This window comes from Phodopus roborovskii, unplaced genomic scaffold, assembly GCF_943737965.1.
Source record: "Phodopus roborovskii unplaced genomic scaffold, PHOROB, whole genome shotgun sequence".
NCBI lineage: Eukaryota > Metazoa > Chordata > Mammalia > Rodentia > Cricetidae > Phodopus > Phodopus roborovskii.
Window position 1 is genome coordinate 56,588,110 of NW_026126407.1, and position 72,089 is coordinate 56,660,198.

Genomic DNA, 72,089 nt, shown 5'->3' on the forward strand with positions numbered 1-72,089 from the left:
GCAGCACCTGGTTCCCTCCTGTACTTTTCCCATAACTTGACCTTGACAAATTAGCAAGAGCAATTTAAACAGGCAATATGCATAGTGGGGATCTTTCACGTTGACCATCTTTGCAGTGGAGGCATCTATGAGATGAAAATGAGAGACTCTGAGATCGCGGCCTCCACCACACAGGCTGAACAGGAAGGGGCCTGGCCGAGCAGAAGTCAGAACTCTGTATATTGTTTTTATTATGTTTAGGTATGTTCCTGTTATCCCTGATCACTTCAAGACCTTTATCATGAAAGGGTGTTGGATTTTGTCAAAGGCTTTATCAGCAGTCAGTGAGCTGATCATGTATTTTTTTTTTTTTTCAGTTCATTTATCTAGTGGATTACATTGATGGACTTTCATACGTTGAACTATCCCTGTGTTGGATCCCCACACTGGGGAGACCCCCCACTCGAATCCCATATGGAAATCAGTATGATGCAAAACAGCAAGAGGCTTTTATTCGGATTCCAGCCAGCTCAACTCGTACCACAAAAGGAGGAGGAGAGAGCAAGCCCCGAAACCAATTTTACATGAACTTATAAAGACAAAAACTGCAAGCAGGGGGGGGGGTCTGGGGTTAGGGGTTAGCAAGCTCCTGATTGGTTGGGCCCAAGTGGCCAGTTGTTGGCTGGGCTCATGCTCCTTATCTGGTACCTGCATCTGTGTTTCTAGGAAATGTTTTGCAAGCCCATCTCTGGGGGTCCTTCCTGGTCAGGAGTGCATGTTCTCAGGCTATTCTGGGACCTAGGGCAACTGAAAATTTTCCATCTTAACACCTGTCCTGCATCCCGGGGTTGAAGCCTGCTTGGTCATGGTGGATGATTTCTCTGATGTGTTCTTGGATTCAGTTTGCCAGGATTTTATTGAGAAATTTTGCATCAATGTTCATGAGGGATATTATTCTGTAGTTTTCTTTCTTAGATGTGTCTTTGTGTGGCTTGGGTACCAAGGTTATTGTAGCCTTGTAAAAAGAGTTTGGCAATGACCCTTCTGCTTCTATTGTGTGGAACAATTTGAGGAGGATTGGTATTAGCTCTTCTTTGATTTTCTGGTAGAATTCTGCACAGAAACCATCTGTCCCTGGGCTTTTTTTGGTTGGGAGACTTTTGATGACTGCTTCTATTTCATTAGGGGTTATAGGTCTAATTAAATTGCTTATCTGTTCTTGATTTAATTTTGGTAGTGACATCTATCTAGAAAATTGTCCATTTTGTGGACTACAGGTTTTCAAAGTTTGACCTGAAGATTCTCTGGATTTCCTCATTGTCTCTTGTTTCTGATCTTGTTAATTTACATGTTCTCTCTCTGCCTTTTGGTTAGTTTAGATAAAGGTTTATCTATCTTGTTGATTTTCTCAAAGAACCAACTCTGTGATACATTGATTCTATGTATTGTTTTCTTTGTTTCTACTTTATTGATTTCAGCCCTCAATTTGGTTATTTCCCGGCCTTTGCTTCTCCCCTGTGAGTTTGCTTCCTTTTGTTCTAGAGCTTTCCGTTGTGCTGTTAATTCTCTAATGTGACTATTCTCCAGTTTCTTCATGCAGGCACTTAGTTAGAGCACTTTTTTAATTTAAATTTTTATAGGTATATATTTTTTTCTTTTTCTAGTCACATATTTCATATATTTTATTTTAGTCCACCCCCTTTTTTAAATTTAAATTTGAAACAAGCTTTTTTTTTACATGTCAATCCCAATTCCCTCTCCTCCTCGCTTGTTCACCCAACTCCCTATCCCACCCCCTTTCTGCTTCCCAGGGAGGGTGAGGCCTTCTATGGGGGGGATTTTTTTTTGGACTGTTTATATGGCTGAGCACCAATTGAGTACCTGTTGTTCATTGAGACTAGAAGAGGATGTTGCATCCTCTGGAATTGGAGCCACAGACAGTTTTGAGCTACCACCTGGGAACTATACTCAGGTTCTCTGCAAGTATGCATTCTTAATCGACTTTAAATAAATTAATTTAAAAATAAAGGAGTGGAAAGCAATTGAGGAAAGACACATTGCCATCCACCTATGAACACACACACACACACACACACACACACACCACAGCCCACAAACTTACACTCCAAAATATATTTAATTGAAGAGTGACTGAATCTAGGACACATGGATGTAGAACCTACAGATAAATAGGGCCACTATTTGGTAAATTTTGAGTTGGTATCTAATCACAAATTGTAAATGTATCTCAATGCAGGACTATGCTACAAGGGGAAAAAATGGAACAAAACCCCATGGCTAACAATGAATACACTGAGATTAAGAGAAATCAGTGAAGGTTGTATCTGTTGGCATCAGACTTACACTGAGGCTCTTTCTGGGGGGGGGGTTAATTACTTGATTTGTTGAGGAGAATTTCAAGAGATATGTTCCCAAATAGCCCAGAGAAATTCACAGGCAGGACAACCCCAGAGAAATCTTGACATGATCACAGGGAGCGACCAATATGCCACCATCCAGCAACAGATGCAATATGATATTGCTTTTTATGCCCAGGTAGCCACGGTGGCGCTTAATGCCTGGAAGGCACTGCCCTCTAAAGAGAGGGACCAATTGTCCAAAATTATTCAAGGGGCTTCTGAACCCTTCCATGAGTTTGTAGATCATCTTACCCAGGTAGCAGAGAGGATTTTTGGAGGCTTCGGTCCTGCAATGCCTGTGATCAAACAGATAGCCTTTGAAAATGCTAACAAATATTGTAAGGAGGCCCTTTGCTCTCACCATAATAAAAGTCTAAATGATTACATTCGCATTTGTAGGGGCATTGATGGCAACTTCATTCAGGGGCAAATACTGGCCACTGCTATTAGACCCCCAGAAGGAAAGGGAAAATCCAGCCAGGGGGCGGGAACAAGGACATGTTTTAGCTGTGGGAAGGAGGGACATTTCTGTAGGGAATGCCCTCAAAATAATATCACCAGTCCTAAGAGACCCGGACTATGTCCCCGCTGTTGGCGGGGGCACCATTGGGCCAATGATTGTCATTCCAAAACTGATTTGGAGGGCAATCCTCTTCCTCCCAATGCCAAACAGGGAAACTGGAGAAAGACCCCGCCCCAGGGCCCCAGAGCCAATGTTTATGGGGCAATGACCCCTGCCCCAGGGAAGTGGCAGGATTCACTTTCTTCCTCAAAGCAACCCCTTCACCTCTCAGACCTCCTCAAAGCCACTCCAGGGAGTGAAGGACAGGACCTCAGTCCCTCCACCCAAGCGATTCTAACACCCGAGATGGGGGTTCAGGCCCTCCCTACAGGGATATATGGGCCTTCGCCTCAAGGCACGTCGGATTAATCTTGGGGCACTCTAGTACCATCCTCCGAGGCATTCAGATACATCCTGGAGTTGTAGATCAAGATAGTGAAGGAGAAATTAAAATAATTAAAATAATGACATCAATGGCCCATGGAGTTGTTGCCATACCAGCCAGGGGACGGTTTGCTCAACTGCTCCTCCTCCCTATGGCTCCACATGAGACTCAAAACATTAGAGAAAAAAGGGGGAACCAGGGTTTGGAAGCTCCGGTCATGCTTGTTTTGAGTTGCCTCTATGTCAGACCGCCCCCAGCTTACACCAAGAATAGAGGACAAAACCTTTAAAGGTATATTGGACACTGGGGCAGTTGTTTCTGTCCTGTCAGAGAACTTAGGCCCTCGACCTGGCCTAAGCAGAGCGGAACTGCCACCCGTCAGGGGATTAGGCAAGCAATCCCTCAAAAGAGCCTAAGAATTTTAAAATGGAGAGACACTAAGGGCCATTCAGGTCACTTCCAGTACTATATCCTGGCTGGCCTTCCCACTAATTTATGGGGATGGGATCTCTTACAAGAGATGGGAGTTATTCTTACTACTCAAACCCTCAGCCAAAAAACAAAGCTCTCCAGATGATGTATAAAATGGGTTGAGACAAGGGACAAGGACTAGGTAAGCTGGAGCAAGGAGAAGTTCGCCCTGTGGCCACTCTCCCATTAGACACCCAGGCTCCAGGGGATAGAAAAGGATTTGGGCATTTTTAATGAGGTTCACTGTTGTGCCGCCAGCCCCCATCTCCATTACATGGTCCTCCGACGATCCAGTGTGGGTGGAACAGTGGCCCTTACCAGCAGAGAAGTTTCAGGTGGCTCACCAACTAGTACAAGAGCAATTGGAGGCCGAACATGTGATCCTCTTCACCTCCCCCTGGAACACCCCTATATTTGTGATTAAAAAGGCTTCAGGGAAATGGAGCTTGCTCCAGAATTTGAAGGCCATTAATGCAACAATGCAGCCTATGGGAGCCCTTCAGCCCAGCTTGCCCTCACCTGTGGCTATCCCTAAAGACTGGCATTTAATTGTTATTGATTGCTTCTTCTGCATTCCGCTGCATTCCTGAGATAGCCCCAGGTTTGCATTTAGCCTTCCTTCGATTAATTTTCCAGAACCTGCCCTTCGCTATCAATGAGTGGTGCTCCCCCAAGGAATGGAGGATAGTCTGACAATATGCCAAGCTTATGTGGCTGCCTGCCTGGATCCTATCAGGTGCAAATTTTCTGATCTCTACATTATCCATTATATAGACGATATTCTGCTGGCAGCACTCACTGAGGAGAGATGTCTTAAGGTGTTTACTAAATTGCAGGAGCTTCTGGAGGCCCGTGGATTTATTTTGGCTCCAGAGAAGGTTAAAAAAAAAAAACCTCCTTACACCTATCTAGGCCACCAGATCCAACAGAAAGGCCTCCAGCCTCAAAGGCTCCAAACTGATTGTTCACATTTAAACCTCTTCATGACTGGCAAAAGTTTTTAGATGTTCAATGGATCCGCCCCTCACTTTCCATTAAAACAGGATAGCTTAGACCCCCTTAAGATATTCTTCCAGGGGATCCAGCTCCAACCTTTCCCAGACAGACTACCCGGAGGCCAGGGAGGCCATCCAATTGTTGTTGAGGAGCATTGAAAAAGCCCATCTTCAGCGTCTAGATTATGGACAACCAGTTTTTCACCCACTGCTGTTTTTGGCAACAAGGCCCTATATATTGGATTCATTTGTCAGCCTCCCCTAAGAAAGTTGTGTTCCCCTATTATGATTTGATATTACAATTGTTATGGAAAGCACATAAAGTTAGCACCCAAACCTTTGGAAAGCCCCCTGATAATATCATTCTCCTCTATGATAAGGAAGAGGTTGAGCATTTACAAGCCTCTCATGATGGATGGATGTTCTTTATCACATCTACGGGAGCCAGATTTGATAACCACTACCCAAATAGTCCCTTGCTGTCCTTTTTAGGTAGCACCCTGCAATTTTCCCCAAGATTATAAAGGAGGCTTCCCTTCAAAGGGTTCACTCAGTGTTTACAGATGGGTCCTCTAAAGGTTTTGCTGAATTGGTTGCTTGCATAATGGCTTTTCAGTTGTTTGATAAAGAATCTTTTAATCTATATACTGATAGCATTTATGTTGCTAATATTATAAAGTCATTAGAGGCTTTTCCATATGTTCTTCCTACCTGTCAAGTTCATTCTCTTCTAGTTAAGCTTCAACATCTTATCTGGCAGTGGATACACCCTGCATTTGTGGGATATATACGTGCCCATACAGGCCTCCCAGGACCCCTTGCCCAGAGCAACTTTCTGATTCCTTAACTCGACCCCCAATAGTCATGTTCACAGAGGAACAACATGCTCACCAAGCTTCATGAGCGGTATCACCTAAATGCACACTCACTTAAGTTTCATACAAACTACTCCTTACCTGTTGCCACTCAATTACTTCTCAATGCCCTGATTGCGCCCCTTATCATAATTCCCCCAATTAGGGGGTGAATCCCCAGGGTCTAAGGGCTAACAATCTTTGGCAAATGGATGTCACCCACCTGCCTCAAGCAGTAAATTTAAAATATATGCATGTTTCTGTAGATACATATTCTAAGGTGGTTTTTGCATCCCTACACTCTGGAGAAAAGATTAAAGATGTCATCTCTCATTGTTTACAGGCCTTTGCCTATATGGGTGTTCCTGATATCTTAAAAACAGATAATGGCCCTGCATATGCTAATCAACACTTTGAAGCCTTCTGCATCATATTAATCACTCCTTTGGCATCCCACACAACCCTATGGGAAAGCCATAGTTAAATGCACTCATGCCACCCTTAAACAATATTTTAATAAAATAAAAAAGGGGGAATATAGGACCTCCCCCAATTCTCAATTATCCACTATACTTCATATTTTAATTTTTTTTTTACTATAGATAAAAATAACTTGTCTGCCATGGAGAGACATTGGAACAAACCCTCTCAAACATTGGGATGGGTCAGATGGAAGAACATAATTACAGGACAATGGCAACCATCCACCCCCCTATTAGCTAGGGTCCGAAGGGCTGTTTGTGTTTTTCCCCCAGGAACAGAGAAACCTATTTGGATACCAGAACAACATGTTCACCCTGTGGTTCCTGATTGGGAATCTAGTCCTGCTTTACTGGAATCCCTGGCCCACGGAGGAATGGACGGTTTGGGCCTTGGTGAGAACTCCCCTCCCCCCCATCCTGATGCCAGTTAGTCAGGAGAGCTCCCTGTTTCCCACTTTCTTTTCCACCAATCATTCCCTGGGACTACCGGCTGCTGATGTACCGCTGGAGACTTCATTACTTAGTAATTTGACCTTCCTGACATAGGGGATCCTTTGCTTCCAAAGGGTGCTTAATGTTTCCCAATTGCCCAATGGGTCATTCTCAGAGCCATGCATAGCTTTGGGTAATGCTTCCATTGCTGATTTTCACCCCAATGTCAGTATGAGCAATTGCTTGGGTCTTAGAGATGTCCTATACTCTATAAACTTCCAGCAGGAATAGGAAAATGCTATTACATGGCCCCCTAGACCCGGGCCCCTCTGCTGGAAGCTCCCCAGAAACTATGACTTGCATAGGCCCTTGCCTTGGGGACACTGTGCACCACAAGAGCCATGGCGATTGAAGGGAAAAGGGTCTTTGTGGTAGTCTGGACATCGCCCTCCCCATAAGAATTCCACAGACAACGGGTTCGAGTTCCATTTTAGAAACCTGAACCAAGCAGGAGTGACCCCAACATTCTCAGGGATGTTTCTTTGTGGGCCGCAGGCCTGTACGGATGCCCAGCCCCTTGTTCTACAACAAGGAACCTCGTTTAACACCACGGCAGTTTGGAACCAGTCACAGGCTTTTGAGGACTCCTTGAGGGTTCACACATCCATTGGGGAGAAATTTCTCGGTGGTCAGCCTGGTTTGTGTCTTGCCACCCTTTATGTGGGTGACCTTTAATGGGTCCTTGGGGGAGGGAGAATCTCTCAATTGTTCTTCCAGAACCTGCTCCCTGAGCAACTGCTGGTCCCCAATGGACTCTGGTGCCCTGTTAGTCCGAGTTCCCGTCCTTGCCCCCATGGTGGTGGAAGACCGACATGGGGGAGAAGAGATTATCCTCTACCACCCAAGAAGGGACTTTGGTATTACTGCTGCCATCATACTGCTATTGCCATGTCGGCGACTGCTGTTGCCATTGCAGGGATTGCTATCGCTTAGTCTGCCGTCAATGCAGAGACTGTTAATCAGCTGGCAGGCAGAGTCAGCGAAGCTCTGGCTATGCCGACTGCCCTGAATGCTCATATTCAGTTCGGACTCCTTAATCTAAATCAGCAAACTGCCTTACTTCAGGAACAAGTTGGTGTATTGTGGTTGGTGCAGCAGGCCTCCTGCTCACACTTTGTCATTCCTCTTGTGTCTCCTTGTTTGAAATGCTAATGTCTCTGTAGAGGTCAACCGCCTCAATGCATACTTGGCGGGGCATTGGAATTCTTTTGTAAACTTTACCAATGTTTTTGGCTCACCAGATAGTAGAGGTCAATAAGACTCCAGTTGCTCCTATTTCAGCGGAGGGCGGGTGGAATGCCATGGCCCAGATTGGAGGTTCGATACAGTGCTGGGGTGGTGCATTGTCTCTAAGGGTCTTGAGTCTGGTAACGGCTGGGGCAGGGATTCTTGTGCTATGCAAGATCTGACAGACCTTTTCACAAAAGGAACAGTTACATAGACAAGTGTTGCTCAGCCTGGCCCATGGCGCTCCCTCCCAGCAGTCATGAGGTCTGGTTACAGTTGCTGCAGAAATGAGGATAACCTATGATGGGCAACTTGTAGGGAAACCTCCTGCCTAAGATAGGGGTTGCCAGGTCCCCTGAGGACGGGTAAGGGATGGCACACTCTACACAACCTAAGACAAGGGTCCCTCATGGAAAATAAAAAAAGGGGGAATTGTGGGAATTAAGACCTTGGCTAAGAATTCACTTCCCCCTGCTGCCCCCAGGGCAGGCAGCTGTAACCGCAGAGAAAAACATATTTACTAAGGCAAAATGTTCCTTTGGTTTCCAGAACCCTGGGATGGGCCCCTGAGAATACCCAAACCGTTCCTTAAAACCTGAGATGACTAACTGCCCTCCTCCGTTTCCTCCTCTTCCATCTGGTGCCAGGGTATAAAAGCCAGCCCTCGTCAAGCAAGAGTCCTGTGTTGTTAATCCCGACACCCTCCAAAGATTCTCAGTTCCAGGCTGTGCAGGCGGGGCAATGAACTGTCAGCCAGCCACGGTTGCTTGCCATAAAATCTACACACAGACTCCCAGTACTGAGGCCTGAACCAGCACCCTGTATGCTAGGTGAGTCCTTGTTTCTGAGCTACATCTCCAGCCCTCTTCTGACTTTTTATCTTTACCAGGGGGACCTTGAACTTGACATATCTGGGATAGTAGGCCTGTACAGCTAGGTAGTGCTCATGTCACCTTGTTGATGGGATCTCCCATGGCTCTCCCCCACTCCAGAATCTGACTCGAGGTGCTGCCTTCATGGTGAAGGTGGCTTTGGGGAATTTGGTTGTACAGTTCTGGGTTATAGAGAACAGAAGCGAGAGTGTCCTGAAGGAATATTAGATAGCATCTTACTGCCTGAAATCATACCTGTCCCCAAACAAGAGTCAACACTAAGCCCTCAGCTTCCACAGAACTTCCCTGTCACCTCTGCTTTGCTCTGTGGTGACAACCCCCACTTGGGTGGTTTATCTGATAGAGATCCTGGGGGAGTGAGGGTTGCTGTATGTAGTGGGCCTACATTTGGGCATAGTGGGTACACTCAGGCAGTCTACATCTAGCTTCGGTTCACAGGGAACACTCTAGAATATCAGCCTGTTTGCTTGGGTATACATGGGCCCACAGCCCTTGGCAGACGGCAGAAGGGAGTGGCAGGCATCCTGTTTCTTCTGCATCCAGGGCCATGAACACACAGCACACAAACATTATCTGAATTCTTTAAACAGACCCAAAATAATTTTAATGCAAATGACAAACATGGGTTAGTCTGTCTCTGTCACATGCCCCACCCCATGAATTACAGTACTTTATAAAAATGTTGTAAGATGCGCAAACTAAGTTCCTTTAAGTACAGTGATGGGTTTGGTCCTAATACATGCTTCTTGGATATCCCAGCTGACTGTCATTGATCTTTGGTTAACTAGTGATAAGCACCAACTGAGAGCTGATCCTACATAGAAGGGTGGATCTGTTCTCCCTCACACCCTCATCTCTTTCTAGCATCCCAAATACAGGGCACAGAGCAGAGGAGAGGCACCTCTCATGTCACAGCTAAATGTGGGCACTGGATGTTGGCCACAGTGGCAATCAGCCAAGACAACCCACAGGACCATCCCCATCACATTGGATGATTCCTTCTGCAGCTCTGGGTATCTGAGGTGGAAACTGATGCTGGCTCAGGCTAAACTTTCGTTTGTCTGTTTCCATCATGACTACAGGATGTTATGATAGAAAAGTCCCTGCAGGGAAGGTGTAGAGGACACTTTAGACACCCCTCCCTCCTTGAGTCTCACAAGACATTGTGCCAACCCTACAATCTAGCTAACAGTGAGCGGTGGGAAGTTCTCCTTGGAAGTTCGTCAAGGCATGAGGTGTCCACGGTGGCCCTAAAGCCACAGAGACCCAATCCCCCCAGCCTCACTGGGACTGAGCTAGTGGTAAACAACCCTTCACAGAAGCTCACATGTGGAGATGTTTAAACAACACAAATCTACACACCCTGTCCCAGAATCATCTCTCCAACTTGATGCTCAATGGATGGGAAAGGGTACCAAAGGGAGAAGGTGGACATCCTAGAGTTCTTGGGCCTTGGGTATGGCACATCACTCTTCCAGTGCTATGAACAACCTTCCCATGGCCACATTTATCAGGGTATCCTTGGAATTCACTGGAGTGAAGCTGGATTCTCCTTCGATGTGATGCTCATCTTGAGAGCCATGTTCTGGGAATCCTTTCCTGCTGTGGGAAATGTGGGATCCTCTACAGAAGTACAGATACCCCAAGGCACTTAGAGTCAAGTATGCAGAAAGTGGGCTTCCTATCATCTTGGGAGGTTTTGACTCTGGTGGGGTCCCTGCTGCTCCATCACAGTTGCTAGTTTTTCTAATTGGTTTCTGGTGTGTGATCTTCACCAGACTGAGTCTCATGAGGAATTGTTTTGAAAGGTATCCCTTGACCTGACACGTGGCAAAGTGCATTCATGTTGAATGATGGGTAGATGAATGAATGGAAGCTGGCTCTTCTGAGGCTCCAGAAATAGGGGTCTAGAGGAAGCACCCACCTTAGATGGAGGGGCAAGGAGAAAAAGAGAGCCTTTCTAGGACAGGGCAGGGAAGAAGCTGCCCATCCCACCTGCCAGGTGGAGGCACGAGTGGCCCAGATAGAAGCAGCTGTGGGAGAAGCAGCAAGCACTGGTGCAGGCGAAGATGTGCTGGGAGTGGGAGTGGGGCCATTTCAGTGTGGTGAGACTGCTGACATTCACAGGTGCCTCTGCTCCCTGGCTCTAGCACTCTGACCCCCAATTGTTGTGCAACTAAGCATACTGCAGGCCCACCCCTTTGATGAAGGATCATGAGGGTCTTTGAAGTGTAACAGATGACCTAAGGAATTACCTATAGAGACTCAGCTCAGTTAAGGGACACTAAGCTTACGGCAAACAGGAGCCTGTCAGAGAGTTTGCATGATGGCCTAACTTACTGAGGGGGGACTGGGGCTCTGGGTCCCCTACAGACCGAAACCAGGGTCAGTGTGGCTGTCAGAGTAGAGCAGGCAGGGGGAGAAGGGCAGGGCAGAAACCTACAGGGAGCCTGTCCCTGAAGATAGGCTTTTCCCACTTTGGCCACACCCACCCCAGCTCCTGGGGTGAAAGGCATTCTGCAGATGTCCACATTGCTAGATTTTGCTGGGCCTCTTGGAGACTTTTGGTGGGCTTGCATTCTGAATGCCAGCCTTTGTGGTCTGGGCTGTGATCCCAAGAATGCACTCTTCTCTCTCTTTTCTTCTTCTTCTTCTTCTTTTTTTTTTTTTTATAAAAGCTTTTTAAAGGAAACAATAGGTTTGCTAGAAAAAAACCACAAAAACTGATTATATACAAATGGTTACGTGAATGTGGATGCCATACTGTGGGGGAGTGGCTGGGCTCCTGAAACCTATTTGCGCTTCCTCAGGATCATGTACATGAGGCCACTGATGAATGTGAAGGAGAAGGACACCCAGGCTAGGATGAAAGAGTGGCCATAGCTGCCTTCTTGCATCAGGTAATAGATTTTGTAGTTCTGCTGGTGAAGGTCTTGGCGCCGGTCCGTATAAATGGAAGCCCCGATCATGACACACAGACCTGTCAGGAATCAAGCCAGGGGTCAGATATATTGCAGACCATGGTGTAACCTGGTACTAGCCTAACATTTGCTAATAGAGTCCTACCAGCTTAGGACACGGACCTCCAGTCCCTCCCACAGCTTATGAGAGCCCATTTGTTCTGGCCCCTCCACATTCCAGCTATCACAGCTCTGGGCTCTTCATCCTGGCACACTGTTCTGTCCACTGTGTACCCAGCCAATCCACTGTGGACTGCAACTGTTATTCTCATAAAACCCAAGCTTGGGCTTCATGCTTTGGGAACACCTTCCCTTCTCCCACAACTAAAACTTTCTGGGTGCTCCCGACTTCCCGCCTCCATAAGAAGAGCGTGATTGAGCACCTTTCTGTATGAAGGAATCTGTGTGTACATGCTGCTAATGGTCTGTTTGTTCCAAGTTAACCTTAAATCTAGATGTCATCCAAATTGGTGACTGAGAAGGAATGCAAGACTTTGTGGCCTTGGTGTCTGCAAGAGAGATGAGGATGAGGGAAAGGGGAATCTCAGAAACCAGCGACCCTGAACCTGGAATCGATTTTTCATTTGCTCTGGCTCTGCATAAGGAGGAGCCCAGGAAAAGGATCGGAAGGCAGGCTTTGCTCTGGCCCCTGAGACTGCCAGCTTTCTGAACAACGCACAATTTAAAGATTCAGTTCTTGACGTTCTTGTTTCCGTGGCAGGCAGTAGAGGCTGCTTCAGTCTCACTTACATGACATGAGCTGGATGATGGCGGTCAGGGTGAACCTCTCTCCCTGCTTGAGGCGGAAGAGCTGAAGCAGAAAGACGAGGAAGGAGAGGCAGCAGAGGATGGTAGAGAGGATCATGGTGGCCTGCACGGCCTGCATGATGGAGTAATCTGTGGGTAGAAGGCGAAGTCATGTCTGAGGACCGAGGCATTACAGATGGGTCATGATACTGCCTACAGTCAAGCATGTCGGTCTAACCTTTGGACATGGAAACATAACATTGTCATGTACAGACGTCACGCTGAGACCTGTACAGTCAAGGGAAAGCTCTTGTCTGAAGCAGATTTGCAGCCTTGGTTGGGCCCTCTGAACACTAGTTGTGGTGGGCCACAGGCCACAGACTAGATACACCCATCCAGCTGAACACTAGTGAGTGCTGCTATGGAATCTTCCAGCCCACCTCCCTCTAGTGTCCAGCCAGGCACTTGCCCAAAACACCGCTGTGGCCAGAAGATGGAGCCAGAACCCATTACTCTGACTTCTTCCTGCTCTGGGTCATGGCTCAGATCTGTTTGGCTCAGGCGTGAGGACTTAAAAGTGTACTTGGAGCTCAACCTGCAGCGTCATAGTTTGCCTGAAACTGGCTGCAGGGAGCACAGCTTGTTAAGGCCAATGAGAAATTTACAGCAAGGATCCCAGCTGCACAGCTGTGGCCCATAGAGAACACCTGGCCCTGCTTCCTTATTCTTTATGGTGAACAAATATGTTCTCCAACACAAACACACTGCCTGACTCCACTTCTCTGAAGCCACCAGGGAGAAGTGAGAAATCATCCCACAGGCAGGCAGGGCTCTCTGGGTAGGGATTGGGGGGAATGGGCCAAAGGACCTTGTAGGGTGTTAAGAATGTGCTCTGCTTTGTTTTCAATGTGGTTTGCTAGGAGTATGTTCAATTCTCAAAGCTTCTTTTTTTCTTTGTTTTGGGGATTTTGTTTGTTTTACAACTTTTAAAATGTCAAAACCATTCTTAGCTCATGGGTCATACCAAACAGGCTGAGTTTAGCTGGTAGGAAATAGATCCCTGATTTTAGAGCAATAACATGGAAATAATCCCACACAGAGAACACGGAACACAAACAGCAGAGGCCCCAAACCACCGCCTCTGGGCACAATGAGCTGTCCTGGTTGACCCTGCTTCCCAGCACAGCTGACTGTTCCCAGGGCTCATGCCCTGACATACAGGGACAGAGAGCAAGTGGAGTGACCTGGGCATGCTGAGGTGGCCCTGCTTGGGCCTGTTCTCAGGGGAGATGGGGGCACCAAAGCTCAGCTCACACACACTCACCTGTAAACATGTCACTACTGCTCAGGTCGTTGATTTCTGTGCAGTTGGTGCTGTTTGAGCACACTCTCCAAATGTCTGCCGAGAAGGTTTCTCCTACCCACCAGGCCTGCAAAGGGAATGAAAGATGCTCATTAAGGACACAGTTCCCGAGTCCTGCTGAGTCCAGGAGTAAATGTGGCCCCTACTCAGCACTCACAGTTTCTTAGAGGGCAGACCACAGGCAAGTCTCTCTGAATCAAAAGACCTCAGGTCAGTTTGGGGTCTTTATTGAGTCCCATGAGATGCCAGGCTGCAAGCCTTCAGAAAGATCTGAGGTGTTCCATGCTCTTATGACCCATGGGGGAAAACATACTGAGTTAGCAGCCATCAGAGTAAACAGAGGCAGGTTCTATCAGAACATCGGGGACAATGTGTAGAAGAAAGGATGACATCAAGGAGACAGTCTGCCCAGTAGCTGGGGAATGGAACCAGCCTAGATGTCTGCATACTAAAAATGTGGCACATGTACACAATGGAACTAAAATAAAATCATAACATTTGCAGGAAAATGGGTGAATGCATCAGGCTCAGGAAGACACTCATGGTTTGTCTCATATGAAGAACTAGCTTCACAGTTATGTGTATGTGTGTGTATGTGTACGTGTGTATGTGTGTGTATATGTGTGTATGTGTATATGCGTGTGTATGTGTACATGTGTGTATGTGTGTGTGTGTTGTGTGTGTGTTGTGTGTGTATGTGTATGTGTACGTGTGTATATGTGTGTTATATGTGTGTATATGTATGTGTGTGTATTTGTATGTGTATGTGTGTGTGTGTGTGTGTGCTCATAGGCCATGGGACAAAGACCAGGAGCAGAGCCCAGAAGAGGACTTAAGAGAGGTGGGAAATAGAAGGTAATGGAATTCACATAGTAAGACAGCAGAAGGGAAACTAACTGGGGAAGGAAGGAGGAGGAGCCAGCTGGATGGGAGGGGCAAGAAAGGGCAGTGAGAGAGGGGGCCAATGAGAACAAAGTATAACGTCACACACATATGAGGATGCCACCATGAAACTGTCTGTTAACCTAAAAATTAATTTCAAAAAGGTCCCATGGTTGGTGAGACAGCTCAGGAATGAAGACTAGCACTTCCCAGCCTTGTGACCTAAAATAGGTCCCAGGGTCTACTCGGTGGAAGGAGAGAGACCTCTCTGGGGTCCTAAAGGACTAGATGCACACACACACACACACACACACACACACACACACACACACACACACACACGCACACACGCACGCACGCACGCACACACGCACGCACACACCTTGACCTTCTGAGCAGTTTTCTTCCCCTAACGGTCTCTGTAGTTTAAAATGACCAGATGAAGCCAGCCTTGGGCACAAGACCAGGTCTCTGTAAGAAGCATCACCTCCTGCCTGCGACAAGGGATTATCAAATACTCTCTTGCTAGCTTGTTAGCTGGACCCTGAAGGAACAGTCTTATGTCAGGGGCCTGGGGAGAATTTACAGAGCCCCACCCCCCTCACCCCCCGGCGCCATGAGATCTGCCAGGGAGTCTGCAAGTCACCTAGTAACATGAGTGCCTGGCTAGTAAAAAGATGCAGGGGACAGAGAGAGGGTGGCCTGTATGGGTTTTCCAGACTCACTTTGCTCCCTGTAGACAGCTGCCAGTGAAAACACCCCTTCAGCTGTGAACAAGACTGACATCTAATGACAAAGGCCAGGGATGTTACTAAGCCTTTGACATGAATTATCATGTCACTGGCTACTGTGAATGGAGCAGTAATAATCATGGGTATGCAAACAGCTCTGTGGTAGGGCCTTTGGGAATATACCCTCTAGGTGTGTAATATAGTTAGGCAGTTCTGTTCTTAGTTAACTTCTACCTTATTTTAAAAATTAATCAGGACACACAGGTTTCACTATGCCACTGTTGAAGTGAGTTTGTTCTCCATGCTTCTCCTCTCTGCTTTCCCTCCATCCTCCTGACCTGCCCTTTAGCATCTCCACACCCATGGCCTCCTTTCTTCTCCACCTCACACATACCCTGTCATGCTACCTCATTACCTCCTCAGAACCTTGGCAGGGGGTTGTTTAGCTTTGTTTTGTTTTAAACAATTATTTGACTATTTCATACATGTGTGCCACATATTTGGGGTACTTTTGCCCCCATACCATCTCGCGCCCCTCCACTTTCATGGAACCCCTTTTCTTGCCAACAAGTCCCTTCATGCCTCATTTCTTCCCCACTGAGTTTAATTGGTGGTGTCTGTGTGAGCATGGGTCATGGTTATTTACATAGGCAACTTGCCAGTGACTACACCACTGAAGGGAATGTTGTCATTTGTTTTCTTGACGGTAGTCATTCTGACAGGGCTGAGGCAGAATCTAATAGCAGTTTTAATTTACATTACCCTGATGGCTAAGGATGTTGAACACTTTAAAAAAATATTTACTGGCTCGCTACACATATTTCTTTATTTGAGGACTCTCTGTTCAGTTTGTTGGTTCATTTATTAACTATCAACTATCTGTGAGTGTGTGTGTGTGTGTGTGTGTGTGTGCTCATGTGCAGCCTGTGCGTGCATACATGGCTATGTGTGTGTATATTTAAGCTTTGAAGTCCTTTTGTTGTTTGCTTGCTTTTGTTTTCAGAGAGAGGGTTTTTCTGTGCAGCGCAGGCTGTCCTGAAACTTAATCTATAGACCAGGCTGGCCTCGAACTCACAGAGATTCCCCCTGCTCTTCTTCCCATATACTGGGATTAAAGGCATGCACCACCACCGCCCAGCAGGTTTTGCAGTTCTTTAAGTATTTAAGACATTAATTCCTTGTCTAAAGTATAGCAGGCAAAACTTTAGAAAACATAATTTGTGTCCTAACTTTAAAAGTAAAATAGGAGGTGGAGAGATGGGTCAGTGGTTAAGAGCATTTGTTGCTCTTGCAGAGGACCCAGGTTTGATTCCCAGCACCCACATTGGGGATCACAACCATCTGTAACTCCAGTCCCAGAGGTCCAAGGTCCTTTTCTGACCTGTTTAGGCACCAGGAACTCACAGGTGGTCATAGACAAGCATATAGGTAGAATATGCATACACACAAAACAATATAAGTAAATTTAAAGAAATAGAAAATTCAATAGGATAAAAAGAATTACTAGCTCTGAATGCCAATGGTACTGAGGCTGAGAACTGCAGAGAACTGGACCTTTCTCCGGGGCTTCTGGCAGGCAAGCATCATATCAACTAACCTTGTTTTATCTCATCCAAACCTGCTCCAAAGCACCCAGGTCTGGGCTGTGGAAGACACCCCAGATCGCAATCACATCCTCCCCGTTCTCCACCCTACTCCATGGTCTCTACTGCCCATGACTCCTAGGTGGTTGATGAGAACAGAAACTTACATTGTTAATGGTGGAAATGAACAACAGCGCCAAAGCTACGATGTGGAAGATGATGATGAAGGCAAGAATCACCAACATGTTCACAGGGCTGTGGGAGCAGCTGGAAAGTCCAGAGAGGGATGAGAACCCAAAGAAGATGAGAGAGAGAAATCCAAACCTGTCAACGACAAGGCAAAATTCAAATCAACAGCTTTTAACAGGATCTCAGAAAATTTAGGACAGCTATTTTCCTGCCTCGAAGTCCAGAGGTTCTGCACTTCTGGATCTAGGTGGGGCAGGAGGGTGAAGACCAATTAAAATCTCTAATTCGGAGCTGGGACAGTAGCTCAACTTGTGGCGTGCTTGCTTAGCATGTATGAGGCCCTGGGTTGTAGACCCTATCACTGCATAAATGTGGGGCACATGCCTGTTATCCCTGCACTTGGGAAGTGGAAGAAGGAGGACAATTCTGTGTAATTAGCAACATAGTGAGTCAGAGGCCAACAGGCCAGCCTGAGTTACACAAGAACCTGTCACAAAAGCAATGGGGGCCAGACACATGGCCCCAGTTGTCACATCAGCAATGTAAGCCTGATAACCTGAGTTCAATCCCTGGAACCCAGAAAGAACAACTCCACAAAGTTGTCCCCTGACCACACATGTGTGCTGTGCCATGCATGCCCACACATATCACATATCATACATGTACACATGGACTTTTTTTGGGGGGGTGGTTTTTTGAGACAGGGTCTCACCATGCAGACCAAGCTAGCCTGGAACTCACAGAGATCCACCTGCCTCTGCATCCCAAGTGCTGAGATTAATGATATGTGCCACTGAGTTCAATTTACATACATATTTAAACAATGCTGGCTCCTGAATTATACATACAATGTATGGCAGTGATTTCATTTTCCTTTCTGATCTCACATGAAGACTACACTTCCCAGAATCACTTGCACTTAGGGTGGGCCAGTGCAGCTAAGTTAACATTGAAGCCTCATTCCTTGGACTAGGAGTATGATTGACAAGATTCTGGATGTTCAGCTCTGGAGATTTCTGGATAATTTTAAAAAATTCTAGTGGACAATCTGAATAATATAGAACAGGAAGCAACTGTAGAGTGAAATCAAAGCCCTATGCCACACTCAGGAAAAGACAGGCCTGCCTGCTCCAGGGGAAGGGAGACACTCAGGGTGTGAGAACATATCCAAGCCAGGCTGCTTCATAGCAAAAGAGGGAGACAGCAAACATGGGAGATGTGTGGTGTGTAAAGGAAAAAACACATTCAAAGGGGTGCTTTGAGAATTTCAGGGTTAAGGTCACATGACAAAATCTTTGGAGAGTTTTACAAACATGACCATTGTGTTGGTCAACAAAACTCAAGTGTCACTTGAACATGTCACTTTCATAGGGCTGGAAAAGTTCACCCCCAAGTCATATATGGTTCCTTGTTTCATGTCAATAATTTGCAACCTGATTCTATTACTGAAATCTGTAGGAAATAAAATTAACTTTTAATCCCACTATCTAAACACAGTGCTTCAAACTAGGCCTTGCTTATGCTGTAATGAAATTTTAGTTTTTAGTGGACTAATAGCCACACAAGTTTGTATACATGTAAGTGTGTATGCATACATACATACACTTTTTCTGAAATACTTGAGAGTAAATTGTTTAAGCCCAACCTTCTTTTTTATCTAAATACCATGTCTTTCTGGAAAATGAAGATGCTTCCTTACATAGCCAGTGTGATAATAATAATTAAGAATTTAATTAAGAATTGAAGAGCTACTTCTGTGTAAATGTGTTTGCCAGTCAAGTGTGAGGACCTGAATTCAAATCTCCAGATCCTACTTAGAAGCTGAATGAAGTAATGCAAGCATCTGTGCTCTTCCTAGGAGACGTGAGGCAGAGACAAGAGAATTTCTGTAAGCTCAGGGACCAGCTAACCTGGCCTACACAGCAGACCCCAACCTCAGACAAGGTGGAAAGCAAGGACTGACAGCTGAGGTTGTCTTCTGACCTCAACATGCATATTGTGGCAGGCATGAACTCACTTCCACATACACAAATGTATGCACACACATGCCCTCACCACCAAATCTACCATGACACAATGCCACCATCTCACGTATCATCCATATCACATATCTCCAGACCGCCCAGTCATATCTCTGCAATTTTTTCCTACTCCAAGATGATAGTCTCCTTTTTGGCCCTAAATCTCTTCAATCTAGAATTGCTCCTTGCTCTTTTTCACAACAGTGACAGGGTTTAAGAGAATTGGCCATCTTTGTAGGATGTCTGGCATGCTGTTGCTACCTTTCAATATGAAGTATGTGGCAGGCATTTGGGGAGTGACTGGGTTTATGGGGCTCTGACCAAAGGAATGGATTCATCCCCCAAGCATTGGGATGTGGAAACTTTAGGAGGTGGGGCCTCGCTGGAGGAAACAGATCTCTGTGGGTGTGTGTGACTTTGGAAGATTTACCTGGTCCCTAGTCCTCTCTCCTCCATTTCCTGTTTCTTGGAGATCCTCTTCCTCCATACTTCTCTATCTACTGCCACAATGTTCTGTCTCTCCATGGGCCAGAATCAATGGAGTCAGTGGACCAAATGCTCTGAAACCAAGAGCCCAAATGAAGCCTTCCTCCTTCAAGTTGTTGTTTTAGGCATTTGGTCACAGAAACAAAAAGCCTGACTAACATTCTTGATGCTTCTCCATTTCTTTTTTTTCCCCCATAGGTAAATGCATTTTAATAGCTATATTGTATAATTACACATTGATTGAAGTCCATACATTCATTAAATATCTCATTTCAAATACAATTTAGCTGGCTTCTCCATTTCTCAGTTCCTTTTCCCGTTGCTGTGATAAAATAAAAGCAGTTGATGACAGCTCACAGTTCAAGGTTGTAACTGTCACACAGGGAAATCCACAATGGCAGCAGCATCCAAACTGAAGAAGCAGAAAGGGATGGAAGCTGTCCTCAGCTCACTATCTTCTTTTTGTGCAGTGGAGGATACATTCCCAGGGATGGTGCCACCCATAGTGGATGCCCCTTTCCACTTCAATTAACCTAGTCAAGGCAGTCCCCAAAGACATTGCATTGTGTCTGTGTGTGTGTGTGTGTGTGTGTGTGTGTGTGTGTGTGTGTGTGTGTGGTGGTGGTGGTGGTGGGGAGCCGTCCCCTGGGATTCCAGATTCCACATCTCACTGAGTTATCACACCCAAGATTCAACACAGGCTGTTTTCTCAGCAGGAATGTGGCTTTAGTATACCTCACCAGCAGAGCCAGAGTGTCAGTCTGTCCCAGGGTTGATGGGGACAGCTGGTGAGCCGGTTATGGCCGGCCCATCCACTCACTTTCCCTTTGTAATCACAAAGCCATCTGGGGCTGGAGTCTAGCTCAGTGACAGTGCTTACCTAGATGTGCCAGGTATTGAAGTTTGAGCCCTAGCACCGTGTGTGTGTGTGTGTGTGTGTGTGTGTGTGTGTGTGTCTGAGAGAGAGAGAGCAGAGACAGAGAGAGACAGAGACAGAGAGAGACAGAGAGAAATAGACAGGTATAAAAAGACACAGAGAAAACAAGAACAAGAGAGGGAAAGGAGAGAAGAAAAATGCAACACTCCAAGAGTCATCTGTAGGCCAGGGAGCTACACCAACATGAGGACTTGAGTTCAGAACCACACAAAAAGTTGGGTGTGGTGAAGTGTGCCTGCTAACTCCCCACCCCCACCATGTCAAGGAGATGGCCAGATCCTGAGGGTTTCCTGGCCAGCCAGACGAGCCAAAATGGTGAACTCCAAGTTTGTGAGAAATCCCGTCTTAGAAAACAAGGTGGAAAAAGACAAATGACATTGTGTACACACACAGGTAAATGGGCTCACACGTACAAATGTATAACACACAATTAACATGTATAACACACTATTAACATGCATAACACACATACACATGCATAATACAATAATTAACATGTATAACACAATGCATAACACATAACATGCATAACACAATTAACATACATAACACACATACACATGGTACAACACACACAATTAACACACATAACACTCAGTTAACATGCATAACAGACATACATACACATAACACAGATATAACACAATTAACATGCATAACACACATACAACATGCATAACACACAATTATTTTCAAGAAAAGATGCTTTATTATGGTAAATAAGAATAAAATATGACTTGCCCCGGTGACACTATTTCTAAACACCATGTCTCTATTACCACTACCCAGTTCTAGCACAGCCCATCTCTCTAACATGAAACTGTTTCCCATTATACAGTCTTCCCTCCTCACTCAACCCCAACTCTCTGGACTGGTCTCCTATGGACACCAGATAATGGAATGGAAACGTGTGTGAGCTTCTGCTCCTGGCTTCTCCACACAGCTTCCTATCTTCCATGTTATAACATGGGCACGGAGGAATTCTGAGATAAAGTAAGGACCCAGCTTTCACCTTAGTTTGAGAGCCACAGGCATTTATGAAATGCAATTGTTCAGGATTGCACTTTTCTGGCACCAACTGTCCTGCTGCCTCCTCCAGTGAACACGCCTTAGACAAACCCTTTCCCCGTCTCTGCCAGCTCTGTTAGCTCTCCTCTCTGACTTGCTCTCTGCTCCTCCATTAGTCCCTCGGAGACTGACCAAGGCTCATGGGCTCACACAGGGCTTGTCTCTGACACCAGAGTTCAACACATGAGCCAGATACTGTGTAGCCACTGAACACATTCAGGGAGCTTCAGGCAGCCATTCTTGAAGCCATCACCTCACCAACTCAGGGATTCCTCTAATTCTTTACTAAGGGACAAATTCCCCTTTGTTGAGACCAGCATCATGCCCAGGGCCACCACATACCGCCTCCAAATAACTGCACTTCTGACCTTCCAGTCAAAGCTCACTAGCCAGGGTGAATGCCACAGCGCTGTCACATGCCCAAAGGCCCATTCACCAAGACAAAATTTGGGACTGCAATGGTGTTCTGCAGCACTCTGCTCACATGACACACACACACACACACACACACACACACACACACACACACACAAAGCTGAGACCTCCTAAAAAAGAACAAACACTTGGACCTGCATCCATTCAAACAAACCCGGTCAGGTTTTAAAACGATTAATTGAAGAAAATGGTGATGTTCAGCCTTCATTTGGATGGAGGTGGATCAGGAGTTCAAAAGCAGCTTTGGCTGTGTAGATAATGAGTTCAAGGTCAGCTTGGACTATCGGAAAGCCTGTCTCAAAAAACAGAGAAGAGGAGGGGTAGTGGGGAAAAAGAGAGAGAGAAGAAAGGAGGGAAGGGGGAGGAGAAGGGAAGGGAAACAGCTCTGGTTTTCATGTGGATTCTGGGGCTCAGGTCCTCATGCTTGCAAGGCAAGCCCCCTTATTAACTTCCTTTTTAAAATGCTAGTTACATTTATTTGTTTCTTTTATGTGTGACTGTGGGTGTGTCTGTGCACAGCATGCTTATGGAGATCAGAGGGTAACTGTAGTAGTTGGTTCTCTTTCCACCATGTGGTTCTGGGGCTCGAACTCAGGTAGTCAGGACTGGAGGCAATCACCTTTACCACGGAGCCATCTTGATAGCCTGTTAACTTCTCTGTGTTGATGTCACTTGTTTGTTTCGTCTGTTGATGCACACATGCTGGGCAGGGACAACCCCAATCTCTGTGTCTCTTCTATTTCTCTGCCTCTGTTCCCCACCTCTGTGTGTGTGTCTGTTCTCCATCTCTCTGTCTCTTAACCACCCCCCCCCGTTCCTTCTATATTCCATTTTCTTCCTATGTTCCTCCTACTTTTTTTTTTTTAATCACCCCAGGGTGTTGGTTGTAGAGTCCCAGATACAAGCCCACCCTGGCAGTGGAATCCTATTCTCCCATCCCTCTCCTGGCTCCATCCTCCTGGGGCTCCCTGCCATGTGCAGCCTCAGCAGCTGCTGCTGCCCCAGGCTGAGCCATCCACACATGGCATTCTTCAGGGAAGACCAGCAAATCCCACTGTAGGCGGCTAGAACTTTTAAGGTCTGTAGGGGCTGGCTCAGATTCCGGGAGACGGACGGATGCCCAGAGGGGCACCCACATGAAAAACAGCCGCAGTGTGAGGAAGGGAGGAGCTGTGTTTACATAGCGTGTCTTGGTGTCGTGAGGCTTGCTGAGTAAGGGCTATTATCCCCATTTCACAGATGACAAACTGAGGCTTCTGAAGGCTTCAGAGCAGGGCACAACCCTTGGTTTTCCAATTCTGAATCCAGGGCATTTTTCTGTCCTTCTCTCTCCTGTTCTTCCTTGTATTCAGGGACTAAAGGAAGGATAGAAAGGCTACTGATGCAGTGGTCCTCCCATACCCAGACACCACACTCATCTTGCCAAGAATTGTGGGATAATGCTGACAGGGTTCTGATGATGGGGAGGGTTCATGACTGGCCTACAGGTAGCCTGGGTCCCCTCCTGTCCTTCCTTCACATAATTCACAGGGCAGAAGCCCAGGACCTTGGCTTTTGCCAAGAGGAAGTGGCTTTGGCACAGGCCACATCTGTGTAGAGGAACCAAACGTCTAGGGAGGTTCTGCTGTTTGGATGGCTATTCTGTCTACCCAGCTCCACCCCATCATATCTTTCATAACTGACCCTGAGGCCTGGACTAGGACTATTCCCAGAAGGGCAGACACAAGGGCAAGCCTGAGGTGTGGGGCCTTCCACGGTTTACCTGAGCTACTTGATGAGGTTTGACCCGTCCTCCAGTCTTAACCCCTCCACCCACAGGCCTGCTCCCTCAGTATCCGGCCCAAAGAAGCTTTGGCCTCTGTTTTCAGGAAGACAGAGATCATCTCAGACTCCTGTCTTAGAGTTTGGACACCCTCCAGAAATGAAGAGTGAGGCTTCCGGGATGCATTGGGAGTCCACTGACCCTGGGTGGCCCAGCTTCATGCTCAAGCTTCATTCTGGGGCTCTGGGCTAAAGGCACTTGGCCCTGTCAGGAAATGGCCACAGGCAGGACACTGGAATTTGGCAGAGCCTCAGTGCAGAAGCCATTAGAATGAATGACTTGTCTGCACCCCTGTAGGTCTTCCAACTCAGTGGCATAATAACCATGACATCAATGATAAAGGCAGCCAATGTGTGTTGCCTAGAGTGTACCAGACTTCCCCAAAGGAGCCATTATTCACACAATGAGCACTGATTGAGTACCTGTTGTGTGCCAGGCCACTGTGACACATGGATACCTCAGTACTGTGGGCTCTGTGCATCCTACAAGTGTTTGGGCCCAGGAAGTTCAAGGGTGTATAAATACTCAGAAGTGGCTTGACAGTATATGTAGTGGCATAGCAGGCCTGGGTGAAATAACATTCCAGTGTGGTCTTCCAGGTGAGCAGCAGTCAGGCAGAACCAGAGAATGCCCACTAGGCTAAGGTGTACCCATGCAAGGGCAGCATGCACCCAAAAGGAGCTGAACACTCCTTTGTCAGAAGCTTAATAGGCCTGAAGAGCTGTGGGCAGCCACAGGGAGAAAACTCACAGCCCAGACAGCCTCACTGCTGAATTTAGCCAAACATTTGAAGAGGGAATAACTCCAATTCCAGGAAGTTGAAGAGGGGTCAACAACCCTCCCTACCCACTAGTCAGTCTGATCGCCAACAAGACAAAAACATTACAAAAATGAGCAGCCCTTAAAACATACATGCAAGTAAAATTATACGGGCCAAACAGGTTATATTTAGGAATAGATATATATGTATGTATGTATGTATGTATGTATGTATGTATGTATGTATGTATAAATAAAATAACTGAAAAAAAGAAGCTATGAATTTGAAGGAGGGCCCCAAACTCCACAGGTGCCTGGGCTCCAAATGCCACTGGAGTTAGCTGCCCTTTGCCGGCCGGCTCTGACTTCAGGCAGCCCCGTGCCCTCACTTGCCACCACACATGCTTCTTGGGCACATTCCCACATCCACTTTTCAGGCAGCTGACTCCCTCTCCCATGGGTTGCAGGCTTCCCCTGGACCTTCTCCTTGGGCTCCTGCCATACCAGGCCATCCACCTCAATACTCACTCTGGCTTCTATTGTTGCTGCCACTGACACATACACTCCCCCTGCTGCTAACTGCGAGCTGCTGAACCTGACCTCAGCCAGGCTCTGCACTGCCTGCATTTCTGCCTACTCAACAAAAGCCAGACTCACACTTCACTCTCATCACCAGCAGATCTTGTGAGACACCTGGGAGTTCTCAAAGGTGGGGATTAGTTAAAAAAGAAAAAAGTCTTCCCCCCCAAGCTAAATGGGGAATAATAAATATTATGATGCAGGGAACTAAGTCTGTGTATGGTTCCACAATGGATGGTTTGAAAATGGAAAAATTAAATGAAGGGATAAATAACTTATCTGGGATTGACATAATGTCAATTATAATCATTATCAGTTTGGAAATTCATGCTTTATTCCTAAAAATCTGTTTGATATTGGTGCCAAATTACAAAAAAAAAAAAAAAAAAAAAAATGACTGATAACAATCCTTAGAAAGACATACTAATGAAACTAAGAAAAATATTCACACACAGACAGAAAAGTTTAGGGAAGAAGCTACAGCACCATTACATGAAAAAGTTGAAGAGGAGAGGTCCAAAGTTATTAGAAAAGCAATCCTCATTTATACAGTTGCCTTTCAAGAATAACCACCAGATGAAAAATATCACCAAGGTTACTCAGAAGTTAATTAGGATCCTATACAAATCTTAGATTTGAAGATATTTAAGGAAGCAATGGTTTCATATGGTACACATTCACCTTTTGTGAAGCAGATGTTAAATTAACAGGCCCCTCAGAACAGAATTGTTCCATAAGACTGGAAAGATTTAGTGATAGCAGCATTGGAAGCTGGTCCTCAGTTACAAGGGAAAATGTGGTACAGAGATGAAGCAAGGGTTATAGAACAACAAAGTAGGGCTAGAGATACAGAAATTTCTTAAGAACAACTTCTTGGTGAGGCCCAGTTTGCTGATTTGCAAAGACAGATTACATTTGATGATCACACTTTGGCTCTATGCCATACAGCAGCTTTAAATGCTTGGGACACGGTTGAAGAATCAGGACTAAATCATTTACTAAAATTATAAAAGGTCCCAAAGAAGCCTTCACTTAATTTTATTTATTTATTTATTTATTTTTTACAAAGATTGACTTCAGATGTAAGTAGAATAGTATCAGATCCCAAAGTTAGACAAATACTAATTGAATCCTTGGCTTTTGAAAATCCTAATTCAAAAGGTAAAAGGGTGATTAGGCCTTTAAAGGCAAGATCAGCACCAATATATAAATGTATTAGAAATACAGTTGATATTGGATCTCATACTTATGATGATACTTAGATAGGAGAAATGATTTCTAAAAATATTAAGAAAAATCAAAAGGTTAGATGTTTTAATTGTGATAAGCCAAATCATATGGAAAGGGACTGTAGGCAAGGTGTTCCTAAGGAACAATATTTCTTCTAGAGATAATCCAAACAGAAGGCCCCAGCATTCTGGAGTGTGCAGTAGGTGTGGCAAAGGTTGGCATTGGACTAATGAATGCAGATCAGCAAGGGACAGGCAAGGTGATGCTTTGCCACTGGAAAATGCCTTAGGAAGCCTCACACAGGTGCCTCTGTCAAATTTAATTCAATCATTCCCTGTTAGTGTCAGGGAAACTCCTCCCCAGAACAATTAAAAGAGTTAATGCCGGTTATGTGTTATGAAAAACCATAATGCTCTGGATGACAGAAAATCTTCATTTGAGAAAACAAAAATTTCAGGAGAGACCATAAAACAAGTATTTTGGCAAACTTCTATAAATGATCAGAAATCAAAGTTAAAAATACAAATAAATGGCATTGAAATTGAGGGTTTGGTAGACACATGGGCAGATATGGCAATAATTGCACTAAAATCTTGGCATTCAAATTGGCAAGATGGGTCAAGTGTATAGGGTCAGAAGGATAGAGAGGAAAATTAAAACCATGTGTGACTAACACAGCAATGAATTTATGGGGCTATGATTTGTTACAGCAATAGAAAACCCAGACTAACATTCCTCCAATCTCAGAAACAAACCATAAACTAATGTATGTTTCTGAGAGAAGATGTTAAAATGTATTATCAAGAACAGTCATTAACCATTCAGGTTGTACATAAACAGGGCACAACAGCTGCTGATTTTTCAAAGGTATGAACAGCCCTACCTTTAAAATGGTTAATTGTCAAACCTGTCAGGGTGTACAATGGCCTTTGACAACAGAAAAATTAAAGGCATTAGAACAGGTGGTACAGGAGCAGCTAAATGCTCAATGATTTGAAGAATTGACCAGTCTTTGGAATTCCCCTATATTTGTCATTAAAAAGAAACATGGAAAATGGAGAATGTTAATAGATCTAAGAGTTATTAATAAGGTGATTCAGCCAATGGGCTCTTTACAGCCTAGAATTCCCTTGCCTTCTCTATTACCTAAAGGATGGTCTATTATAGTGATTGGTTTAAAAGACTGCTTTTTACTATACCTTTACAAGAACAATATAGAGAAAAAATTGCCTTCATAGTCCTACTTATAATTCCCAGCCTGTTAAAAGTTATCAGTGGGAAATTCTTCCACAAAGGATGTTAAATTTAAATAGCCCTACCTTATGTCAATATTTTGTACAACAGCCACTGGAAATGATTCGTGTACAGTTTCCTCAATCTCTAATTTTCCATTATACAGATATCTTACAAGCTGATTCAGATGCAGATACCTTAGAGAAAATGTTTGAAGAAGTTAAAAAGAATTGCCTTGTTGGGGATTACAAATTGCTCCTGAAAAAAAAAATACAAAGAGGAGATTCTTTAATTACCCAGGATATAAGATAGGTTTACAAAAATTTAATCACATAAAGGACAAATCCAGAGAGAGCAATTATGAACTCTTAATGCCTTTCAAAACTCTTGGGAGAATTTAACTGGCTACAGCCCACAATTGGATTGACAACTCAAGTAATTTATTTCAAAACTTACAAGGTGATAAGGACTTAAATAGTCCAAGAAAATGATCAGATTCGGATGAGAGAGAATTGGCTTTGGTAGAAAAGAGATTAAATTTTTATTCTCTGGATGTACATAGTAAATATTGATCTTCTAACCTCTCTGAGATCTGCTCCATTTGACATTTAAAATGTTTTAAGTTTTCTGCAGTGAACCGTGACCATTCATCCCTGACAGTAATCTTTGAAGTCTCCAAAAGGATGATGGAGCCTCACAATGACAATTCTATCTGGATTATGGTAATGCCACTAAGATGACAAACACCACCCAAAAATCAGCTTTGAACTACAAACTGCTCAGTTGAGATGGTCCAACCTCATGTCAGGACATCAGATAAGCCCTACACTTTTCCATTACACAGAGACTGGCAACAAGTGATAAAGCTAGCTCTCCCAGGACTTGACTATTATCCTAATTTTCTCAAGATCCCCTAGAGATGTCATTGCCTCCCCAGACAACAGGAAGCAATCTAGAAAACACAACATCCACATTCCCAAAAGGTGGGGTGGGTGGTGTTGGTCATCCAATGTGTTTTGGATGTTTGTCACTGTTTAGGAGGGGTTAGTTACAAGTTGTTATTGGTAATGATCAGGGAAAAAACTGAACAAAGGAGATTATATGCAGGGATATCATTCTGAAAAGAAAAGGGAATAGAAATGAGAATAAAAGGGTAGATTATTGAATCAACCTTTAAACTAAAAAAGCAACTACTAATCTTAAATATTTTACATTGGTATGTATTAAGGTTATTTTTGTTAGAATATACTGTGAATAAGTTTCTACTCTTGTTTAAGGTATTTTAACTATTCAGCTCATTTAACAATGTAATGTAAATTTCTAATCCTTGAAAGTTATTATTACAAACTATTTAGAATAATAAAAAAATGCAGGTTAGTTGTTAGTCTCCCATTACAATCAAACTTGTAGTCAGGTTTGGTTTGTTTTGAGCATCAAACAGAGATATATTTTAGATAGACAGGTGTTCTTCAAACCCTTCAGAGATCTATAGAATATGGCATTTAAGATGTTTTAATAACATAAGGCTTTTCATGATAATGAGACACATCTGCTCCTGGCAGCACCAATCTACTTCAGAGAAGATGATGGGCACTGAAAAAGCTCCAAATTGAATTTGCTTTTTGTGTGGCAAAAATTAGCCAGTGAGCAAGAAACTTTCTCTACCTCAACTGCTGACAGTATGCTGTCCAAACTGGACAAACAGGGCACAAAAGAAAGAGACTGCTGAACTTTGCCAAGACAAGGTAGGACAGTCCTTCAAAATTCCTGCTTCACAGAAAAGTGTCACATATTCAGGCCTGTAGGATGAAGATAGATGCCCCAACATTACAGAGGAACCCTGGGTGACTGTCCAGGCAGCCAGCTGCTTTTGTCATTTCTATAGTTTTGGAAGTTGCTTGCTCTGCATTTCCCCTTTACCCAGGTAATATTATATCCTTCTTGGGTCTCTGATGGAGATTGAAGACTAGGTAGTTATAGTTACAGTTTTCCTTGTTACAAAATTTAGAAAAGAAAAGAAATTCACAAAAGAGGTGTGATGTGTATAAGGTTCAGAGACATAAAATTATTTATCTAAGAAAATGTTTGAGGTCTACAAAAGTAATTTTGGATTAGTAGTGAATTAGGAATAAAACTCATACTCACAAAGAAAGGATAGAGAATGGAGTGTTTTCTCTGAATTTGCCAAATGCAAATGGACTGGATATTGTAAATGTAATTCTTACCTGATAATTTTTCTTTTTGTATATAGTTTTTCTATGTCAGAGTTAAAAACTTTCCCTTCTTATTTAGACAAAAAGAAGGGGGGGGTATTTTGTGATATTTTTATCTCACTCTGACACTCCCAAGACTGATAATAAAGTTTGTTTTGAATCAGATGGCAGAGTTAGCTACTATCTGACCAAAATTAACCATAGAAGCTTTGGAGTTGTAGGGAGGGCTTAGAAAGGGTCTCGGCCTTTTTGGACAGAAGAATGACAGAGAGAGGGAGAGACACAGACAGAAAGGGTCAAGGGTCACTGACATCTGACTCCTAAGTTTTTATTGATAAAGAATAATTAGATTTCAGAAAGCTGGAAGTGTGCTGAGGCTGCAGCCTGGCTGTTGAAATGCTTCTTAGCATGCACAGAGCCCTGGGTTTAACCCCAGCACTGCATAACTGGACTGGGTGACACCCTGGAGCCCAGCACTCAGAAGATGGAAGCAGGATGATCAAGAGAACCTGCCCCCATGAAAAAGTAGTGCTACTGATTTAATTAAAATGGCTGTCGTACAGGGTGGTGGTGGCACATGCCTTTAGTCCCAGCACTTGGGAGGCAGAGGCAGGAGGATCTCTATGAGTTCCATACTGGCCTGGTCTACAGAGCTAGTTCCAGGACAGGCTCCAAAGCCACAGAGAAACCCTGTGTCAAAACAAACAAACAAACAAACAAACAAGGCCCTCACAAGCCCATGTAGTGAATGTTTGGTCCTGAGCTAGGGAAGCTAGCGACAATGTTTGGTTGAGCTTTGGTGTGTGTGCCTGCGTGCATGTGTGCGTGCGTGCGGTGTTTGCAGTGTTTGCATGCACCACAGTACATGTGTGAAGGTGGGAGAACAACTTTTGGGAATTCGTTCTCTCTTTCCACTGTATGGGGCCCGGATCAAACCCAGGCTACCCACTATGTCACCTCATTGTCTCAAGCTGTAGGATGTTTAGAAAGAGGGCCTGGCTAGAAGTAGGTAGCAAAGAGTGGGCCTTTGAAGGTGAGAGCCTGGCCCCTGGTTCCTTCACTCTGACTACTTCCGATCCATTAAGACTGAGGAGCCAGGAGGGTAGTGGTAGCACAGGACTTTAACCCCAGCACTCGGGAGGCAGAGACAAGTGGATCTTTGCGAGTTCAAGGCCAGTCTGGTCTACAGAATGAGTTCTAGAACAGCCAGAACTACATGGAGAAACCCTGTCAGGAAAAACTGAAAAAAAGAGTCTGAGGAGCTCTGCCACACACTCCTACTGTCATGCCCCCACACTGCCACAGCTTGACATCGCTCTGACATCTGGGCCATACCTTTCTCCCCTTAGATTGTTTATGTCAGGAACACAGAAGTTGCTGAGCCAGGTGGGATCTTTCCCACCACTGAACACTGATGACTTTGTTGTGACTTGTTTTGACAACAAAAGGTGACAGAAAAGAAGCTGCTCCAATTCCGATTTGACAGGTGTGTAAGTCCCTACTCCTTGCCCTCTGTCCAGAGACCACATGAACAAGACCAGACTGGCCAGTTCACAGACTATTCCAGAAAATACTACCCAGTCTCTATCTAAACACAAAGAATCAGAACCTGCCCCTAGCTTTTCCACTCCCCATGGCCCAACTGATCATGGCCCAGAGTGCCCACTCAGAGAATCATAAACCACACCATGATATGTTGAAGCTGCCACATTCCAGGAAGACTTGTATATAGCAGGAGCTGACTGATACACTAGAGAATACTGCTTCATCATAGTCTGAGTTCCCCATGGACAGAGACCACTTCTCACCTCACCTAGGGTCAAGGTTGTTCAGCAAATACTTGTTGAGCTTATGTGAATGTCCTAGTAGGGAGCACATTCTAGCATGTTCTAGCACATTCTAACAGGTTCTAGCAAAAGGAGCTACTGTAAACCCTTCAGTGAAGGTCAACCTTCCTCCATCAAGGAAGAATGTCCTTTTCTAATACATGTGAAACTTGGAGGAGTGGCATGGAACATGAGGGAGGAAGAGGACCCCAGCAATCCAGGATGATCTCACAAGAAATACTTGCTGAATGTTTGTGAGTCTGTGCACAACAGCTAATTATTGTTATTCTATCAGTAACTGCTTCCTGCCCCAGACAATGACAGAGCTCACACCAGCTGTGATCACCCCAGGGGCTTCCTGTAATTAACACTACTCAGTAAACCCACCAGGCAGCCCAGAGAAGCATGGGGGTGTTGACTAAGAATGGGGTACTAGGGGGTGAGGAAGGCATCAGATTCAGTGTGCTCCTAGTCCATGCACCCATTAGCAATAATCTTTTCTTTCTAGAGAATTTTGTATTAGTTCCCAGATGAACTCCATTCAATGGCCACATCCTCTTTCATAAGGGACAAGAGCTGTCACTCTGTAGATGGATTTTTCAGGCGACTCATCCAGAAAGCCAGGAATCCGTCCAATTAATTAATAAGTTACTAGAGGTAGAATGCCTGTCTAGCATGCACAAAGGTCTGGGTTTGACCCTCACTACCACATGCAACTGGGCAGAGTGACACATGCCACTCAATACTTGGAAAGGGAAGGTGGGGAGGCAGGTCATCCTCGGCTGTACAGCAAGTTTGGTGCCAGCCTGGACTACTAGAGACCTGTCTTTAAAAAAAAAAAAAAAAAAAAAAAAAAGAGCTAAAGGGGATAATTAAATCAAAATATTCTGACCAGAGCCTAGCATAGTGCAGATACTATGGGCCTGTGATCGTCACCAGTCAAGTAGACCTTTATGAGCAGAGGTACCCAGAACAAGACCACACCTATGGGAAAGATCCCACAAGGCTGACTGATAAGAGTGTAGAGACAGAATGTGGCAGGTCCAGAGACAAATTACCTTGCTCTATCTTTAGGCCCCTTAGCCAGTCATTGCCACCCTCTGTATTGGACCTAACATCCTGTGACCATCAGAGAAATCCTTTTGGAACATACACGCTTATTACCAGAACCCTAGTCAGTCCCTAGCCACATAAGCGAAGACTGTCCCCAGACAGCATCTGAAACCTCTACCAGAGATGTGCAGCCTTCACAGGTGTATCTGGAAAATGCCTTGATGTGACCTTCTGTGACTACAAAAAGCTCATGTAACTACTTCCATGGGGAACATGTCACCCAGAGCAACCTAAGTCTGTGTTTCCTGGCCCACAGCTCCCATTTCCTTTGACCTAGACTCCTCAGAATCCCCCTTCCATACCAACACCTCGCCATCTCCCTCTTCTCCACTGCCAGTGTTCTCCCCACCCATCCACCATCACTCTTGCAGGGCAGTCACCAGTCAACACAAACCCTTCGGGCTGCCTCTAGGAGGAAGAGAAAACAGGCAGCTGCTGGATAATAAGGGATGTTTAGGAATTACCCCAGCTGACATCCCTGCTGTTTGAATACTGCCAAATGAGCAGTCATTTGCTCACTTTTTAAACCTTCAGCCTTGAAAGCAGTGTCAGATCACTGAGAATCAGCTTTGGCCACCATCAATGGCGTGTGCTAGGAGAGTCACATGGAAGCAAACCACCATGTGGGAATCTGGCCCAAACCCCTCACTGCTGAAAGCTCCGGGTGCAAGGCCACCTAGTTCTCTGCATTAGCACAAAGCCAAGATTTCCTCTTGAAGGGTTGGAAGAAGAAGTGACAGGATTGTGCTCTATTTAATGCCATGCTTATGGTCCCATTGAAGTTTAAGGGGTGGGGGCGGCTGCTGAAATAGCTCAGTGTGTAAAAACACTTGCCCCATGCCCGACCATTTTAGTTCAATCCTCAGAACTCACACAAAGGAAGGAGACTCTTACAAATTGTTCTTGTGCCGTGGTAAACATTCACCTATCCACATCTGCATACATATAAATAAATAAATGTAATCAAAACAAATAAGTAGTCAGTGGGAATTTAGTTTCTGGTGTGATTTTGTGGTTTGGGGGACTGAATTAACCTTATGTACTCTAGGCAAGCACTCTACCACTGAACTACATCCTCAACCTCCTTTTTTCTCTCCTGCGCTTGCATACCCTTAAAAAATTCTGAGATGGGGTCTTTATTAAGCTGGTCTTGAACCAAACCAGGGCTTCCCCTGCTTCGGCCTCCTGAGTAGCAGAATTTCAGGCCTGAGCTGCTAGGTCCAGTGAGATCCTGTCACAGGCAGTACGGCTGGGTGTCACTGGCATGGTACTTGGGATCAGACCCATCACATTGGAATCCATGGGCTTTGGAGCAAACAGATGACCTTTCCTACTGTGCATGGGCCTTGTCCAATTAGCTGAAGACCTGAGTGGCCCAAAAAGCTGACCTCCTCCAAGAAAGCGGGAAATCGGCCAGCAAATGCACAGTCTCCTCCCTGGCACCCCTGCCGGCTGCCTCACCCTGCAGACTTACATGCAGGTCCTAACCATTGTGAGCCAGACCCTTAAAGTAAAATCTCTCTCTCTCTTTCTGTATATACATACCCTAGACCCTCCTCTACCCATAATTCCACTCCTACTTGCAACTACCCCATCAACCAACCACAGTCTGAAAATATTAAGTGGGAAATTTGAGATATAATTCATGTTTTTAAACTTAGCTTCCCTGAGAGCTTGTTCCATCAAGCCCTGTGTCCAAGGTGATTCTTCAAATCACCAGTCATGTCTAGCATTTGGAAAGTTACTACAGGAGAACTTCTGTGAGTTCAAGGCTAGCCTAGGCTACAGAGTAAGACCTTGTCTCTATAACCTGACCCTGACATCACTAAGTGGTTGCTATTTTCTGTGTCACCTTGATTAGCTTCTCCCAGTCCTGCGTCTCTGGTCCCAGAGCTCCCTAAGGTGGTACTCATTCACATCTGTCTGGTCACTGATGATTGCCCAGGGCTTCACGCACAGCACACATCATCAGGTGCACTCTTCTTCCCACTCAAGCCTCCCGTGAGGTGCTCCATGAGATGCTCCCATGAAGCAGCCTCATGGTAAAGGAAAGTACTGCTCTAAGAAGCCACTGCCTGCTGCTGAGACATGGCGGGGGGGGGGGGGTGTCCCAGGGCACACCAAGGCCAGTCCATCAGTAAGCCTCGAGGAAAGAGCACTAATGCCAGCCTCTGGCAAGATGGGACCCTGGGGGTCTGGGTTCCCTCTGGAGGACCACAGGCTAGACCCATTCACACAGAAAGCAAGAATCTTTGTTCATAATCATCATTATTTTATTTTAAGCAGAATATTTAATTTATTTTCTTAAACTCACAATCCTGCCTTAGCCTCCCAAGTGAATAGATTATGGGCTCTCACTACCACAGTTAGCTCAAAGGTCTTATCTTCCTTCTTCCCTCCCTCCCTCCCTCCCTCCCTTCCTTCTCTTCCCTTTCCTTCTTCCCTCCATCCTTTTTTCTTCCTTCTTTCCTTTCTTTCTCCCCCCCCTCCCCGCCTTCCTTTCATTTTTTTCCTCGAGGCAGAGTCTTATTACATAGTCTAAGCAGGTTTCAACGCGTCGAATTTGTGGTAATCCTTCTGCTTCAGCCTCCCAAGGTTAGGGTTACAGGTCTAAGACATTGTTCCTAACATTCAAGGATTTTTTTAAAAAAACTTCCCATCCTGACCTCTGCATGTGGGCTTCTCCTGTGTCTGGCATGAAAACCTAGAAAAACCAAAAGGCAAATGAAGAATGGAAGCCCTAAAGATACTGTTGAAATTGGAATCTCCTGGGAGTCATTAGCACATGTAGTGCATAGGTAAGAAAATGGAGGGATGTTGACGATGGAAGCCCAAGGCCAGGCAAGCATGAGTGGGAGAGCTGGAATTACGCAGTTACACTCTGAACCCCCACCTTCCTACAGTTGCCAAAGGACACAGAGAAAGACTCAGAAAACAGCAAAGCTGGGCCCAACCAACATGTGATCAAATAAGAGTTATAGAAAAGCCAGGCTGGAGCCAGAGAGATGGCACAGCAGGCAGCGGCCCAGCCACCAAGCCTGAAGAGCCAAGTTAGATTCCTAGAAGCTGCATGCTGAAGGAGAAAGCTGACTCCCACAGGTTGTCCTCAACCATACTTAATATTTTTATTACATTAATTATTGTGTGTGTATGTGTGTGTGTGTATGTGTGCGTGTATATGTGTGTCTGTGTGAATGTGTGTGAGTGTGTCTGTGTGTAACTGTGTGTGTGTGTGTGTGTGTGACTGTGTGTGTGCCACAGCACACATTCGGAGGTCAGAGTCAACGTTGTGGAACCAGTTTTCTCCTTCCACTTTTATGTGGGATCCAGAGATTGGACTCACGTTACTAGGCTTGCTCAGTAAGCGTCTTCACCCACTGGACAATCTCACCGGTCCTTATGTAGTAATATTTTAAGGACTATTTGCCTCACATTGTGAACTGAGGCTGAGTTTAGAATGTGCACACAAGAATAAACAGAATACATCTTCATATATTAAATGTAAAAAGAAACCTGTCTTTCTAGGCACAGTCTTCTCTGGAGACTTGAGGAAGGAAAAGCTGCCTTCTGGGAGAGGAAATGGGTTTCTTTGTGCAATGCAGAGTGTAGAATTTAGGGCCTTCCCTTGCTGAACTGTACCCACAGTTCTCAGTTTTACTACATCTCCCAAACTGGTTAGGAATTTTCTCTACAGCCCAAACTGGCCTTGAAATTGGCAATCTTCCTTGCCTCAACCTCCTAAACAGCTGAAATTATGAGTCAGAACTACCAGGCTCGGCTTGGTTTGTTTCTAATACTAATACCCATGGTGCACACCATACCATTAACACTGTCAGGAAGGCTCTTTATCTGGGTTCCTTCACCTCCTTTTCCCTTCAACAAACTCTGTCTCTGAGCAACCTGTGCAGATTGCATCTGCTAAGCTAATTGGGTCCTGGACTGCTCAGCAGAATGAGGGGCTGGAGGCAAGCAGCATGTTCACACAGCAGTCCCTGAGTGACAGCAGAGACTGAGTGCCATGGGCAGCCGGTGAGAGTTTTCTGGTGGTGTTTGGCTTTTTGGTAAAAATTGAGAGAGTAGGGTAGGCTTCCTGAAGACCCACCTTTGCCAGCCCTGCAGGGGGGCACAGAAATGAGAAGCACCACAGGTTTGTCCTGCCCTGAGACCCAGGGCCTGGGCCTCAAAGGACCGTACAATTTCCCAGAGGGTAGATGGCAGGGAAGCTGTGAGGCACAAGCAATCCATGCTTCCAGCAGCCCTGGCACTGGCTGTTCTCTTGGGTCTTCCAAGCTATCCCCTTCTCCTGCATCCTGGCTGCCTACAGCTTGAAGCTTCCAACTCATTGTTCTCCCAGCTCAGAGAACCTATCTTCTGAGACTACTCCCAGGGGCCTGAAACTCCTCATAGCTATTGGGATGCAACAGTGAATTCAGCAGACAGACACAAGGTCCCTGGGCCTGTTGTCCCTAGCCACTCTTAAAACAATGTCCCTGAAAGTGACCTCGAAATGGTCTGAATTGACCTGGGGAAGAAGGGTACCATGAGGAATAAATGCGTGTCTCTGAAAGAAGGAAGGAGCAAGGTGTTTTTATTTGTTTCATTTTTAATTTGGGGGGTTACTTTGGGAGGGGTAATGCAGGGGTGAGGAGTGAATATGGAGAGACGGGGAGGTGAGCTGAATTAGGGTCCATGATGTGAAATTCCCAAATAATCAACAAAGAATTACATTATTTTAAAAAAGCAAAACAAGAAAAGAGTTGAACCCTGGTAGTGACACATATCTTTATTCCCAGCACTCAGGAGGCAGACACAGGTGGATCTCTGAGTTAGAGGCTAGCCTGGTCTACAGAGCAATTCCCAGACTAGCCAGGGCTACATAAAGAAACCCTTTCTCAAAAAAACAAAGAAACAAACAAACAAAAAGAGTTGGTGAGCCTATAGGGACCCACCTGTAGGGTCTGCGGACATAGTTCAGGGGTAGAGCGCTTGCCTCATTAACATATCCCAGCTCGAGTTGTACATGCCTGTAATCCTAGCACTCCAGAGGTGGAGACAGGAAGATGACACGTTCAGGGCCATCTTCAGATACAATGGAGTTTGAGGTCAGCCTGATCTGCAGTTGATTTGGACATCATAGACTACAGGACATTTTTAAGAGTCTATAATCTCAGCTCTGGAGGCTGAGGCAGGGAACTGACAGTTCAAACCAGCCTGGGAAGCCTAGATCCAGTGTCAAATTTTTAAGTAGAAAGAAGGCTCGGGATGTAGCTCAGTGATTATTGCTTGTCTAGCATTAAGGAGTGCTAAATTCAATCCCTGCATCACCAAGAAGAATCAGAGGAACCAGGCGAGGCCAGGTGGCCAGAGCAAGAAGGACAAGGGCAGAATGACAACAAAGTTGATGATTTCGGGATGGGAAGCAGTCCTGTGCCCAGCTACACTTGGGGGACCTGAAAAACTGCCTGTGAATGGCCCCACCCTCCTAAAAGGCTGATGTCATTCTCTCCAGGTGGGGACTGGGAATTGCATTTTATCACGACTCCTTGGGCGGTTCTGATGGGCAGCCAGCCAAGGACCTTGGCGCCAGATCATGCAAAGCCTGAGATGATTTTTTTATTATTATTATTTTAGGAGCAATTGAAACCACTGAAGAGTTTTTTTAAGTAGGGTAGGTGAGAGCCACCTAGCTAGCTTGGCCTCTGATCCTTCTGCATGAATATGGAAAGTGGATTTCAGGGCTAGAGTGAGTGGCTGTAGGGACAATGATCAAAGAGTTTGGATGGTTATCAATGAGAAGACCTTGGTGGCCTGGGCCAAGATGATGCCCATGGTGAAGAAAGAAGGGATGATTTCAGAAATTGGGACTGCAGGAAACAGTGGAGAGTGGGTCCTGGCAGCCATGGCAAGCTGAAGGCTAGGAGCCTTGTTCTCAGCTGCCTCCCCAAGGCACTTGGGTTCACGCCTATCTGGCTGGACTTTGGGACACATTCTACAGTAATAAGAATTTTTCCTACCACATCTTGACTTACAAAAGGGCATATCATCTAGTGACATTAAATGTATTCGTAGACACATATGAAGGAGGGACTGGGAGATGGCTCAGTTGGTAAAGTGGTTGCCTTGCATAGGAGGACCTGAGTTCAATCTCAGAATTTATGAGTTTTTTGTTTTGTTTTGTTTTGCCTTGCTTTGCTTTACTTGTTTGTTTAAAAAAGCCTTGAATAGTGGGATATGCTTATAATCCTAGTGCTGGGTCCCTGGGGCTCACTGGCCATGCAGCCCAGCCTACTTGGAAGGTTCCAATCCAGTTAGAGACCCTGCCTCAAAACCAAGGTGGAAACCAGTGGAGAAGCAATTGCAGCAGTGTCTCTTGTCCTCATGTACACATACCAGCATGAGCTCACACACTTACAGAGTACACTAAGGAGCAGGGGAAGAGACAACTCATGTCATCTTATCACAGAGGACCTTGGAGGATGGAGGCCACCTATTTTGGAGGAAGCATATTTAATACCCAGAATGCCCATCAGGACTTCTAAACCAAATGAATATTCTGGGCCCAAAAGACCAGGGTTATTTCAAGAAAAGAAAGCATATGTTGAGTTTTGACAAGAAGGGGGGTCGGTGTTTCTAATGGCACCCAAAGCTCCAGAAGCAGATCCTAACTTGCAAGCTGTGAGATTGGAGCACGTTCCTTAATAGGCTCATTTATCTCTGAGAACAGAGATAATAACAGTTTCTGCCTTTAAATGAGTGCAGGGAGGTACTGCACGTGGCCAGCAAACTGCTCCAAAGGCAGCCAAGGTAAATTACTGTCATTACTCCTGATAACACTGCTAAGTAGGGGCCATTTTCTCCTGCCCTAAGTAATGTCAAGCTAATGCACAGTGAGCCTCAGGTTTTCACCCACCTGCCTGAGTTCTCTGCCAAGCCCTGGATATCCAGTCCTGATGCTATCCCCTGCTTGGATGACTGACCATGACAATACTAGTTGGTCTTCTCCAAACCACTGCTAACATTCACCCCCAGCACCCAGAACAGAACTTATTTTACTCATTGGGCATCCACTATGTGCCATTCCACAGAGATGCCCAGAGGGTTGGATGACACCTCAGCTCACCTGGATGACTGTGACTGCCTGCGGTCCAGCTGATTCCCCAAAGCCAAGAAGCTCCCACCCTCATACCTGTAAAACCCCATTGCTTCCCCAGTGCAGGAAAGACCAACTCATTGTTACTGCAGTTCAGACACAGAAGTAACTCATTCATTCACTCCCTGATATAGACAAGACGGGAAGTCCTTTACTCACTCAGACTACACCTTGTCCTCCCTTTCATCAGCGGTAATCATGTTACTCTATCTGATACACTCTCCTGGCCATTTTCTTTAAACAAGCACAATTCATATGGGGACACAGCATGTAATGAAATTCCTTGTTTGTTTTTTTATATAAATAGTACATGTTTTGATACATAGCTTTTTTGTTATTGTCCGTGTGTGCGTGTGTGTGTGTGTGTGTGTGTGTGTGTGTGTGTGTGTGTGTGTGGTGAAGTGAGCAAATGCATGCCACAGCATACATGTGGGGAGGTCAGAAGTCAACATTCAGGGTTGGTTCTCTCCTTCCACCGTCAATTCCGAGGACCCAATCCAGGGTGTCAGGGTTTCACAGCAGGTGTTTTTACCCGATCAGCCCTTTTACTGTCCCTCAATATAGTTGTTGATAATCTGCTTGTGTGTACAAGTGCAAGTGGCTCGTGTACACGTGAAACTCAGAGGACCTCAAGTGTATTTCACTTCTCTCCCTCCTTTCTTGCCTTCTGAGACACAGCCTTTCACTGGTCTGGATTCATCAGTAGTCTAGGCTGGCCCACCAGGAAACCCCAGGAGTCCACTATCTTTATCTGTCCAGTACTAGGGTTGTTTTTAAACTTGAGTCTTGGGGATGGAACTCAAGTCTGGTTTTTGTTCATTTGGTTGTTTTTTGTTGTTGTTTTATTTTTGTTTGTTTGTTTTTTTCTGATGGAGCTATTTCTACATCCCAATAATTAAAAAAGAAAAAAGATTAAAAAATACAGGCAAGTGGTGGTAGTGCACCTTTTCCCATGGACCATCTTGACAGCCTGAACCTTGTTCTTAATGCAGAACGGCTGAAGCGTGACTACTGAGTGAACACTAAGGGGTCTCCCAAGCCCATGTCCAGCCTATAGGCTTAAGGGAACCCCTGCCCACCACTTCTCGGAAGTAGAATCCAGCAGCCCTGGAGCAGGTACACTTGGACTCAGCACCTCTAACTAGATGATAATCACCCGGGAAGATGGGGAATTCCTCTCCAAGTTGCTCATACCAGACAGCTGCTTAATAACATTCGCTAAGACTAAAGTGGAAAAGCCTGTCTCCCTCAGCCTCACACCTCATCAAGCAAACCACACACATCTCAAGCTACTTTTCAGACATCTGCAGATCACCTCCTCTGACCCTCAGAACAACCAGTAAGGTCATGGGGCCCTCAGTGAAGATGAGGCAATTGCTGGGCACTAAGTCAGCCATCCCTGACTGAAGCAGAATATGGGGCTTTGCTGAAGAGAAGTGTGTGGTAGCTCATGGCTGTGCGTGGATTAGTTCTCCCATCAAAGGTGTCTTTAAAAATATAAAAAAAGCAACATGAGAACTTGAAGTGTGAAATGGGGCTGGTGAGATGGCTCCTTACGGGCTAAAAGTGCTTGTGGCACAAATATGACTTTCCTGAGTGTGAGCCCCAGAACCTGTCCATGGCAGAAAGAACCAACTCCCAAAAGTTTTCCTGTGTCACATGCACATGGTGACATGCATGTGCCTTCATACACACAGCAATTGTTATTATTACTATATGCATGTATCAAATTCTCAGAAAATTAATGCAAATATTATATTAAATATGTGTGAAATGTATCCATTCCAGGCCCCCCCTTAGAAAAACACCTTCCTAAAAGGCAGTTACTCTGGCACTAAGATTTTCACCCAACTTAGATCACCTGTGCTTATTGATTAATTAAGAAAAGATGTAGAGTTTTCAAAATGTTAACTTTTATTTGACCCCACATAGCAGTATCTGTGAAACTATAGGTTCATGTACTATTTGCAATTCTTTTCAAATGCCAGCCAAGGAAAATATATAATTAATCTTTCTTCTTTTTATGTCAGGCCATAGATGATATATTTTAGAATCAGCCTGGGTGCAAACAGAAATGCATAACATTTGGAGAGTTCATTAATTCAAATTAATGAGATTATGTCATGCCATATTCACTCAGTGAAATGTTTAAAAATACTTTCAAGAAAGACAAGGTCACAAGGTGGGCACATCAGAAGGGAAAATTGAGGGCCAGCAAGATAGCTCAATGGGTAAAGGCACTTGCAAGCAAGCCAAGCCCGATGACCTGAGTTCAATCTCCAGGAGTCACAGGTGGAAGGACACACACACACACACACACACACACACACACACACACACACACTCTTACATGAGGGACTCCTACTGTGAGGAAAACTATCTTAGTCTAGGAGCAATTTGTAGTGAGGAGCCAAGTTGTACACCTGCATCCTATCTCATAACAGCTGCTTTGCGCCCCAGATTTCTGAGGGCACTGGTGACTCCTCACTCAGCTCTGAACCCTAAGTTCTAAGAAGCTTCTAAACACTGGTGCAGTCAAGTCTGGCAAGAATAGAACAGCCAACCTGGGCCGTGGTGGCCCATGCCTTTAATCCCAGCACTTGGGAAGCAGAGGCAGGGGGATCTCCCAGCTTGAGGACAGCCTGGCCTACAGATGGGAGGTCCAAGATAGCCAGGGCTCCAGAGAAACCCAGTCTCAAAAGAACAAACAAACAAAAAAGAATGGTGCAGTACTCTCTTCCCTTTAGAGCCCTAAGCCCCCATGGGACAGAAGCCTGGCCGCTCAAGGAAGGTGAGGGCCAGAGACAGAGCTCAGTTCGCCATCTGACAGGTACTTAAGCAATGGAGCCGACAGTACCTCAGATGGGAAGAGGAAAGACTATCTACTTGGTTTCTTTCCAGCCTCCCTCCTCCCTCCATCCTGCCCCAAGATGAGGCAGCTTCTCTAGAGCCCAGCAGCTGTGTCTGAAAGTCCCCAGATGCTCTAGGGAAAGTGACCCACTGGAGAGTGTTTTGCCCAACATTCCTCCACCAGAACACTAGATGAAAGACATACGCTACAAGAGTCCCTCAGCCTCCTGACCTCTTCCTGGGATCTAGGTCTGCCACCAGCTTGCTGTGCAACCTTGGAAGACTCATACCACCTCTCTGGATTTGTGCTTAGCTCTCAAAAATAGAGATCTTTAGCTTCTTTAGGTACCGAAATTCTCCAGGTTTTGCCGATGCCAGTGAATGCAGAGCACACACACACAACCGTCCCCCTTGGCAGGCATTTGCCCTCAGGTTGGCTTGCCAGGAGGAGTCCAAGTGACTCTAGAATCCAGAGGTACTATGTGTCACCACCATCTGTCACAGCCACCAGCCTCACTTGGGGTGTCAGGTTACTAGCAATCACTCAGGCTTGGTGGCAGCCCTGCCACTGATATTTTTAGTGTCCTCCTGTGGACCTAACAAGAGTCAGATGTGTTCAACCCCTGACTCTGCCAAAGGCCTGACTACATCCCACCTAAACCATGTTCATAGGACAGCCCCTGCTGGGAGCAAGACAAGATCACACTAATGATGGAGTGAGGAAGGGGTACCTCCCTTCCTACCCTCTCACAGTACCCCATTCCTTTCCAAGTGTAGACTCCTGTTCTTTCTAGCACATAGGAGCATATGTTCCTGCACAGGCCTCTCTCTGGCAACTTTTTGACTCACCCTTCTAAGAGAGTTTTGCTCCCCAGTCCCAGAACAGGAACCTAAGCCCACCTTTGCCCTAAGCACCTGCCCCACCTTAGCTTTTGGAACCTATGTCAGAGCCCCCACCTGACATCAGACCTGGGCATCAGCCACATATTGCAATATGCTCCTCCCCCAGGAGGTGGCTGGACTCCAGTCTCCTGGTCAGCCTCAAAGTCCCAAGCCATTCCATGTGGCCTGGAAAGGTATTTATATAGTTCTGTCTCGACAGACTTCCTTCCCTGTAGTGTCCCTTAGAGTTCATTCACTATGACAAAGAACTACCTCAGCTGCATCTCAAGGATGAGCAGGGAAGCTCTGGGAAGAGGAGAGGGCAGCTGAGTGTCAGTCTGTATCTGCACATGAACAAAAACACTAACAAACTGGCCCTCCCTGGGCTTAATGCCTACTGTGAAGGTAAGTCAAAGGGACAAAAAAAAAAATCTAGATGCCCGTGAGGAGGGTGTGTGAGTATTTAAGTGTGTCTGAGTGTGTGTTTGGGGGCTACTAAATAGATACAATCTGTATTTACAATTAAATTCTCCCTTGGGGCAGTGCCAGCTTGAGAGGGGGCCTCCTCTGTAGGTGGGGCAGCACCCCATGCTAAGTCTTCCTAGGACTGTTTTGCCCAGCCTTGCCCTCCCCTCCCCCTCTCTTCTGGCTCTCTCCCCAGCTTCCCACACAAACACCCTTGCCCAGATTGCAGGCCAGCCTCAGCTTCTGCATTTGAGGGACAGAGAAGGCTCCAGGCTGTGCGACCTGCTCTTTCTGCCTCTCAGTCTGACTCCTCAGTTCCTGTGGGGGTGGCGGTGGTAAGGATCCAAAAGCCCTTGGAGGAAAAACAGGTTCAGCACCTTCTGGCCACCCCTAGTGCCAACCTAGGTTGTGGGCTGGGCATCTACCTGCCCACGTACCTTAGAGGGGACCCACATCTCTTAAAGGGTCTCTTTCCATTTCCTGCACTCCACTGAGGCATCTCCTGGTGGGAATGAGGGAGAACACAATGGAGACAGACAGGGAGACGTTCTGGCTCCACAGCCTTGAGTACCTAACTCTGCCAGGTCTCTGGGCCAGATTTCTCCACCTTCAACAGGAGGGTGTGCTGTGCTGGCGACAGGCAAGGGATAAGGCTCTCTGGGAGGAGGAGGCACATGGAGCCCTAAGCATACCCCCATGGGCTTCTAAATCTTCTTCCCTTGGGTCTCCCCTGTAACCTGGATTGATCCATCCGATGGAACCATCCAATGGAACCTCTATCCTTATTTGAAAGTGATATTCCAGGAAGAGATGAGCAGTCTCCATGGCTGGGTTTTGGAGTTTCTCTCTGATTCAGGATGTCCAAGCAGAGGTGGCTTAGAGGTATCTTTTGTACCTCTCATTGTGGGAAAATACACGTAATATTTATGATTGAAACCATTTGTAATTGTACAAGCCCATGGCCTGAAATAAACCAGCAATGTGGAGTAACCCTCACAACTACTTAGACTCAAAACTTTCCATCGTTCTCAACCAAAACTGAACCTGTTAAATATTACCAAATCCCACCCATTCCCATCCCTTGGCAAGCACCACTACCCACAAGTCTGTCTGAAGTTGCAGGTTCAAGGTGCCTCACATGAGTGGGATCCTCCTGAATTGAAGCTAAACGCTTCCGTCCTTCTCCAAGCCGGGCACGCACATTCAGTTATACCTCCTCTTTGTGTGGAATCATGGGTGCCATGTTTCCTTCCCTTTAAAGCCCTCAGATCTGCCATAGTAGGTAAGAGCAGGCAAGGGATCATCCTTGGCACTTTCCCCCAGGCTGGGACACCGCTAAGAACCCAAGGAAGCTGCCCGTCGCCACTGTGGGGCGCCATGGAGCCCAGGTCGGGAGGAGCAAGCGGCCCACGGAGACCCACGAACCGCGTCTGGGCGCAGCAGATCCTGCCTGTTTAGCATTACTTGGGGATCAGACACTGAGTACCACAGGCGATAAGTGGGCTGGCTCCCCTGAAGTTTCGGAGCATTGGGCCAAAGGTGGCGGAGAGGGGAGCCGCCCTGACTCTTCTTCAAACTTTTCCCGCCCCTTTGGGCGCAAAAGTCGACAGATGCCATCCAGGGGTGTCACGATGGCTCTGAGGTCCCGAAAAGGGAGGCCTGAGCCCTAGGGGTCAGGAGAAAGAGCAGCGGGGCTGCCGCACAGACCGCACCCCGGCCCCTCCCTGTCACCCACGGATCCCCGAGCCTGTCCCGGTACCTAAAGAGGAAGAACCGCTCCCCTGTCAGCCGGGAACCCCGACATCACTGATGTTCCCGGGTGCGCCCCCAACTCACCGGTCGCGGGCGTCTGGACGCAGTGGCGGGCTGCGCGCGGGGTGAAGCGCCGGCTGTTTTGAAGCTCGGGGCTCGGCCTCCTCCGCCCTCCTGGCCGACAAGCCTCCTCCCCGCCGCCCTCTCCGGAGCCCGCCTCCCGGACCGTGATGTCAGGAGCCGCCGATCCAGTCAGGGGGCGGGACCGCGAGAGGCAGCCAGGGACCCCCAGTCCCTGCCGCGGCCCTGTGACACTTGCACTCGCAAAGTTCAAGGAAGCTGGAAGTCTCTGCTGGAGATGTCGCTCCCCTCTCCTCATCTCTGTCATCCTTTCTTCTCTTGAAAGCAGGATTAGGACCCGGTGACTCCCGCATCCTTCCTAGCACCCTCTCTGTTCCTCTTAGTAACTTAGTGAGCTGGTTGTTAATGTCTCTTGCCTCAGTTTCCTCTGATGGAAACGGAAGGCATGGTGGGACCTTGTTCTGAGACCTAAAAGCAATACTTACACAGTGCTTGCTTCCTGGAAAGGCTGTGTAGCTGTAACTGAGAAATTAGAGTTTCTCCCCTGAGGTAAAACCACCATCAGGACAAGCCTTGAGAGTCTACCAAGTCCGGCTGGAGAGATGGCTCAGAGGTTAAGTGCTCTTCTAGAGGAGCCAAGTGCAACTCCAGTTCCGACACCCTCACACAGACACACTAATACACATAAAATGAAATTAAATATTTGAAAAAGAAAAGATTCCTCCAATTATGGCCAAGCCTAAAAACCCCACCTACTGAGAAGTCTGAAGTAGAGGATCCAAGTTCAAAGCCTGGGTGAGCCACATAATGAATTCAAAGCCAGCCCTTGACACTTTGTAAGACCTTGACTCAAAAATTAAAAAGAAGGGTTGGATTCCATTATCTCACTCTTGCCTGGCACTTGGGTTCCACCCTAATAACCTCTCCTCCGATTCCTCCCTGCACCCTCCCCAAATTAATACACATACACACACGGCTTCATACAATTCACTCCCAAAGTCTTTCGAACTCCTGGGAATGTATTGTTCCTGAAAATGACCAAAAGACCCATAACTACCTTCTCCCTTTGCCTCCATTTCTCATCTGAAAACAGCAGATGAACATCCAAGAAGGCTCGTGGGAGGCTCTGGAAGTAAGCCAGGGGCCTGAGCCCCAGCCTATGTGTTGAAGGGAATGTTTTAAAAATGGAAACACTCAGACATGGGGCCCAGCATATTACAGCATCACTTTAGACTTTAAACTTTACAGAATTGTGTTCTTTGTACAAAACAAAAGTAAAAGGCACCTGGCTTGTACCTCTAACAACAAATGGGAACTTACGCACAGTTGTGAAGTCTCAATTGGGCACTGTATTCTTTCTTGCCCATATGTTTAAAGCCATGTGTGTTTATACATATTGAGGTAAGAGGACAACTTTGTAGAGTTGATTTTCTCCTTTATGTTGCTTCTAGGGATTATCAGGCTCCGTGGCAAGTGCTTTCACCTACTGAGTCATTTTGCTGGTTCAATGTTTTTTATTACATTTACTCATTTATTTATTCACTTGTGTGTGTGGATAGCATACATGGAAACCAGAGAGAACCCTAAGGACCCTGGGTATAAAGTCTGGGACCTCACACTTAGTGGCAAGTGCCCTTAGCATGTTGCTGTGATAAACACCAGGACCAAAGACAGTTGGTTTCTCCTGATACTTCAGAAAAAGTTCATCACTGAGGGTCACAGGAAAGAGCTCGGGATGGGAACCTGGGGGCAGGAGCTGATGTAGAGGCTGTGGAGGAATCCTGCTTACTGGATTGCTCAGCTACCTTATGTAGCCCAGGCCCACCTGCCCAGGGATGACACTGTCCACAGCGGTGGCCAAGAAAATACACCACCAACATGCCTACAGACCAATCTGATGGAGGCAACTGTTCAATTGCTAGTCCCTCTTCCCAGGTGCCTCTAGGTTTGTGTCAGGTTGACAGCTGCGTTAACTATGACAGCCATCTTGGCAGCCCCTAATTTATTTTGTTTGTTCATTATTTTTCAAGACAAGGTTCTTGCTAACCCCAGGCTACCCTTAAATTCTCAACCCTCCTGCCTCTCCACCTTCCATGTGCTAGAGTTACACATGGCAAACACCACCACCCCTTCTACCCTAAGCCAGGTTGCCATGTTTCACTGTTCATGAGTATCATGAGCTCTGTAGAGGGTCTAAGTTAGAGAGTCCCTGGGGTGCATGAGACCCCACATCCAAAGAGGCATTCCCTTGGTTGGTCTTGTATTTGACTTGCATGGGCAAAGCAGATGTAGACTTGTTCCCCAAGTAAGAAAGTCTTTGCACAGGGGACAGCAGGCACTACTATGAGCTGAGGCCTGTCTACCCCACACTCATCTGGAAACAGAAAACCCAAAGGCTGGCCACCAACTTGTTACTATGTAGCCAAGGATGACCTTAAACTTCTGATCTCCCTGCCCTTACCCCTGAATGATAGGCATACATCCTACGCTCAGTTTATGTGGTGCTGGGGATGGAACAGAGGGCTTCAGAATATTAGGCAAGTCCTCTACAAACTGCTATGTCCCAGGCCTGACAAACATCAGCTGTAACTCAACACAATAGCCCTGCAAAAGATAGCCTCATTCTATCCATGAAGTGGAGATTTGGAGGAAGCTGAGACAGGACCTTGTTCAAAGGCCCCAGAGGAATGACAATGGGTGGATTTGAACCCAGGCCAACTGCTTCAATCCCCACTCCCTTTACCCTTTCTTTGCCAAATAACATAAATTGTTTGTTTGAATATATTCATTTGAAAGGAAACCGTGTTGCCAAACAGGAAGACAGTGGCATCTTCCAAAAATAGAAGACAAACTTACAAATATAAATGCCACCAAAATAAAAGTGTTAGCAAACTGTAGCCAGATGGTGTTGACTGAGGAGACTCCAAGCCCAAGGCTTGGGCCCACTGCAGAGGGCAATGGAAGCAGGCCAGCCTAGAGGAGACTGCAATATGAGCTCAGGCAGACTCACTGAAAATGGACCAAGACCTCACCCTGAGAGAAAGTTGGGTGCTACCTCCTCCCTGTAGATACAGGGAAGCCTCCTGCTGATGGGTGTGTCCTGAACAGGATGAAAGAAAGGAATGGGAGTACTGAGTCTTTCCATTTTCCAGACCTCATAGGAGCCCCACCCACCTGTTCCCTTTACCTGAGGCTTGCTGGTCTTTATTTTCTCTGTAACTACACAGTTCTCTTCAGGGGGAAGCAGAAGCCTGCCTTACATATGCTGTACTCTTGCTCCTGGTATTTCAGTAATGAACCTGAGACCCCAGCATGGTGTGAAGGGTAAATAAAGGTGTGTCCTAGAGAATTCTCACTCCCCACACTTTGATGACATAGGACACATGACCACTCTAGCTGCCTTAGGTGAGCAGGGTGCATTCACCCACATATGATTTAAAGCTTGAACTCCAGCTGGGCCATGTGATTTACATCAGCCAATGAGCAGTTAGCAACAAGGCACTTGAGAAAACTGGCAAGCCTTTGGGCAGCAGATAGCTCCTGTCACACTTTTGCCATTTCCATGAGTAATATAGCATTCTGGTACCCAACTGGTACTCCAGAAAAATGGAAGCTGCTTGGAGCATAGCTACCCTGGGTAAGCTGCAGTGTTCCTGCTGAGGCCCAAAGCTGCAGAGAGGTGGATAAGATACACGTGGACATTTCTGTATGCCACTGTAGCCTCTTGGCTATTTATCAAGAGCTAATTAATAACAGGACCATCTTGCTTGGAGAGAGGGTGTCTGAAGATATGGGAAGCCATGGACAGTGACAAGGAGAGGAATTGGTTCAGGGTTGGGGAAAGAGACAGAAAGGCTATAGATATGGCTCAGTGGTTAAGGTACTTAGTCCACAACAATGGGTACTGGAGTTTAGGTCTTGACACCCATGTAACAAGATGGGTATCCCTGGAAACACCTATAACTGCAGCTCAGAGGGGCAGAGGATTGCTGGGAGTTGTTGGATTCTCACCTAGTGAAAGCTCCAAGGAAATAAGTGGAGAATAATAGAGGAGGATCCCTGAGGGCCTCTATATGTGTCCTTGCACACATGTGTACACACACACACACACACACACACACACACACACACACTATCACCACTACCACACAGTTTCTTCTTAAAGAGAGAGACCAGTCGGGCTTGGTGGTCCATTCCTTACATCCCAGCTCTCAAGAGGCAGAGGTAGACAGTTCTCCATGACTTTGCAGCCAGCCTGATCTACAGTACGTTTTCCAGGCCAGACAGGGCTACATAATGGGACCCTATCTCAAAAGAGAACTCACAGAGATCTGCCTGCCTCAGCCTCCTGAGTGCTGGGATTAAAGGTGTGCGCCACCACTGTGAAGCTAACCCATCCTCCTTAAAGGAGTACAATGTCCCAACATCATGTGAGTGAATCTTTCCCCACCTGAGACTTCAGATAAGACCCCAGCTGTGGCCAACATCTTGATGGAACCCTTGTAGAGGGTAGAGGGCTCAGCTAAGTCCTGCTCACATTCCAGACCCACTCAGACTGTGAGGTAATGAGCACATGTTGCTTGGGGAATACTAATTTGTGGGGCAATTTGTTACATAGCAAGATATAACTGATATACAAAGAATAGACTAAACCCCAGTGACTCAGATCTGGATGCTGAGTTCTAGTTGTTGCTTTTGCATCCATTAGCAGAAGCAAGATTGTGCATCCAAATTCCAATGGTTCTCAAGTGTCCATACCTCTTGCAAGTGTCATGTATCCATCAAGGATTGAATGAGACCATGGTCCATGTCATGGATTGAATGAGATGTATGGTCCACGTCATCTTTACTTGGGAACAAAGGCTGGTTGTGTCCATTACTTTTCTCTTTGCTGTAACAAGATATGTGGCGAATCAGCTTCAGGAAGGAAGAGTGTATTTGGCTCAGTTTGAGGTACAGTCCACCACGGCTGGAACATAAACTGACTGTGGGCCACACAATATCCATAGTCAGGAGTAGAAGAGATAAATGTTCCCTTTTCCCTTGTGCCACCTACTTTAAGGTGACTCTTCCCACTCATGTACATACACAGAGGTTTGTGTCCTGGGTGATTCTAGAGCCTGTCAATCACATGATGGAGCCACCTCTTTCTGAAAGCCTCGTAGTCTCAGGGAAGAGGAGGCTAAGCTGAGGGACCAACATCCCCAGACTCACATTTCCTCAGGCATGCTGCACATGTCTCCCACTAACTCTGGTTTTGTTTGCTTGTTTTGCTTTTTTGATAGGGGCTCGTGTAGCCTAGGCTGGCTTCTAACTCCTTCTGTAGGCAGGGATGATACTGAGCTTCTGATCCTCCTGCTTCTACCTCCCAAGTGCTGGGATTGCAGTCAGGCATCAGTATGCCCAGTTTCTGTGCTTAGGTACAGAACCAGGGTCTTATGAATGCTAGGCAGGCACTGTACCAACTGAACTACATTCTCTGTCCCCAGCCATCAGCATCATGAAGGACCATGCTGTGAGGGATTCTGGACCTGGCAGTTTAGGGGATACTTCTTGGAAATAGATGGTCATGGGGGTTTGGTTCTGACTGAGTGTCTTGTGATTTTCCCCCATAAAGTTCAGAAATTTAACCAGAAAGATTAATGTTATGATATTGTCTGCTTGACTTTTGACAAAGAGGTTTGCTAATCTTCAAAGAAAATGATTGCAGAATTTCCAGGGCCCTGGACATAGTCTCAAAGCATGCCACCTTGGGCTTGTGTCTTCTAAAGCTATGATAGTAACAGATACAGGACAAATATTTACTGTGGAATACAAGGGGTATCCATCCAGGTTTCTCTTACTGTTGTTATTGGGTACATGTGCCCCAGATACCTGCTGCTCTGACTCTGGCTTCCCATATTTATCAGGCTCTTTGGCACCATAGGACCAGAGCTTCAAGTTCTCTGAAGTGGAGCACATAGCAGGAAGCAAGAAGTGGGCCTGAGGTGACCACCATCAACCACACTAGAACCCAAACATCTGGAATCAAGGATGACTTGGGGACAGAGCCCCAATGTGTCCCTCAGCCTAGTGAGGAGGCTGTTTCTTTGAGAAAGAGCAGATTACAGTGTGACACTGAAAAGTCCTGCAAAAGATGGGGGAAACGCCTAGGCTGGTGGAGTACTTTTTCTGGTATGCATGAAGTCTTGAGTTTGAGCCCATGGCCCATAAGCTGTGTGTGGTGGTGCATGCCTGTAATCGCATCCCATAGGCTGTGTGTGATGGTACATGCTTGTAATCTTAGGACTTGGAGGTGGAGGCAGTAGGATCAGAAATACATGGACATTTTCAATACATAGTACATTTGAGTACAGCCTGGGATCTGGAATACATGAGACCCTGTCAAAAAGAGTCCTTGTCACCAATGTTCCAGGAGTGGGCAGTCGCCATCTAGACATCATGAATATACTTCCTTCAGCCTAAGAGAGCATCCTTTGTGTTCTCTAAATATTTCTACTTTTTCAAAACAAAATACTTCCTTCGTTCAAACAATGTCTCCAGGAAACGGTATTATCCCCCAATCATTCACTAAACCTATACTTAGTGTGACTCCTCTTTGCACCAGGCACCGAGGCCCTGGGATTATAGCAGTAAATAAATGCATCCCCACATTTCTATTCTTATAGAACAAGGTAGCCAGTGCTGGAAAGTTCTATTTGTTACCCTGCTTGTTGCTGTGCATGTTTTCTTTCCAAGCTCACTAGGGAGCCTTGTGTGAGTGAGAACTTGGCAATCCCCCTCAAATGACCAGCCATAGGTCCCTTGGGCAAATCTAACTATAGATATGGGCTGGATTCATGAATCCTAATGAAGCTTTGGGTATGGGCAGTGTGCCGGTGAGTTTTAATTGTCAACTTGACACAACCTAGAGTCACCTGGAAAGAGGGAACCTCAACTGAAGGGCTGGTGCACTCAGATTGGCTAGTGGCAGCATCTGTAAGAGATTGTCTTGACCAATGATTGGTGTGGGAGGGTCCAGCCCACATAGTCGCACTAGGAAGGTGGGTCCGAGAGTTATGAAAGCTAGCTGAGCATGCACCTTAGAGCTTGCTCCTACCTGAGTTCTTGCTCTGACTTCCTTTAATGATTGTCTATGACCCGGAAGTGTAAACTAAAGTAACATTTCTCCCCATCAGCTGCTTTTATCGCAGCATTTATAATCAAATCAAACTAGGACAGGCAGGTAGGGAAACCCCTCCTTTCAACAGGAGTCACCCTCCCATCCGGCTTGACAGTTCAAAGGTCACAGCTTTCCAAGACTGGATGAGACCTAGGCATTCTCACTTGAGCCATTCCCATGCTTCTACACAGACAGCTACAGAAACCTTGATGGCTAACTAAACTCTTGATCTGCAAAACATGTCTGGGACTCCATAACTAAATAGGATTGAAATACTTCTGTTTACAGTCTGGGTCTCTTTACTTTCTTTCATTCCTCCCTCAAATGCTTCCTGCACCCCACCCAGAGGTTAGGGATCCAGACTCTGGCTTCTGTCTCCAGCAGCTAGTGCGTGTAGTGTGCTCACTCAAAGGACTTTCTTCTCTAACACTTGTACTCCTCCATTTTTCACAACTGTAACAAAATACCTGAGGTTGAGTAACTCATATTTTTTAAAGGCTTATTTTGCTTGATTTTCCATCAACAACACCTGTATGCAATCCATTATCGATGACTTCATAAAATCTCTGAGGCTGGGTAACATAACGGAAAGGTAGTTTACTTAGCTCACAGTTCTGGAAGCTCAGGGGCACATACAGGCACCAGTTCAACTCTGGTGAAGTCTTCTGTGCTGATGACCTTGCAGGGGTGGGAGCCTGAGCAAAGGAGAGACAGGTGTGGTGGAAGAGGAGGCCAGCAAGAGGGGAGGAGCCAGCCGTGTTCTTTTGTAACCTCTCTCTCATAGGAACCAGTCAGAGCTCCCAGAGGAAAAAAATCTAATACCTGACAAGGGCAGAGCCCCAAAGCCCTTCCCTAGGTCCTGTCTCTAAAAGGTCTCACCAGCTTTTCATATTGCCACACTGGGATAGAACATCTGGCACTTCATCCCTTGGGGTCCAGATGACATCTGGACCAAGGTAATACCGTTCACTGCCTTCTTATGCATCATCTTCATTCCCCAACAGAAAATGCACTTCCTGAAAGCAGAGGCCTTGTTTATCTTGCTCACCATTTAGTTACCAACATTTGATTAATGGTGTGCATCAAGGTCCCATTCACCTCTGAATAGAGGGATGATGGATGGATGGACAGACAAACAGGTGATTGATGGGTAAATCCTTGGGGATATGTGATTGTTTTAAAACATATCTTCATGTTCTCTGACACTCAACCTGTTGAGAGGTATTCCATCAGTTGGCTTCTGGTCCACCAATAGAATATGATTGATATGCCTGTGTGGCTCTCCAAGACTGAGTCATAAGAGGTGAAGCAGGCTGATCTGGTTCTCTGGAGGACTGCTTATTAGGCACCTACCTTCTGGCACCAAGCCAAGCCTGGGACTCAGACAAGGGTCCCTCTTCACCTCATAGCTGGACCTTTTTCATTGGGCTGTAGTTGTGTGTAGAAATGTCTAGGGTAACTGAAATGTGTAGTCACCTCAGAGGTAATTAATGATAATCCCTCAACTACATGTAAACCCACGTGATAGAGTACCACGACAAAAGGGAGCCCAGCACTTTACGGGATTGTGTTAAGGCAATTTCACTTCCTGTGTTAGCTACTTGTCTCATGGCTTTGGTACACTGACAAAAACAACTTAAGGAGGAAAAGAGTTGTTTGACGAACAGTTGGAGGGGAGTATCCATCTTGACAGGGAATTCACGGCAGCAGGAACATGAGGTAGATGGTCACATCGTCTCTGTGGTCAAGGAGACAGAAGAACACGGGTGTTCCCCTGGCTTCCTCCGTTTATTCAGTCCAAGACCCTACCCACTGAATGGTGCCACCCAGACTTAGGGGGAGTGCCTTCCCACCCTAATTAGCTCAGTGTGGACAGCCCCTCACAGACATGCTCAGAAGTGAGTTTAGAGCCTGCAAATTGGTAACCACTATCAGCTGTCAACCCACCTCCCACGGGATAGCAGAGGTTAGGTCTGGCATCTGGAGGGTCTTTGAGAGTTGGTTCAGCAAACACGATGCTGTGGGTGCAAAGGTCCTGTGGGAAAGAGTGTAGAAGATAGACCACAGAGGGCAGAGCAAAGGTGGGACTGCAGACATGGTGAGAGAAGGGAGGAGTGTGTGCAGCTTGCCACAAGTGTGTCAGATCTTCACTGAATTGCTATCTAGACGAGGCTAGGGAGGGCTAGGGAGGATGAGCCTGGACTCAATGGAAAAATCTGGATGTGTGAAACAATAGCAACCCAGGATTCAGATCCATGCACACTTTGTTTCGTTTACTTTAGGTTTAGTGGGTTTTATTTATTTGTTTAGTTTTAAGGCAGAGTGTCATATGTTCCAGGCTGGCCTCCTACTCTCTATGTGGCTGATGTGATCCTGCTGCCTCCACTTTTCACAAGCTGGGCTTATAGACAAACATCACCACACCAGGTTTATGTGGCACTCGCTATTGAACCCAGCCAGGGCTTCCTGCATATGGGGAAACACTGTGCCAGCGGAGCTACATCCCTAGCCCCCACTTTGGAGTGAGTCTGGGAGAAGAACAGCCCAAAGAGATTCAAAGTTTCCAGTGACAGGGATGTCTAGAGAAAACCATATTATTTACTGGGGGTCAGATGCGATGGACACTTCTCAGGGACCAAATGTGAAGGTGTAGCAAATGCGGACCAAATGTGGGCATGTCTGGCGGTGCAGGATGCTTTTTGGTCTCAGATCCACTGGCTCCTCTGAGGCTTAAGGGATGGATTCTCTGAATAACAGTATATTGAGGAGTGCTTTGCTAGTGGGTTAGCTGACAAGAATATCCAGGTTGCAGGGTGTCTCCCTGCAACACCTGGTCACGTGAAAAGCTCATGCATTCACTGCTTCTAACTAGATTCCAAAGGGAAGCTTAAGGTAGCTTATGATCAAAAGCGGAGACACAATAGAGTGGCCACAAAGGGAACAGAAGGGAGAGGAAGAAAATATAAGCATTATACACATGCAAATGCACCTGTGAGTCATCAGCCATGCAAACTTCTCCAGCCTGTTTCTGAGCATGCTGCTGAGCTTTCCACTGGTCTGGGCTGAGCTCAGCAATCTGCATATCTAACAAGCCCTTCTCCTCCACAAATGGGGATTCTGATGTAGTGACACATGGAGTGAATGCTCTCCAGAGTGTGTGTGTGTGTGTGTGTGTGTGTGTACAAGTGTGCACGTGGAGGCCAGAGGTCAAGACCTGTGTATCCCTCAGTCACTCTCCACCTTATTTATAGATAACCTGAGCTCACTGGTTCAGCCAGACTGGCTGGAAAACCCTAGGGATCCTCCTATCTCTCCTCAACCCCCAATACTGGGATTACAAGCATATGGCTCCCCAGCTTTTGGGGCACTAGGGCTCCAAACTCTGATCTTCATGCTTGCATCTTCCCAGCTCCAGGGAACCCACATCTGGAGGCATTTTTGATTTAGTACTTAAACAAATAGGAGCATAGAAATTAAGCATGGGAAGTAATATGGGGGAATCAACACTGGAGCCAGATGAGATGGATCGCCAACAGGACAAACTTCAGTCAGGGGCGTCTACATGTAGGAGCAGCAGCATTCCCTTCTCAGACGGCTGTGTGCACACAAAAGTTTCAGAGGTGCTGCAAGTAAGTATTCTTTTATCCAACACCTAGTTAGGCCTTTTGATGGTCTGTGTGAGTGTGTGTGGGTGCCTGAGGAGCAACCAGCACCCTGAATAGGAGTTACAGGCTGTTGTAAGCTATCTGATGTGTGTGCTGGGAACCAAATTCAGGTCCTCTGGGGGAGCAGAAAGTGCTCTTTTCTGCATAGTCACTTCTCCAGCCCACCATTTCCATTTTTGTCTTGAGGCAGGGTCTGTTTTACCCCAGGCTGGCTTGAAACACAGTGTAGCTGAGGATAACCTTAGGTTTCCCATTCTCCTGCTTCCATCTCTCCAGGTTGATACTATTAGTGTGAATCACCACACAGTTTTTGTATCCCTGGGGATTGAACCCAGGGCTTCTGACAGGTGAGGCTCTCCCAACTTAGTCACATCCCTAACTGGTTAGTTTTGAGGCAAGGACTCTGTTTTCAGGCATGCCTGGAGTTCCCGCTATTGCCCAGATTGTCACCAAATTCATGGTCCTCCTTGCCTCCAACTTTTGCATGCTGGAACCACAGGTATGTGCAACCTGCCCTACCTGACAGCAACTGTTTATTGAGAGGCTCTCCAAAGACCCAGCTTTGTTTTAGTGCTAGGAGTACAGGGATGAATGAAAACAATTTAACCTCTGACCCAGTAGAAGGTACAGTCAGGCAAGGGAGCTTGGGCAAAATAGGTAAAGAAATAAACATACATACAATGGCAAGAATGGTTTGTGATAAAGGTTACATGATAAACATTGCATGACAAATAATAGATGAGGGAGAGATTTGTAGTAGAAAGAATAGCTGCAAGGTTACAGGCCAGGAAAAGATTTATAATACTTAGGTAAGGCCTCTGGAGGCCCAGTCTTTCAGGCTTGGAAGTTGGGTTGCCCTTGAAGGAGTGTTTGGAGGATTTAGAATGGACCTCCACCTTTGTCTTGTCTATGTTGAACTAGAACCTGAAATAACAGGCTCAGAGCTCAGGTAGATCTTCCCGGAGAAGGAGACAACTTGGACTATTCAGCAGTGATGGCTCATGCCTTCCAACTATACAGTGCAATCCTGTGTCCTTCCCTACCCACCCCCGATCATCATCATAATGTTGACCACATCTGCACAGGCTCCCCTGGCCACCAACTCCTAGCTCCAGGATTCTCAACAGTCAGACAATCCCAGGAAACTGGCAAACAAGCTTTCAGTTAAAGATAAAAGAAACAAAATATTGTTTTGTTTTGTTTTCCTGAGATGACTTCTAAACATTCTCATTCCCAAGGGTCCTGGTAGCTAACCCCAAGCACCTGTTCCAATTACTTTGTATGTGTGTCTTCCTGTGTGTTCAGGAGCATGTGTGACCCATGTGTACAAATCAGAGGACAACATGGAGTCATTTCCTCTCTTCCACTACATGGGTCTATTCCCAGGATTAGAACTCAGGTCATCAGGCTTAGCAGCAAGTGCCTTTATTTGCTGACCCATCTTGCCAAGTTGTTGTTGTAGATTTGTTTTTGTTGCTTGTTTGTTTGTTTTCTTGCTTTGTCCCTGTCTTAGTTCATCATGGGTAGAGAGGACATGGTTGAGTTCACAGTAGAGGGAGTGTGTGACAGAGACTCCTAATGAACGGAGAAGGGGAGAGTGGCTGGAACTCAGTGGTTCCAACCCTCAGAGAAGGCCCACCCTAGTGATCTACTCCCAGCAGGCCTTGAAGCCTGGGAAACCAAGCATTGGGAACATAAGCCCGTAGAACACTTCCTACTCAAACAATAATAGAGGGCATGACAGGGACCAGGGCACTTCCATATCTTCTCTGTGCCCAGATGGAATCAACCCCCTCTCTGCTTATTTCAAACCCCCTGCCCAGAATGGGAAGGAGGTAGCACTCAATACTAAGGAAAAGCTGTGAGGCTGGAGGGGTGACGTGAGCTTCTAGAGACATGGTGAAGGGTGACCATCTGGATAAGGCTGAGTGGTAGGTGTGGTCACCAGCTCACCTTCCACATCCCAGGACTGCCAAAGGCAGGTGCCAGCAGTTACCATTTTTACACTAGCACGTGGAACCCCAGGTGACCCTGTGACCGGTGAACCAGATAAACATTAATATGGCAAGAACATGTCCAGAGACAGGACTTCACTTGCTCAAGGTTGCAGGGCAGGGCCAGTTTGAGAGCCAAGAGCTTCTGTGCTCCTGATATGGTCTGGCAGCTTTGTGGGCTTTTCTCTGAAGGGAGGGCTGCCAGCCTCAGCTCAGAAGCCGCTGGCCTGTAGCCTCCTGATGGAATCGAAGCTCATTGTTTTGCTCTGGTTGTATTTGCTTTCCTGATTTCCTCCCATTCAGGCTGGATTTCTATGTGGAACCATGATGAAAAGTTCCATGTCAGGGTTGGCCTCAGTGGCAGAGCATGGTCACTGGGTCCATTATCAGCTCCTTCCATCAAGAACAGAAACAGGTCAACTTTTAAGTAGAGTTTGTTTTGGTTTTTTTTCTTTTCTACCTGGGGCTAGAGAGATGTCATTGTGGTTAAGAGCCCTTGCTGCTCATATGGTTGTTTTCCCAGCATTCACTTAGTCAACTTACAACCACCTGTGAGTCCAACTCCAGAGGCCGATGCCCCTGTGGCTTTTGTGGGCACTTGCATATGATGCTGGCCCACACACACACACACCTAAAAGCAAAGTAAAATATTTCAAATATCATGTTGACCCAATGAGGGTGCTATTTTGAGTTGGTTTTCCTTGGTTCAAGTTAGTTTTTTGAGACAGCATATCCAGTCATCCAGGCTGGCCTTGAACTTAGTTTGTATCTCAGGATGACCTTGAATCTTGACTATCCCATCTCTACCTCCCAAATGCTGGGATTTTAGTTGTGTACCTTGTGTTGTTTTGTTTTGACACAAGGTCTTGCTATGTAGCCCCGGCTAGCTTTGAACTCTCATCCTACTGGGTATGGGGCCTACAGAGGGTGTTTGTTTCCTCAATGAAGCAGAACTAAGCATCAGCTCATTTTTTTTTTCTTTCTGTAAAGGGCCAGAGAGCAAAATCCCAGGCTTAGCCACAGACAAGCTTTCAGGAGTGGGGTGGTTGCAGTCTAATAAAACTATGGGGCCTGAGGATGTAGCTCATTTGGTAGACTGCTTGCTTAGCATGCAGGAAGTCATGGATAAAATCATGGTAGGACATAGCTATAGCTCCATGTCTTCATCATTTTTCTATTGCAAGGCAACTTACAAAAGAAAGCATTTGTGGTTCCATAGGGTTAGAGTCCATGATGGTGGCGCAAGATCATGGCAGCAGGGACAGCTGAGAGCTCACATCTTGATCTGCAAGCAGGAGGCAGAGTACACGGGGAATGGCTCAGGTCTTTTGAAACCTCAATGCCTGCCTGCCCCCGGTGACACACTTCTTTCAACAAGGACACACCTCCTAGTCCTTCCCAAATAGTCCTCCCAAGTGAGGAACAAACATTCAAGCATATGAACCTATGAGGGCCATTCTCTTTCAAGCCACCACATCCTAACACCAGGGAAGTGGAAACAGGAGACTCAGGATTCAAGGTTATCCTTGGCTAGGTAGTGAAGCTAGCCTGAGCTACATGAGACTGTGCCTCAAAAATAAGTAAACAATTAAAAATACAAAGCTTTCTTTACAAAAACAGACATGGGATCAGCTGTGGCCTGCAGGCCAGTTTTATAATCTCTGAAATCATCAGAGGCAGATGGTTCTCAGATGATGCTTCCCACAGTGTCTGTTTCTAGTCACTTCACATGGTGACAGTGATGTCAGACCATTCCATCCAAGTCCAGCATGGAGAACTAATGAGCTTCCTGGGTTGACTTACAGAAACATAGCGGCCTGGAGCATCTGTACCACCAGACAGCGCTCTCCAGCATGGGTACCGTTGCATAGCCTGCATGCAGCTGCACTCCCCAAAAGTCTCCTCTCCTCCAGTTGTCCCTTGCTCTTGCACCCTCGGGGAGGGGGCTGGTGAGTTTTGTGAGTTTCATAAGCTGGTGCATGGGTGTGTGTGTGTGGGGGGGTTGGTTTCAGACCCAAGAAAACAGCTACACAACAAAAGCACAAATACAAGGGCCTGGGAGATAACTCAAGTGGAAAAAGGAGTTGGGATCCCCAGCACTCATGCATGGCGGCCTTGCCTATAATCCCAACTCTCCAGAGTCTAAAATAGGAGATCCCAGAGCAGCTGGCTAGCTGAGCCAGATCACAGAAATCTGGTTTCATCTTAGACTCTGTCTCAATAGATAGGGTGAAAACTGGCCAGGGAGACAACTGACATGAACCTCTGGCCTCCATATGTAAGTATGCATATTTATACATGTATCCACACATACCACATACACATGTGGGCTCACATACGTGCGTATACAGCCCTCCACACACAAGTACAGACAGTGACTGTGAAGATGGCACTGAGCTGAGCATATTCAAGGGGTCCCTTCCAGATACATTATAAGAATCAAGGCCCAAACCACAGAGGGATGAGGCAGGGACCTTGGGGCCTCTTCCCATAGAGAGCTCCTGGTGACTCCATCCCTTTATGGAGGCTGAAGAGGGAGTCATGTGATCCCCAAGGGGCTATTAAGGCCTTAATTCCCACCATCCCTCTTCCAGGGTGTCCAACAGTGGTCCACTTAATATAACCAAGGCTGAATGGAAGGGCCACCTGGAGAGATGGGTGACTCAGGAAGCCCCTTTAGCTCAAATGTCCCTCTCCTCCCCTTTTAGGGTCTACAAGGACATTCCTTTGGCTTCTCAAGCCATTTACTGTTCTATTAGCTGTAAGGCTGCTGTTAATACCTTACCTAGAAACATTCTCACAGTTTGATTTACTATTTTGAAACAGGATCTTACTGTGTAGCTCTGACTGGCCTAGAACTCCCTGTGTAGACCAGGCTAGTCTTGAACTCACAGATACTCTCCCGCTTCTGCTTCTCAAGAGCTGGGATTAGAGAGGTGGGCCACCATACCTAGCTGGGTACCAAAATTCTCAATCAGCTTTTAAGTTGACACAACAGACCGGTCTAGAGTGTATTGGCTCATCAATTCATTTCATGTTTTCCTTTCCCTTTTCTTTCACTTTTAAATTTATCTATGAGGGAGGTTAGAGAACAACTTGCAGAAATGGGCTCTTTCCTCTCACATTATGGATCCTAGGGATAGAACTCAGGTCTTCAGGCTCGGTGGCAAGTGTTTTATCCACTGAAGCATCTTGCTGGTCCACCATCTGTGTGTTTTCTAGGAAAGTGAAACTTAGGGAGGACCTGTGAGAGCAATGCAGTCCTCACTTAGCTCCTCCCCTTTATGAAAATAATTTGAACACCTACTAGATACTTTACATGCCCAAGTTCTTACATCCTCACAACAGCATTAGGAAGTAGATGTATGGTCTGAGACAGCCAGGATTCAGACAGGCTAATTAAATGGATTGTAAAAGCCAGGACTTGAAGACTGTGGCACCTACATTCCTAATGACCACACCCATCTCTCTCCCTTTGGGGATCCTCTTCTCAAGGGCCTCCAGGTCCATTTCTCTTGACCCAGCTTCTGCCTGTCTAGCCCTGAATGCATGGCCTCACCCTCTACCAAAAGGACAATGCTGTTGGGAAGCCCTCAGGACTGCCTTCACTCCTGGTACCTCTCTAGGGCTTGGAAGGATGCCAGGGTTCTATGGGGGCTCTGAAGTGGGTGACCCCAATTCCAGAATCAGCTAGAGACAGAGCATGAGACAGGTGTCTACACTGAGAGCCTCTGTCTCCACAGACCACTGGCTTCTACTCTCACCAGACCACACCCTACACTCACCCGACCAGTCAGGCCATACCACCCACATGCCAGCCTGATCCGTTTGGACGGGCATGAGGCGTGACCCAGCTTGCTGACACCTGAGCCAGTTGCCACTCCCTGTCCTCCTCTTCCCAGGACCTCCACGTTCAGGTCTTCGAGGGCACACTGGGGTGTCTACTTGGGGGGGGGTTCTCTGCACACTTCAGAAAGACAGAAGCACAGGCTCCATTCTGGAAGCAATATGCAGGACACAGTGTGACTTATCAGGGACTTCCCTGACCCCTGGGACGCCTTGGCTCACAACTGTGGGAAGTCACCCTAGAGCCCAAGCACTCTTGCCTTGAAGGCATTGAAGAGCTGTCCCATGAGGAAGGCAGGCAGGAGGTTTGCTTCTCCACTGCAGAACAGGACAGTCAACTCCGTCACTGTCACCCTGACACACTTTGTAGAAGATTCTCTGAGCACTCCATCATTCCTTCATTCATTCATTTATAGACCTCACCACCACCATCAGCCAAATGCCAGGAACTCTGCCCACCTCAGGAAGGCAACAGAACAGAAGGAAAGGTTCTCAGAGGACTCTCATGGGGTGGATGTCTGTGCTGGGCAAGTTTATGTCTGTCTACCTGACACAAGCAAAAGTCATGAGAGGAGGGAACCGCAAATGAAAAAATGCCTCCGTAAAGTCAGTAAAGTCAGGCTGTAGACAGGCCTGCAGGGCATTTTCTTAATTAGTGATTGATGGGGGAGGGCCCGGTGGTCCTGGGTTCTATAAGAAAGCAGGCTGACAAAGCTACGAGGAGCAAGCCAGTGCACAGTGATTCTCCAAGGCCTCTGCATCCGCTCCTGCCCCAAGATTGCTGTCCTTGAGCTCCTGTCCTGACTTCCTTTAGTGATGCACTGCTGTGATGTGGAAGTGTGCGCTGAATAAGCGCTTTCCTCCCCAGGTTGCTTTGGCCATGATGTTTCATCACAGCATTAGTAACACTGACTAGGACAATGTCAAGCAAGAGGGGTCAGTCAACATAGCCAGTGAGATGGCTCAGTGGGTAAATGTTCTTGCTGCCAAGCCTGACTCCCTGAGTTTAATTTCCCCAGATGCACACAGTGGAGAGAGCCAACTCCTGTAAACTGTACTCTGACCTTCACACACAGGCCACAGTATTCATGTCTACACACAAAGTTTTTTGTTGTTTTGGTTTTTGGTTTTGTTTTTTTTTTTTGTTTGTTTGTTTGTTTGTTTGTTTTGTTTTGTTTTGTTTTTTTGAGACAGGATTTCACTATGTAGACCAGGCTGGCCTGGAACTCACAGAGATCCTCCTGACTCTATCTCCTGAGTCCTGGGATTGAAGGTGTGTGCCAGCACATGCAGTCAATAAACACATTTTTAGGTCATTAAACAAATTAAGCTAAGCTGACTTGAATGAAATCCAGCTGAAGCTGTGTTGGCCCTGACCAAGGGGGACTTTCTGAGGACACCTGCAATCTGCAGTGTCAGGAAGCCACCCTGGGATGGAACTTCTGGCTGACCCAATTTTCTGAAGCAGCATGCACAAAAGTCCTGGGGAAAGAACTGCCCTGCCTAGTACAGAGCAAAGGGCAGTGAACCTGACTTGCATTTCCAGGTTGGATGGTCTGTGTGATTTTGCACAGGTGGTTTAACTTCTCTGTGCCTTCACTTTCTCACCTGTAAAATGGGAATACTTCTGACTAGTTCACAATTAGGCCCACATCCATGAGGTATTTAGAATGACCTTTGCCACATATGTTCAGAATAGTGATGCATAATTTCTGAACCCCTGCATGGCTGAGTGTTTCCATTGTTTTTGTTTGTTTTGTGTTTTGATAATATTTTTTATTTAAATTTGAAACAAGCTTGTTTTACATGTCAATCCCAGTTCCCTCACCCTCCCCTCCTCCCCTACCCCCCCCTAGTCCCCATCCCATCTCCTTTCTGCTCCCCAGAGAGGGCGAGGCTTTCCATGGGGGATCTTCAAAGTCTGTCACATCACTTGCAGAAGGACCTAGGCCCTCCCTCATGTGTCTAGGCTGAGAGAGTATCTTTCTGTGTAGAATAGGCTCCCGAAGTCCATTCGTATACTAGGGATAAATACTGATCCATTACTAGAGGTCACATAGACTGCCCAGTCCTCCTAACTAACACCCACGTTTAGGGAGTCTGGGTTGGTCCTATACTGATTTCCCAGCTGTCAGAATAGGGTCCATGAGCTCCTCCTTGTTCAGGTCAGCAGTTTCTGTGGGTTTCTCCAGCCTGGTCTTGACCCTTTTGCTCATCACTCTTCCCTCTCTGCAGCTGGATTCCAGGGGTTCGCCTCAGTGTTCAGCTGTGGGTGTCTGCTTCTGCTTCCATCAGCTACTGGATGAAGGCTCTAGGGTGGCATGTAAGGTAGTCATCCATCTCATTATCGGGGAAGGACATTTAAGGTAGCCTCTCCACTATTGCTTAGATTGTTAGTTGGGGTCATCCTTGGAGGTCTCTGGACATTTCCTAGTCCAGATTTCTCTTTAAACCTATTATGGCTCCCTCTATTATGGTATCTCTTTTCTTGCTTTCCTCTATTCTTTCCCTGACTCAATCTTCCTGCTCCCTCATAGCCTCCTCTCCCCTCCTCTGCTCCCCTTCTCTTTCTCCTAACTCCTCCTCTCCTCCCCCCATGCTCCCAGTTTCCTCGGGAGATCTTGTCCCTTTCTCCTTCTCTGGGGGACCATGTGTGTTTCCATTGTTAAAGTCTTCTGTCCACTTCTTTTATCATTCATTCATTCATTCATTCATTCATTCATTCATTCATTCAACAAACACTAACCAAGCTCAGCCAGTCCCAGATGATGAAAGACTGGGGTGTTCAGGGGGCATGTAGATAAGGCTTCCCGATATCCTCAATGGTAGAGTACTGCTCACGGCCAGCATCAGCTCCAGAGGTTCTGGGCAGATAATTGCTGCCTAAGCTGCCCCATCCGGAACTCCAGACTAAGACCATTCGGACCCTGCCAGCCTTGCCAGAGCAGGGCCTCAATACCACGGTCTGGCCCCCTTCCCACCTCCGGGGAGGGCCCAGGACAGAAATCCGGCCCTGCCCACCTGGCTGTGACCCATAACCCTCTTAAAAGGGGAAGCTGGTTGTTTGGAAGGAAATGGTGCAGAATGACCACGGGCGAGCATCAGATGGGTTGTGCTGGGGGCACAATGTGGTCCTGGCCTGAGAAGCTGCTGAGCCCGACTCTTGCCGCATAGACACTCAGGCACAGGATGCTTCCCTCCCCAGTCCAGCTGGGGCTTCGGGATGTGTGCAGGCACAAGCTCGCAGAGCACCAGACCATGGTCCTCCAAAACCCCCTATAAGGAAGAAAACAACCAGCATGGCCCTGCACACCTGAAACCTCAGCACTGGCGGGATAATGGTGGTGGCAGAGGTGAGGACTCTAGAGTCAGCCAGCCAAGCCGAAATGTCCAGGTCTCAAATAAATAATGTGGTGAGGTGTCTGAGAAGGCATCCTAATGCCAATGCCTCCAATAGAACCCACACAGGTTAAGGGGACCTGTGTAGGAGCAAATATGCGCGCGCGCACACACACACACACACACACACACACACACACACACACACACACACACACACACTCGTGAGCCCAGACTGGCCTTGAACTCATTCTGCAACTGAGGATAACCTTGAATTTTTAATTCTTCTGCCTCCTTCTCTCAAGTAGCCAGATTACAGCTGTGTGCCCACTTACCTTTCACCCACCTACCTTCCTTCCTTCCTTTGTTCCTTCTTTCCTTCCTTTCTTCTTTGCTTCCTTCCTTCCTAACTTCTTCCTTTCCTTCTCCTTTTTCTGTTTTGTCACTATGTAAGTTAGTTTAGGCTAGCTTCCAATTCACAGTAATTCTTCTGCTTCAGCCAGTCATGTGCTGAATTTACAAGTATGCACCACTATGCCTGGCTTCCTCATGGCATTTTCTATAGGAGTTCAGTATTTTCACTCCCTGGCTCACATATTAATAGCACTTGGGGAATGTTAAAAAGATCCAGTGGCCAGAGTATCTCCTCTGGCCACTTCCATCATACCCTGGGGAGGGAAGCTGGGTCAGGGCCTTAGAAACAACCTCCCTGAATGTCCTAATGCAGCCACATTCTTGCCTGGCCACTTCAGGGAATTTCCAGTCTCACAGCTGACAGATACCACCCTAGAGTAATGGAGTTTGGGCTGCTACAGCTTACTGAAGCATCCCCAGGTGATCCCCAAGGGTGACTACAGTGGAGAAGCTCCCATAGTCCAATACCCCAGGTGTGCAAATAGAGAAACTGAGACTCAGAAAAAAAATGGTAATTTCTCTAGGGTCTGTGGCCAGCTACTGGACATGCAGAGTTCAAAGCCAAGCCCTCAGATTTTCAGGCTAGCTCAGGCCTGGTAGGGAGGTGTCAGGCAAGGGCTTGGGAGCACAGCTGCTAGTTGGGGAGGTAGAGCTGTGAGAAGACCTTCCCCACCCCCCACTGACACCCTGTGTAATCCCTGGAGTGGGTGGACCTCGTGGGTAGGGTGGAGGAAGGGGCTCTAGGACAGAATGTTTTAGTAGAACGCAGAGAGTAGTGAGGAGGGGTTGGGTGGCCCGAGGGGAGGATTGTTAGGGAGCTATCGGATCACAGGGAACATGACCGACAGGAAGAATTCAGCCAAAAGGCCTGGGTACTAGAGTGCTTGCCTAGCATGCACATGCACAAAGTCCTGTGTCCATCCCCAGCACTGTAGAAACTGGGCGTGGGGGCACACACTTGTGAACCTAGAGCTCTGGAGGTGGAAGCAAGAGAATGAAGTCAAGGCCATCCTTGGATACATAGCAAGTTCAAGGGCAGCCTGGACTGCATTAGCCCCTCTTAAAAATAAGCAAACAAACAAACAAAAAAGACAAAAAAATAAACAAATAAAAAAATCTGTTGTGCAGAAGGGCAAATGATTAATGACAATGTGTTGTTGGCTCTTCTCTCTCTCTCTCTCTCTCTCTCTCTCTCTCTCTCTCTCCCTCTCTCTCTCTCTCTCTCTCTCTTTCTTTCTTAGTTCTGAGATTGAGCCCAGGGCCTTGCCTTAGCCTTCTCTCCCACTGTCCTTTTAAGTTTGGGAGGAGGTATCTGTAAGATGCTTGGCTTAGCCTTGACTTCATTCTGTAGCCCAGGCATGCACTGACCTCTCATCTTTTGGCTAAGCCAGCGAGCCCTGCTTCAGCACAGTACATTTCTGCCGCATGCTGAGAGAGCAAGTGTCAATTGTGTCCACCACAAAATCAATGCTTCTGAGCTAGATTTTACCATTCTAATATATGTGTGCAGTTCAAAAGATAGGATGAAATATGAACTATTTTATGTATCAGTTAAGTAAATAAACTTGGCTGGTGGCAGAAGGAGAAATGAGAGACAGGCTTAGCAGAGGGTTAGGTGTGGTGGCTGTCCAATACTGGAGGCTGAGGCAGGAGATTGAGAGCACATGACCTAGAGGGAGGGAGGGAGGGAAGGAGGGAGAGAGAAAGTGGGAGGGAGGGAGACTATGAGAATAGAGAAAGACTCTATGGGTTCTTTGAAAGTGGTAAGGCCACATGAGAAGGAATTCTAGAAGGTTCCAGGAACAGAGAGTGGCTCCCACTGAAAGGGAATGAGGACGTAGGGTGGGTCTTCAGTTAATCACTGTAGTGAGAAGAGATTTGCCAACAATCTAATGATTAGCTTTTTAAAATTTTTTATTCCTTTTCAAGGGTTTATTCCTTTCAAGGGTTTCTCTGTGTAGCTCTGACTGTCCTGGAACTCACTCTGTAGACCAGGCTGACCTAGATCTCACAGAGATTCTCCTGCCTCTGCCTCCAAGTGCTGGGATTAAAGGTATGAGCTACCATGCCCAGCCTTTATTTGTTTTTTCAGTATTAGGAATTGAGCCTGGGGCCTTGCATGTGCTAGACAAGTGCTCTGTCACTGAGATGCAACCCAAGCCCTCCTTTTTTTCTTTTGAGACAGAGACATTAAGTTGTCTATTCCAGGCTTGAATTTATTCTGCAGTCCTGGCAGACCTTGAACTTGCCATCCTCCCACTCTCCAGAGGCAGAACTGATGAGCTTGTTCCATCAGTCTAGGCTCTAATGGCTGGTTTTGGAAGCAGATTCTGCCCCCAGATCCAGTGAATAGGAAGCCCAGTGAGACCCAACAGCCTTGTGAGGAAGAGCTGATGCCCCTCCCTGTAGGCACAGCACTCGGACCTGAGGCCCACAGAGCTGTGGGCTAATGTGAGTGTTGCATAAAGGTGCTATGTACATACGGATTTGTTATGCAATGACAGACACCTATACACTGTAATAGCTGAAAAGGGCTGCAGGTTCAAAAGCAGAGTCCCTCACCTACCCAGAGAGGTTGGTAACACCCCCCAAATAGCTGAAGCCTGGTTACCCACGAGGAGAGGCTGACAGACCTGTGGATGGAACAGGTGCGGACAGGGAGTTCTGAGAGTACAGCAGGGCCCTAAGCTGATCTATGTGACAGCATCCTACCTCCTGCCACTGCCCTATGGCTCACCTTCTGCTGTATCTGAGAGCCCTCGTAGGCTCACAACATGTACACAGGTTTCTGTAGGCAATGGGTGAGAAATGAAGAAAGAGATTCATGGCTCTTGCCACAGACCATTCCATACCATTGGAGAGCAAGACTCGAGAGCATTTCTCTGGGAATAAAGGGTCCCAGTGTGCAAGGTGTGGAGAATGTGCTGTGACCTCTGTAAGTTACTCTGTGTGGTATGAAATGATGACTTTCAGATGTGTCTTGCCAAAGGTGACTCTATTTTCCAAAGCAGCATTTGACTTCAGGCAGGATAAGTATACATCTTGTTGGTGCACACAGATACCACAACCTGTCCAGTACTTCCCATTAGGCACTGTTGTGTGACATTCCTGGGGAAACATGAAAAAAATGTCTACTCACCGAAGAGAGGGAATTGATGACAGACTAAAGAAAGGGATCTATCAAAGCCCAACTTCATGAAGCAATTAGTTTCACCAGGGTTAGTTTTTGAAGCAGAAATGACACAAAGATGGCAACATCATCAAACACCACGAAAGCTAGAAATCTGGAGCATACTACCACAGACTGAAGAGCATCTGTGGGGGTTTGAAAGAAAACAGACCCCATAGGCTCGTGGGGAGTGGCACTATCAGGAGGCGTGACCTCACTGGAGTAGGTGTGGCCTTTTGGAGGAAGTACATCACTCTGAGGGTAGGATTTCAGGTCTCGGATGCTCAACCCCCCGCTCAATAACTGACAGTTTTTGTTCTGCTGCCTGCCAGTTCAGACTCTCAGCTCTTGAACAGCACCGTGACTGCTTGCGTGCCACCATGTTTCCCACTATGACAAAAATGGACTGAAGCTCTGAAACTGCAAGCCAGACCAAATTAAATGTTGTCCTTTATAAGAGTTGCTGTGGCACGGTATCTCTTCACAGCAATAGAAACCTAACCTAGGTAGCATCTCTTTCAAACTGTTTAGCTTAGTTGGTCTAAGAGTCTCTCAGCAGTCCTTACTGCTCATACACACTTGGAGAGGGAGGAACTTAATGAATTTGGTCAGTTTCAGGGACTTCCTGAAGCCTTTGAGTTGTTTACTTCTTGAGCTCAACAAACTTCCCTGTAGGATGGAATGTTTCACTTCCCTTCAAAACAGTGGTTCCCAACCTTCCTAATTCTTCAACCCTTTAATACAATTCCTCATGTTGTGGTGAATCCCAAACATAAAATTATTTTTGTTACTACTTCATAACTGTAATTTTGCTACTGTTATGAATTGTAATGTAAATGCCCATGTATTCTGATGGTCTTAGGCAACCCCAGTGAATGAGTCATTCAATCCCCAAATGCTTGTAACCCACAGGTTGAGAAGCACTGTTCTTGAAGGAGTCATCCTTCAAGATGAAGGTTTTTATCACATAGGAAACTGCTACATATAGGCACAAAGTGAGAGTCTATTCCAAAAGTAAAAAGAGGACAAAGCAGATGGGTAATGTCTTAGGGTTTGTTGCTGTTGTTGTTTTCTGTGACGAGACACCATGACCATGGCAACTCTTATAAAAAATGTTTAATTGAGGAGGCTCACTTACAGTTTCAGAGGTTCAGTCCATTGTCATCAGGAGGGGGAGCATGTAGGCAGATGTGGTGCTGGAGCTACATTTTGACAACACACTGAATGAAGCTTGAGAAAAGAGACCCCACAGTGACTCACTTCTCACTTACTCTAACAAGGCCACACCTTCTAATAGTGCCGCTCCCTTTCAGGGCCATTTTCTTTCAAACCACCACAGGTTTGAAAACCTGTAGTAAAACCCTGTTGGGGCTGGCAAGATGGCTCAGTGGGAAAAGGGGTTTGCCACCAAGCCTGAAACTAATTTCTTCTCCCCCCCCCAGTGTTTTTTTTTTTAATTTTTATTTATTTATTTATTTTATATAACCAAGTCCATTTAAATGAAAACAAACATTTATAGACAATATTTGGGAATTTGGGCGTTGTTCTTTCCAAACTATTCCTGCTGGTAAAGGGCGCTGTCATGGGGGATTCAAAGAAAATTCAGAAATCCTGGCTGTAGTCTGTCAGGCTGCTTTGTCCAGCTGTTTTGAATGTAGGATTATCTGGTACTCTGTTTCAGGATGGTCTGGCTTGATCAAACCACATTAGTCACCTGAAACCAATTTCAATCCCTAAGTCTTACACTGTGGAAGGAGGAGCTGATGCAGGAATGATTCAGATTGTTATTTTTATTTTATTTTAGAGGAGGTGTTTCCCTGTGTAACAGTCCTAGCTGGCCTGGAACTTGCTTTGTAGGGCAGGCTAATCTCAAATTCACAGAAGTCATCTTGCTTCTGCCTCCAAAGTGCTGGGATTAAAGGCATATGCAACCACTGCTCAGCTGATTCCAAAATTTTTAAAAAATAAAATAAAACCCCATTGGTAAAAGCCATTCCTGGAAATCAATTGAACATGTGAGTCTGACAATGTAAGTAGTGATCTCATTCACGGTTTGATGACAATGGCCCACAGACCTATTATCTGACTGCCCTGTACACACATGTAACCACCAAGTGATACACTTGCTACATCCCTGGGGTTCAGATCTGCTTAAATTGCCTTTGTCTGTCTGAGGTCTACCTGGACCTAGGCCTGTGTCTTCCCAACAGTGTTATACCTCCATGGTCCAGCTCTGAGAGCCTTCAGCAGCCCTCCACCTGGTTCATTACCGTCTTTAACCACTCAGTGACTTTTTTTCTAAGCTTGATTTGATTATTTTTTAAGACAGTGTCTTGCATAGCCCATGTCTATCTCAAACACAATTTGTATTAGAGGATGGCAT

The 72,089-nt window shown here is 46.3% G+C and overlaps 1 protein-coding gene across 1 annotated transcript; it reads right to left on the reverse strand.

Annotated features, from left to right (window-relative positions):
• Nucleotides 1-9,329: 9,329 nt before the first annotated feature.
• Nucleotides 9,330-46,222, reverse strand: Emp2 (epithelial membrane protein 2). Its single transcript, XM_051181435.1, has 5 exons — nt 46,121-46,222; nt 17,194-17,350; nt 13,792-13,897; nt 12,471-12,617; nt 9,330-11,740 (listed from the first exon to the last, which is right to left on the reverse strand). Exons 2-5 carry the CDS (start codon nt 17,269-17,271, stop codon nt 11,553-11,555), a joined length of 519 nt encoding a protein of 172 aa, XP_051037392.1. The 5' UTR covers nt 17,272-17,350; nt 46,121-46,222; the 3' UTR covers nt 9,330-11,552.
• Nucleotides 46,223-72,089: the final 25,867 nt, after the last annotated feature.

Bases quoted from the DNA above. Each gene is read 5' to 3' on its own strand.
- Emp2 (XM_051181435.1), bottom strand. From the start codon at position 17,271: ATGTTGGTGATTCTTGCCTTCATCATCATCTTCCACATCGTAGCTTTG. The intron at 13,898-17,193 runs GTAAGTTTCTGT...TTCCCTTTGCAG, and splicing joins TCATTTCCACCATTAACAAT to GCCTGGTGGGTAGGAGAAAC. The intron at 12,618-13,791 runs GTGAGTGTGTGT...TTCTACCCACAG, and splicing joins CAGTAGTGACATGTTTACAG to ATTACTCCATCATGCAGGCC.